Source organism: Lathyrus oleraceus, chromosome 7 (genome assembly GCF_024323335.1).
Source record: "Lathyrus oleraceus cultivar Zhongwan6 chromosome 7, CAAS_Psat_ZW6_1.0, whole genome shotgun sequence".
Lineage (NCBI taxonomy): Eukaryota > Viridiplantae > Streptophyta > Magnoliopsida > Fabales > Fabaceae > Lathyrus > Lathyrus oleraceus.
This window is the reverse complement of record NC_066585.1, coordinates 254,484,391-254,556,479: the sequence shown is the minus strand read 5'-3', so window position 1 is coordinate 254,556,479 and position 72,089 is coordinate 254,484,391.

Sequence of the window (72,089 nt, the reverse complement as noted above, 5' to 3'; positions counted from 1 at the left end):
TGATCTAGCATTTCTTATAAATCTCTCTTCACCACAGCACACCCTCGAGGGTTTCTTGAACAGATACGGCAAGAAACATGATCATGTTCATGATAACTCAGCTCGTACAAAGTTGCATGCATCTCGACCAAGGATCTTCTAATCAGATTGACATCAAAGACACAATACTTTCCAGGACACCCCTCGACCATATTCACAGTTGTACCTCCATGTTTAGGCAATAGATTGGCTTGCAGATTAGGACCCTAGTATTCAAAAGATAAAATACCACTTTGCACTAGCCTCTTTACCTCAACTTCCAAAGAAAAACAATTTTCAATATCATGATCGGGTGAACCTTGATGGAATGCACAATGATGATCAGATTTATACCACCAGGGAAGTTCCTTCGAAATAGTTGGCATAGTCGTCATCTGTACCAAATTCTTTTGTATCAAAGCAGAAAATAATTCTGCATAGGACATCAAAATTGGATCAAATTGCACTGGTCTCTGGACATAGTTCTGTTGATGGTTCTGTTAATGAGTATGTTATTGAAAACATGGTTGATAATTTGGCGCTACTTGAACAACTGGAGCAGGATTAATAACCGGGGTAGCTGACGCCACATGCTGATGACATTGATTGCTTCTCCGAGATCTCCTACGCTTCTCTTGCGAAATAGCATTATCATCATGTTCCTTCTTCTTGGATAAACCGTTCCCATACTTCTTGGAACTGTCAGATGAACCATTCTCTTTTAATCGTCCCTCACAGACACCTTTTTATAGTCTCATCCCCATGTTTACCATCTCGATAAAATCACTAGGAGCGCTTGCAACCATCCGGTCATAGTAAAACGAACACAAAGTCTTCAAAAACAGCTTTGTCATCTCTTTCTCTTCTAACAAAGGACTGACATGCGTGACAATTTTGCACCATCTTTGTGCGTACTCTTTGAAAGTTTCCTTGTCCTTTTGGGACATAACACATAGTTGATCTCGGTCCGGTGCCATGTCAACATTATACTTGTATTGACGAACAAAATCTTCACCTCGATCTTTGAAAGTTAGGATCTGGGTGCTATCAAGTCCCATGTACCACTTCAAAGCAGCACCAGTCAAACTATCTTGAAAGTAGTGAATCAACAGTTAATGGTTATCAGTCTGAGTCGACATATTGTGAGCATACATCACTAAATGACTCAAAGGACAAAAGTTACCCTTATATTTCTTGAAATCCGGAACTTTTAACTTATGATAAATCTTCACATTAGGAACCAAGCAAAGGTCATGAGCATTCTTCCCAAACAATTCCTTTCCTCTTAGAGCTTAAATCTCTTTCTGCATTTCTTGAAACTGAACTTGAAATTCATCCATCCTTTCATAGACACCAACACTTTCACTCTGATTAACATGGAACACATGTTCTTCCACATAAGGAGTAGCATTGACCAAGGGAGGTGGTACATACATAATAGGTTAAGAAAAGGGAAGTTCAACAGTTGGTTGATATCCTTCAGGCATAAAGTGAGGAGGCATACTCCAAGGAAAACCAGGAGGCATATGGTGTTGCGGAGCATTAACCGGAGTCACGGAAATGGGAATAGAAGCGAATTCAGAAATCAAAGTCCTATGAAGTGGAGTCTGAGGAGGAGGTGGAGGAGGAGGTTGATTCTGAGAAGCCGCCAGAACTTCCATCATAGCAGTTATCCTTTCCTAACTTTCTCTCAGAGTAGTCACTTCCTTGCAGAGTTCAGATTCTCTTTCTCTAAACGATTCATCTTCTTCTATTTATTAGCACGAGTGTTGTACTGGTGAGACAACTTGTCTGAATGAAGACCAAGAAAAGGAAGAAATAAGACACCCGAAGAACTCACACAAAGCAATACCAAGATGCAACATGATGCATGATATGCAAAATGCAAATGCAAAGTTTTCAAGGAACTTCAAGATATAAAGCAAATTGTAAACATCATAAAGGAAATAACACATTTTGAAATAATGAAAATCCCATTTTATTAATAATGGAAAGGATTACAATCTGAAATACAATCTCAATAATCCTAAAACATAAGCGGAACGAAATTGGGTCTATGGAATCATATCCGATGATGACCCAACTCCAAGCTGATACTTCTTGCGAGGTCTTTTGATCTTTCTTTCATATTTTCTCTTCAGGGCATCCTTCTCCATCACGAGTTGATCTATAATGCCTTTCCAAGCACCAGAAGTAGGAAGATGAGTAGATGGTAAGATGTTAGAGGAAAATAAATCCTCTTGGTTCCTTGACCTCTTTGTAGCACGTTCCTCACAAAACTCTATCAATTCGTCCTTTTCCTTCAACTTCTTCGGCAATTCTATCTTCTCGAGGTTTGAAGTGTGAAACTTGTCTTCCCAAGCATCCTTCTCTTGCTTCATCCTAGCCAAAGTTTCTTGCAACTCCTCTATGCCTTTAATATGAATAATGGGTGATTTGGCCACTACTAAAGACATAGGTCTCTCATAAGCATAAGGCATCTTGAATTCTTTTTCTCTCTTCTTCACCTAACTAGCGTAAGGCTCCAAAGCTGCACAATTCTTCAATCCAAGCTCACATTTTCCTTTCCTATGAATATTGTGCGAAGCATGCACCATCCTGACCTTCAATCCTTGAGTGTCCTTCCCTTCTTGGAAAAATAAACCTTCTAACGAAGTGTTATTAGGTTTATCCTTTATAGAGAACCCAAGTTGGCGTTTTGCCAAAGTCAGATTGTAGTTGATTCCTCCTTGTGTACCAAGAAGAGGCACATTAGAGAACTCTCCATAACTATCAATCGTATCGACGTCGTCGTAAATAGAAGAATACCAAGTGATGTCATCATTGGTGCTAGGCATCAGTCTTTGAGACCCTTAAACAATCCTTGTTTACTTTGAAGGTAGGAGACTGCGACAAGTGCAAAATAAACCACTTGTACAATAAAGGTGCACAACAAATAATAGTTCCGCTTCCTTTATAAGTCATATGATGAATGGAGAAATAGGTATCACCAAGCAAAGTTGGAACAAGATTCCCAACCAAAAAGATCCTAATAGAATTAACATCAACAACGTTGTCAATGTTGGGAAACAAGACTAAACCATAGATGAGTAAGGCAAAAATAGCTTCAAAGGCCACCATGCTATCATCATTAGCAAAAGAAGAAGCTCTCTCAATCAGAAATTTTGAAGTCAACCCTTTGATACCTCCTTCGATAGTGAGATTAACATCTATGTCAGATTTATGTAGGTGGATAGCTCCAACAATAACTTGAGACTCTAAAATCCCTTCTAAACCACTAAAAGGAAGCCTATCAGAAACTGGTATACCCAAAAGATAAACATACTTCTCCATGGTAGGCAACAACTGATAATCAGGGAAAGTGAAGCATTGGTAGACGGGATCGTAGAACTGAACCAGAGTACAAAGAAGATCATCTTCAACATCAGTAGATAGAACAGATAAAAGTCTTCCAAAACAGTCTCTGAAATCGGTAGGATCGTCCATAAAAGATGCTATATTTTTCAATTCCTTAAGATCAGGAAATATGAAACTGTATTTTCTAGTATCCTTCTTCCAATATCCATGGTTAAAATATTTGCGATGTTTGCAAAGAGAATCTCTAAGTTCCTTGAAAATTGAGAAAAATGCTCATGAATGAAATGAGTGCATGATGCAACAACCACAAACAAGATCACACAAGGCACACAAGCAAGGTCCAAAGGTTCGAAGTCACGAGCATGGAGCCAAGGGTAAGAACCAAACCACAAGTTATGTACTAAGGGTATAATCACTTGTAGAACAAGGTTCTAAAAAGTTCAGAGTCATAATTCCATATTTTGGATATTATCGGCTTAAACGACTACTCGCTAACCAATAATATTCTCAAGAGAAACTCGTTCGAGTGTAGTATCGCGTAACAACTAATTCAAGTAGACACCTGAATAGCCACCACACTACGTCCACTACGTCCTAAAGGCCAAGATGGGTTAAGGGTTCTAAACTCCTCAACTTCTCGGGCTCCCAGGTCGGAAAAAGTAATGCCAATTGAAGCTAGCGGAAGTATACCCCAACGCATCCCACGTTCGAACATATAACATAGTTACCATCAAACTTTATTTATTCCCGAAAGAAAGGGAAAACATCGATAAAACCCGGGGGAAAGAGATAACTGGGTAAGGATTTCAGTTATGCAAGGGGAAGATATTAGCACCCCAAACCTTCGTTGTACTCAATGGGAACCGTTTTGATCGTTCTTGCTCGAATGAGTGTTATATCTAAAGATTACTCGCGAAAGAATAAGGGGAAAATAATGGAATATATAGAGTGCTTAGAGAGGATTAGCGCCCTCATGCTTACGTATCCTTATAGTACAATAAGGAATTCAGAGCTCCGTAGTTCATATAACTAATGGTGGGAGATGAAAGGAAGTTGTGATAAAGGTATGGTCTGAACCAAAGGATTATATGTTTGACTCCAAAAAGGCATGAAATCTGAAGCCAAGAGTAAAACTTGCATTAAACAATATGTGGGTAGCCTGAAGCATTCTCCACTATATGGTACGACCGAAAACAAAGAGAATTAAGTGTTTGGTTTTACAGCACAAACAACTCTTGGTTCACAGGAAGACACAAGATGGAGCTCAAAGAGATAATGTATATGGCTCAAAGATAACAGTATATCACATGGAGTGAATGAAAGTAGAATTATGAATGCATCATGGAGATGAATGGTCCATGGAGAAAAGTAACGAAAGTATACGAAATAAGGTATTTGGTGAAAGTGACTGAAGAGGTATAGTTTGGAACCAAAGGTAAGGGTATATTGGAATCCATAAGAGAATGAAATTTGTACCATAGAGGGAAATAAGCATATTGGCCAAAAAAGAAGGAATAAATTGTTTGGTTTAATAGCCAAACAACTCTTGGTACAAAAGCGGGCTTCCGATTAAATTGTCTTAAAAGAGTATATATGGAATTCCAAAGAAAATTGTATTTGGTTTCAAAGAAACAGTATGTCACTAGGGTGAATGTTTTATGATCGAAGATAGATGATGAATCATGAAAGATATGCATGGTTCCCTAAGGTAGAAGGAATAATTAGGATTGTGCTCGCCAAGGATTCGCATCCTCGTGCCTATGTATTCTCATCGTGAAATGAGAAAGTCAGAGCATCATAGTTCGTGGAACTACGAAAACAAAGGATGAAAAAAAGAAGTGTTTGTCTAAGCAACAAGGACTGACAAGACAAACACAACTAACAGGGTATGACTGAAGTGATGAACATTATAACTTGTATCGAAAGACAATGGTATCATGGGAACCCATAAAGGTAAATGAACTCTGAACCAAAGAATAAACAAGAATATTGGCCAAAAAAGAAGTAATAAAAGTGTTTGGTTTAACAACCAAATAACTCTTGGTTCACAAGGCGGACTCCGATTAAATCGTCCTAAAAGGATATATATGAGGTCTACAAGAAAGTGAGATTTTATACAAGGAACAATATATCATTGTAGTGAACAAAAACTTTGAAATCAAAGAAGAATGATATATTGGATCCATGAAGGAATAATTTATGAACCAAAGAGTAAAGATGAACCAACAAGTGAGGGGTGATCAATGCATTTTGATGCACATTCTTCTATAATTGTACTTGGGCATTTATCTAGTTTATTTTTCTTATTTTACTATTTTATTATGTTTTTAGATTTAAGTTCATGTTTGCCTTTAATCTATTTTTGTTTGCTATTTTCAGTTTTAGTGGTTATTTGATACCTGTTCACTATTCGGATCATAACTTGGGCTACGAGATGCTGTTTTACGCGTTATGACATGCGTTGGAAAGCTAAGAGAAAGAGATACAACTTTTATGTTAAAGCCAAAAACTGATTCGGAGTTCAGAAGTCTCACATAATTCATTGAAGTTTCGTACTTTAGGAAATAATTTCTTTTGGGCCATTTTTTGGGCCGGATTTAGGTGTTTCGACCCAGTTTGAATTATAAGTGAAATCCTTATTTTGTTTAAAAGGAGAAGCCACAGTGCTGTATCACATTATACCTTATTCACGATAACTTTTTGCTTTGTGCAATTATGAAGAGAAACTAATCTTCTAGAGTTAATCTACTGTAATCGAATTTCCAAGGCTTTGAGGTTTTTATCCTATCAATTTAATTTCGTTCTCTTTCAATTCTATTCTATGAAAATTCATTTGTTTAATCTGTATTTTATAGAATGATTTTGATTAAATTCGTATGATTGCATTCTTAATTGTTAAACGCTGTTTTCGTCGCTTTATCGTTAAATCGCGTTTGTAAATCGTGTTTGCTTAATTCAAGATTGTATTAATCTATTTCTTTAATTCAGAATATAGGAATATAAACCTGTCATATATCTATTGCGCTTGTCAATCGAAATTGAATCGAATAGAGATCGAAGCCGCTTAGGGAATTGGTTGGTAAAAACCAGTGATTAGTCGGAAACTGAAAAATAGTAGATTGACTTATTTTTTAATCGCTTATTTTAATCACTTATTTACTTTGTTTTCTAAATCGACCACTAAAACATAAACCCCCCTAAATCAATTTCATTAGGTTAACAATAATACAAGAATCCTTGCGATACGATACTCGAGTTGTCGCTTCCGCTAAACTACAATTTTCTAATTACTCGTTTTGACCTGTGTGCGACAGCGAATCATATTGGCACCGTTGTCGGAGATTCTTGTTGTTTTTAACCGTTAGTTGAGTCATAGGTGTCTATTGTAGTATTGTGGCCCCTCCGATTTGCTTTTTTGGCCAATTCGCATCCGTTCGTCCGACTTGGTCCGAAAACCCAATTTTTTGAAAAATTGTGTCCGATTCAAATTCTGTTTTGTGTACTAGGAGCAGAAAAATTATGCAATCGTTAGTCCCGTACTCTTGGAGAGAGTTATGGGATACCACCCTCAAATTTCCAAATTCATCCTTTTTCTATTTTTTACGAATTTTTTACTGTTTTCATAGTCTCGAAAAAATTCCAAAAACATTCCAAAATTCTTATTTCGCCTAATTAGATTAAATTTTGTGTTTTTATATTTTTCTGAATTTATTTTGATCATATTTCTTCTTTCTTTTTGTTTCTGCCTAATAGGGACATTGTTGGCATTTTCGCATTTGTTGCTGCATTAGTTCTGGCTCCTAGGTCTGGTTGTTCTAATCTTTTTGATTTTGATCCTGAGATAGAGAGAGCCTTGCACGCACGCCATAGAGAAAATCAGGCTAGCACTAGTTCACCACCCGTTAGCGGTTCTGATTCTGACTATTTGTATAACTTATTTGATTCTGATTCTGAACTTGCTTTTAATAACATGGCTGAACAAAGAACACTAAGGTGACTTGCTGCTCCTGATATGAATTACAATGGTTTATATATTGAATATGATGATGTTACTATTCCTTTTAAGTTGAAATCTGGTTTAATATACTTGTTGCCAAGGTTTAATGGTCTTGCAGGTGAGGATCCGCATAAGCATCTTAAGGAATTTTAGGTTGTTTGCTCTATACCATTGAGACCTGAAGGAATCACCAAATATCACATCAAGCTGAGAGTCTTCCTGTTTTCACTACAGGGTGCTGTCGCATTACGCGAAAAACCGGCGGGAAAAAGACACAGAGCCGCCACCGTGCGTTATTTATCCCAAAGGAGGGAAAGGAAACGCTCGAAGTAAACCTGGAAAGGAAATGGTCTTTCGACCAGAGATTGATAGGATCGGGAGTCGGTTATGCGAAGGGAATGTATTAGCACCCCTACGCATCCGTCGTACTCGACGGGATCCACGCTCAAAAAGAATATAAGAAAGGTTGCTAGATAACTGCTCAAAAACTGCACAAAACTGGAGAGAAACACAGATGAAAGACGGAAGAAGGAGGACTCGGCAGGATGTCGCATCCTGGGCTTACGTTGTTTGTCAGACACAAACATCAGAGTCGACGTAGTTCGGGGGAACGTGCTCGCTAGGATGTCGCATCCTATGCATACGTATCTTCTCTAACCAGAGAAAGAATCAGAGCACTCGTAGCTCGGCTAACGCACGCCAAACAAAACATAAACAGGAAACCGAATGCCAATCGCTGGACTTACATCAGACTCCAAACAAACAGACACACACAGGAAACCGACTGCCAATCGCTGGACTTACGTCAGACTCCAAACACACAACCACACACAGGAAACCGACTGCCAATCGCTGGGCTTACGTCAGACTCCAAACACACACAAGGGGGTTGAAAAAGAAAAAGGGCGCCCGGAGAGATCTGCTCATCTCCTGCCTACGTACCTCATCTGGTATGAGGATCAGGGCGACGTAGTTCCCCTTAATAGGGAAAGAACTTCTATCCTGACCAGAGACTAGGGAGATAACAGACTACTAGGGAGACTACGACTCGAGCCTAGAAGTTGTCATGCATACGATCCCTATGTTGAGGTCTCTAATCCTAACTTAACTTGCACAGGGAGCAAGCTAGCCTAAACACCAATCAAGCAAACACAATCATAAGAGAGCAAGCACACACACTATATGCAAACAAGTGGCTCATACAAGGTTAGGCTTTAGTCAAGGGGTCAAATCAACCTCGACAAACAAGCCAACTGAAAAAGGGTGTTGTTAGCTCTTAACCCTAACATTGAGAGTTAGGGTGAAGCAAATGAAATGGGAGATGAGGGTAAGACCTCACAGCTCTTATCCCTGGCCTGGGAGAGCTTCAATCAATGAAAGTGTGGGGGTCCAGAATGAAGGCTCTCTTCTCCACATGACTGACACAACAAGATCTTGGGTTTTTATTCAAAGTGCATCAACACATGGTGTGAGCAGGATGAATGACACAACTGAATAGCAGGGGATGGACTGCACATCCCTTTTATCTGCCAATGCCTCTTCACTTAGGAGGTCTTTGAATGTACAGGGCACAAAAATAAACAACCACAAACATTGCTTCTTAAGGAGGGCTTCAGACAGGTGCCTGCCAACATAACATGACAGGTCTTCCAGACTACATGAAGAGTAGGAATTTACCTCAGTGGTATGTCAACCACAAGCAAAGCAAAGTTCAAATGAACTTAAAGCAACTTAGGTACCTGTGTAAACAACCAAACAATCAGTATAATGTTCAGACAAACAGACAATGGTTAATAATTCTCAACAGACAGACAATCCCATATGCACTATGAGTAAGCCATAAGGCAAACATTCAAGTGAACTATCATCAAAGCCTACAAAACAAACAAGTGTTAGCCAACAATAACAAATGACCAAGCTCAAATGAAGAAGCACATAAATCATGGAGATGCATACTTGAACCTGAAATTCACAACTCAAAATGTAAGTCCAAACCAGTAGGTCAAAGCCTAGGGTCAAAAGTGGAGAAAAAATTCCAAACAGGAGCTAATATTCAACACAATGCAACTTCAAACACATATTAACATGTCCTAAAAAGGACCAAAATAAAATCATCAAGCAAAGGCATTTCATGTGCAAGGGAAGTCAAAGACAATTTCAAAGCATTCAAATGGACATTGAGAATGAAAATTCCAAATCAAAACAGAAAGGATTCAAATAATTCTGGAAAAATTCATGAGCATTCAACACATCCAATATAATCATCATACAAAAAATCAGAATCAACAAAGATAATTTGATATGGAAATTAAATTACACAATTTGATCAACCAAATGTGTGACACAAATTGTCACACAGAAATGGTAAATGAGAAAAATGCCAAACCAAGCCTCAAACATCCATTAACATGTCAAGAACAATCATGAAAAATTTCATGGCATTTGGATCAATATCAAGCATTTCACAATAGAAAGAGCAAGGCAAGGTCATAAAAGCACATATGTTCAATCATCCTAGCACAATTCAAAATCCAGCCATGGTAAAATCAGGAGATCACACCAAATAAAACTAGACATCACAAGGATCATGCTACAAAAAATTCGGAATTATTTGAGTCATTTTCCAATTTGTTATGCATTTTTGAAGTTGGAAGAAAAATTGAAATCAAACATGATCATAGCATATGGAAATAAGGAGGGAAATGGTAATTGATGAAAACATTTGAAATATTAGTTGCGCCAAGGATCGAACCCGGTAGCAAATTGAAATGAAGCACGCGCCTTGCATTGAAACGATGCGTTTCATTTATGACTGGACAAGGCATGTGGCAGTCAGCGCTTAAGTGGCACGGGTCAAACAAATCTAGACCAATAGAAACGCTAGCAAGGCAAATGAATAGGACAAAAACCCTAGGTTACATCAGCAAAACCAGGCCGTGGCAAATCCGTCGCTAGTTGGACGCTAGGATGAAGATCTTCATCTTCCTCACGAAGATGAAGATGAACAGTATGAACATCATGAACAATTTTCCAGATTTTTTCCAGAATTTCACAAAAATTATATCATCATGAAGCTCTTACATCACACATTCCAAATCCATCAATATTTCAGTCTAATTCCTCCTAAATAAAGCGAATCGAATCCAAACATTTTCATACTCAAACATTCAAGTTCATGTATAACAGTCAATACTTAACCATTTTCAACGAAATTTGTACCAGAATGCTCAGGGTTAAAAGATCTACACCAATATGTACATAGATTGGCAAATAATGAAGGTCGAAATTTCACCTTCTTGAAGATCAATGTGAAGAAACAGTAGATCCAAGGCTTGGCAATGTCCAGTTCTGCTTGCTTTGAGCTCCAAAGAAGTTTGATGCAAGAAACAGCACGTGAGAAGGCTTGAAACCAGCTTTATTTGAAATTTCCATCAACATCTTCAAGCTTGTAGCATGCACGAATTTGAGCAGAAATTCACCAAAGGCACGTTCAATCTCACTCAAAACCACTCCATGTTCATGATTATGCAAGGAAATGAGGGTTTATGTGTGGAATTTTTGAAAATCAATAAAGAGAAAATTTGAGAGCAAAGATGGATTTCTAGATCTGAAACTGTGTGTTCTGAGCAATGCAGTTACAATTAACCTTTTATATGTCCTCATAATCAATATGAAATTATCACTAAACCAAGGCTAATGGAGATTAGAAAGTTTTAAGGTGTATGCACCAATTGACATTTTCACCTCATGCATGAAAAACCCACGTGAACAGTGCACAACAAAGCCCAAATTCACTCAAAATCAGCCCATGCACACATTGGAAATGGAATTATGTTCATGTAATCAACCAATTTTGATTTTAGCAATTTCTCTTCAAAAATAGCATGCATGGGCAAATGGTTGTATGAGATAATTCCAAGCCATATAATGATGCATTTGGAAACTATATTTCATGAGGAGAATAATGCAAAAAGAGGCACTCCATTTGGAGTCTTGGTTCAAAAGATATGGCCATTTGAATTTTCAAGCACACTTTGCAAAGATTTGATCATAACTCCTTAACCATTCATCATAAATTCATGATCTTGGACTTTTTGGAAATGGGCGAGAAATATCTTCAACTTTCATGTTGGACAAAAATTAATTTGAAGCTTCTTTGATGTTGGAAAGTTTAGTTGAAGTTGGTCTAAAACTTGCCATTTTTGGAAACTTTCAAATTACAGGTCATTTTCCATTTTTGGAAACTTTTGATCTGGCCTCAAAATCTTCAAGGTAGATGTTTGACATGATGAATAAACCTATTTTGGACATGAATGAAATGTCTCAAACCATTTCTCCACCTCCTAGCCCTCAGTTGACTTTCAGTTGACTTTTATGGGCCTCAAATGACTTGGACATGTACTGATGACTTTTGAGCCTCTAGCCTTTGGTCAAGTTGCTTCAAAATGATCCTTGATTCACACAAACTCTCTAGAACAAACATAGGGCCTTCATCTCATGGAAATGGCTGGTCTCTTGCACAGACGAATTCTCTTGATACCAGTCTTGACTGATGAAATGCAATGCACTATGCAGTGTTAATGTAATGTTAATGCAATGTCAATGACCTAAAAATGAAATGAATGTACAAAGGGTGCAAATTTGAGGTGCTACAGCTGCCCCTGTTCAATCAACTGGGAACCTGAACAGATGAGAGCAACGACTGTCAGACCTTCAAGGTACACAGGGATTGAATACCAAAAGAACCGTAGAAATTTGCACTCTGCGGGGGATGACTAAAACAGACAGTCGACTTGATGTACACTGACATCAAGGAAAGCGAGGCCATTTACCGATGGTGGCTTGAACAGTCGAGTTGATGTACACTGACATCAAGGAAAGCGAGGCCATTTATCGATGGCGGCTTGAATAGTCGACTTGATGTACACTGACATCAAGGAAAGCGAGGCCATTTACCGATGGCGGCTTGAACAGTCGACTTGATGTACACTGACATCAAGGAAAGCGAGGCCATTTACCGATGGCGGCTTGAACAGTCGACTTGATGTACACTGACATCAAGGAAAGCGAGGCCATTTACCGATGGCGGCTTGAACAGTCGACTTGATGTACACTGACATCAAGGAAAGCGAGGCCATTTACCGATGGCGGCTTGAACAGTCGACTTTGATATACACTGATATCAAGGAAAGCGAGGCCATTTACCGATGGTGGCTTCGACTGGGGAGGAAGAAGATGTCTACAACGGGAGCCAGACAAGACGTTTACCGACGACTCTACTGGGGGTTTTGAAAAGATACATGACCCAACATTGACCGATGACTGGGGAGACAAGATATACAACTAGACGTCAACGGACAAATGGGAAAAACTCGACGTTTATCGTCATCGAAAATGATGTTTACCGACACCAACAAAAGGACGACCAGACATTTACCGATGATTGGAAAAAGGATATTCAACCAGACGTCAACAGACGAATGGGAAAAACTCGACGTTTACCGACACCAACGTAGGGGTGACCAGACATTTACCAATGACTAGAAAAAGGATATACAACCAGACGTCAACGGACGAATAGGAAGACTCAACCAGACATCAACGGATAAATGGGAGAAAGAAACCACGACTAGACATCGAAAGATGATGAATGGGAAGAGAAAGGATGTTACAAACATCGAAAGGTGATGTCTACGGACACCGAAAACAGGAGGGATCCACCCGGGGATCAACACGACACCTACTGGTATCACAAGGATGACACCTACATACGTCAAGACAAGGCCAGACACCTACCAGGGACTACTCTGGGGAGTCAAGCTTTCCTTCCACTGACGGGTGAGGAAATAAACCTCTCTGGAGATTACCAATCCTGAATGCTGTCAGGAGCAACTGCTAGGTGTGCCATACAAATTGTTGAAAAATGATCCGCCTCCGCTGGGGATATGATCCAAACTGGTTTAACACATGTATGCATATGTTTGAGTTTTTATGGCGTAATGCTCCATATTGAACGGAAATGCTACGCAATTTGAGGATGAAAATGATGATTACTACATGCAAAAATGCAAATGGAGGAGAACTCCTGCTGGGAAAGCATACGATCGCTTTCGAGCGAACAAATCCGATTCGACCTTCCAACTCTGTGGGGACAGCATAACAATTCTGCTGCAGATACTTACTGATCTAACACTCTGGGAATGACAGAGAAACCATCTCACTTGGGGAGTCATCTGTTGGGAAAACATCACCTCTCAGACATGTTGGGGAATAACACTGCTGTTGGGGAATAGATGATCCTCACTGGGGACGACCTCTACTGAACCTGATCCGCTTGGGGATTCCGCTGGGGAAATAAACAAACAATTCCCACCTCCGCTGGGGGAAACTGCAACTCAACCTTGCTGGGGATTACAACACTTCAGACCTGGCTGCTGAGGAACAAACTACCCACAGATACCTCCGCTGGGGAAACAACAATCTTCCGGCTCGCTGGGGGACTAACAATCCTCAGACCTGCTGGGGAAAGGGCCTCTCCAACCCTGCTGGGGGATTGCAATCAACTTCAGGCCTGACTGCTGAGGAAACACTGGTTTCGAACTTGCTTGGGAGACAAGCTCTGAACTTCTCACACTACTGGACAACGCTGAAACACCTTTGAACAAACTGTGGCTTATCTGCTATAGCCAGCGATCATAGATAGCCACCTGCAAAACAGCAAGACATGCCCCAGGGGATTGTACGGACAAAATACACCCAAGTGTACTCAACATTCAAAATGATTTTCAAATGTTTTATCTTTCTGCACGTTATTGTCTAGCCTTCATGTTTTTATATGCAATGTTTATCAAAAATTCGGACGTTTTTGCAAACAAAACAGTAAAGTAAAAACAAGAGAGCAACTTGACTGAATAACGACTTTTATTGATTGAAAATGGGCCTATAAAGGCAAATACATCAGGAAGCAATTCCTAGAAAGAGGTAATTACGCCAAAACAGGAAATAAACTATCCTATTGGCAATGTGAACACGGTATCCACTATTTTCCAATTCTGTTATGACTCGTATATCTTCAATTTCCCCCCAAATTCCTTGCTTTCTGAGAAGAACGATTGGACCGGTCATATCCTTCGAGATGGTAGACGCTGAAGCGCAATCAAGTACAGATAACTCAGACTGTAGTCTTCACTTTAATCCCTCTTTTGCCTGGATCGCCCTTTCAGGTTTTCAATCCACCGGGATACCCATTTTTGCCTAAGCCGCCCTTGCGGGTTTTCGACTTACCGGGTGTACATATTCTTTTCATTCTTTATCCCTAACTTTTGCCCGAACCTTTTTTCTCTTTTTCTTGGTTCGCCGGGATGCCCTTTTTTGCCTGGACTATTTTATTCTTGTCGTCCAGCGGGTCAATTTATGCGAAGTATTTTTTGACTACATCTGAGTTCACAGGGGACGGAAAATCTTCACCGTCCATAGTTGTAAGCATCAAGGCTCCCCCAGAGAAAACCTTTTTAACAACATATGGACCTTCATAATTCGGAGTCCACTTGCCCCTGTTATCTGTACCGGGAGGAAGGATCCTCTTCAAAACCAAATCACCTGTCTGATAGCTTCGAGGACACACTTTCTGATCAAAGGCTTTCTTCATCCTTCTCTGATATAGTTGCCCATGGCACACGGCTGCTAATCGTTTCTCCTCGATAAGGCTCAACTCATTAAACCTTGTTCGAATCCTCTCAGCTTCGTCCAGCTTGACGTCCAACGGGACTCTGAGAGAAGGAATCTCCACTTCAACTGGTAGGACTGCTTGCATACCATACACGAGGGAGTAAGGGGTTGCCCCGGTCGACGTACGTACTGAGGTACGGTACCCATCCAAAGCGAAAGGCAACATCTCATGCCAATCCTTGTACGTCACGACCATCTTCTGCACAATCTTCTTAATGTTCTTGTTTGCCGCCTCTACAACACCATTCATCTTTGGTCTGTAAGGAGAAGAATTGTGGTGTTCGATCTTGAAATCTCTGCAAAGCTCTTTCATCATCTTGTTATTGAGATTCGAACCATTATCAGTGATGATTCTCTCAGGAACCCCATAACGACTGATAATCTCTTTCTTGATGAATCGGGCAACCACTTGCTTGGTAACGTTAGCATAGGAAACTGCTTCCACCCATTTGGTGAAGTAATCAATCGCAACCAGGATAAAGCGATGTCCATTAGAAGCAGTAGGTTCAATCTTCCCAATCATATCGATGCCCCACATCGCGAATGGCCAAGGCGAATTCGTGACATTCAGAGGGCTTGGTGGCACATGCACCTTATCTCCATAGATCTGACATTTATGGCATTTCCGAGCGAACTTGAAACAATCGGATTCCATAGTCATCCAGTAATAACCGGCTCTCAACAACTTCTTGGCCATTGCATGACCACCAACATGGGTACCGAAAGATCCCTCATGTACTTCCTGCATCAACATGTCTGCTTCGTGTCTATCCACGCATCTGAGCAGAACCATGTCAAAGTTCCTCTTGTACAACACATCATCTTGATTCAAATAAAAGCTTCCAGCTAGCCTTCTCAGGGTTTTCTTGTCATTCTTTGACGCTCCTTCAGGATACTCCTGACTCTTGAGGAAATTCTTAATATCAAAGTACCACGGCTTCTCATCCACAACAGACTCGGCTGCAAACACATACGCAGGCCTCTCGAGTCGATTCACAGCAACGTGTGACACATGATTCCACCAATGAACTTTGATCATAGAGGACAAAGTAGCCAAGGCGTCAGCCATCTGATTTTCATCTCGGGGGACATGATACAACTTCACTGTCTTGAAGAAAGTCAGGATCCTTCTGGTGTAATCTCGATAAGGAATCAAATGCGGCTGGTGAGTATTCCAATCTCCATTGACTTGGTTAATCACTAGAGCGGAATCTCCATAGATGTCCAGAGTTTTGATTCTTAGATTGATGGCTTCTTCAATCCCCATGATACAAGCCTCATACTCAGCCTCGTTGTTGGTTACGTCAAAAGTCAGTCTGGCAGAAAAAGGTATATGTGCACCTTTACGATTGATAAGTACCACCCCAACACCGTTGCCATTCATATTCACTGCCCCATCAAACATCAACATCCACTTGTCATCAGGATCCGGTCCTTCCTCGACAAGAGGCTCTTCACAATCTTTCATCTTTAGATACATGATGTCTTCATCAGGGAATTCAAACATCATTGGCTGATAGTCCTCAATCGGTTGCTCGGCAAGGTAGTCTGACAGAATACTACCTTTGATGGCCTTCTGCGATCTATAATGGATATCATACTCTGTTAAAATCATCTGCCAACGAGCAACACGCCCGGTGAGAGCCGGCTTCTCAAAGATGTATTTTACGGGGTCCATCTTAGAAATCAACAAGGTGGTATAGTTCAGCATATACTGTCTCAGTCGGCGAGCAGCCCATGCCAAAGCACAACAAGTTTTCTCGAGCAGTGAATATCTTATTTCATAGTCGGTAAACTTTTTGCTAAGGTAGTATATAGCATGCTCTTTTCGACCATACTCGTCATGCTGTCCCAATACACACCCCATCGAATTCTCGGTTACTGAGAGGTACATTATCAGAGGTCTCCAAGGAACTGGAGGTATAAGGATTGGAGGTTTCTGTAAATACTCTTTTATCTTATCAAAAGCTTTTTGACAGTCATCATTCCACCTGATTGCTTGATCTTTTCTTAGCAATTTGAATATCGGTTCACACGTGGCGGTTAAGTGAGATATGAACCGTGCAATGTAGTTCAGTCTCCCTAAAAACCCACGGAGCTGCTTTTCCATTTTTGGTTCAGGCATTTCTTGAATAGCTTTGACTTTCGCTGGATCAACCTCAATCCCTTTCTCACTGACAATGAAGCCTAACAGCTTCCCGGATCTCACTCCAAACGTACACTTGTTTGGATTCAACCTCAACTTGAACTTTCTCAGCCTTTCAAACAACTTCTGCAAGTTTACCAAGTGCTCCTCTTCTGTCTGAGACTTCGCAATCATATCATCCACGTACACTTTAATTTCTTTGTGCATCATGTCATGAAAGAGAGTCGTCATAGCCCTCTGATAGGTAGCACCGACATTCTTCAGCCCAAATGGCATAACCTTATAGCAGAATGTGCCCCAAGGTGTAATGAATGTCGTCTTTTCCATGTCTTTTGGCGCCATCTTGATCTGATTATAGCCAGAAAATCCATCCATGAAAGAGAAAACCGAAGATTGAGCAGTGTTATCAACCAATACATCAATGTGAGGTAATGGGAAGTCATCTTTCGGACTGGCTCTGTTTAGATCTCGGTAATCGACACACATCCTGACTTTACCATCCTTCTTCGGCACGGGAACGATGTTGGCCACCCAAGGGGGATAACTGGTAACTGCCAGAAAACCCGCATCCCACTGCTTCTGAACCTCTTCTTTGATCTTGACAGCCATATCAGGACTAGTTCTGCGAAGCTTCTGCTTTACCGAAGGACAATCTTCTCTGAGAGGTAGCCTGTCCACCACAATATTTGTATCCAACCCAGGCATATCTTGATACGACCATGCGAATATCTCCACATACTCCCTTAGCATCTCAATCAGCACTTTCTTGACAGATTCTTCTAAAGCAACCCCGATCTTGATCTCTTTCCTGGCGTCCTCAGTACCAAGGTTAACAACTTCCAACTCCTCCTGATGAGGTTGGATGACCCTCTCCTCCTGCTTCAATAATCTGACCAATTCTTTGGGGAGTTCACAGTCTTCTTCACTCTCCTCTTCAGCTTGGTAAATGGGATTATCGAAATCATACTGAGCCATAACAGAATTGTTTTTAATGGAGTTCGCGAGATCGATTTCTGTCTGAAGAGTAACTTGGACTATTTCTTCGGCTGTCCAATTATTCACCATCTCCCCTGGAGCACACGGGCGCACCCAGTTGTCTACATCATAATCACCGTCATCATCTTCACTACCAGTTGCAAAGACGTCACCATGATTCATAAACCCAACGCTGGTGAAGGAACTCGGCCCTTTCTGAACACCCTGCTCTTCCTGAAGAGGCTGATAACCAATACCGAATTTGTCTTCCTTGACGGGCAGGTCAACCATCTTGCCCCAGCCTTCCGCATTGCCCGAGTTGACAACTTCTACAGCCTGCTTGTAGGACGCAATTGAGGCACCTGACTTCTTCTGCTCAACACAAGCCACCTTCTCAATAGCAACGGTCTCAAACGCTTGGCACAGAGTTTCATGGATCTCGCCATCCACCTCCACATACAAGAATGTCCTCCTCGCCGCAAACAGTTACAACCTGACCGTTCCATACATACTTCAGCTTCTGATGGAGAGTTGATGACACTGCCCCAGCCCCATGTATCCAGGGACGCCCCAATAAACAACTATATGCTGGTTGAATATCCATCACATAGAGGATAATGTTAAATACCACTGGGCCTATCTTCACTGGTAATGTGACTTCACCAAAAACTGACCGCTTGGATCCATCAAAAGCTCGGACAATGAGATCACTCGGCGTGAGAACAACCCCTTCAATATCAATCTTGCTCAAAATCTTCTTGGGCAACACACTCAAGGAAGAGCCAGTATCCACCAACACATGTGACAATACCGCCCCCTTACACTCCATAGTGATATGCAGGGCTTTGTTATGGTTACGACCTTCAGGTGTCAGATCCAGGTCTGTGAACCCCAACCCATGTCTTGTGCTCACATTAGCAATAACACCCTCAAGTTGATTGACAAAAATTTCCTGAGGCACGTAAGCCAGATTCAACATTTTCAGCAAGGCGTTACGGTGTGCCTCAGAACACAACAACAATGAAAGGATAGAGATCTTTGGTGGAGTTTGGTTCAATTGATCCACAATCTTATAATCACTCTTCTTAATGATCTTCATGAACTCCTCCACATCTTTCTCAAATGAGCCCTCAGGCGCCTCCTTCTGTACAGGTCCTTCTTCTACCACAGCTTGTTTACCTTTTGCTTTGGCAAGAGCCTCAGCATAATTGTCCCTCAGAGCCTGTGGTGCAAACAGACGCCCACTCCTAGTGAACCCTCCAGGTCCTCCCACATTGTCCACAACAGGACCAACAGTCACTGGAGCTTTAACTGGCACACCAATTGTCACTGGAGCCTGATTCACCGGTCTGATCTGACTTTCTGACCTTCTGTTGCTACGGAAAGAGTTGTCATACCTCCACGGAACTGCCCTACTGTTCTCAACAGGTCTTCTATCAGAAGCAACTACAGTAGTAGGAGTACCAACCGTTACTGGAGCAGATATGGTCACAGGAGTCCCAACAGTTACAGGTGCATTAACAATTCTCGGAGCACGTCTAGGACCCTTAGACGGTTTGAAGTAAATGGTAACAGTTGATACCACCCCACGTTCTTTCAGAGCCCGACTAAACTGCAGGCAACCTTCATCCATCAAACCCTGGATACCTTTCCTCAACTTTTCACAACCATTCTCTGAATCATCACAGTCTGAACAACCCTCATCACAGCCCGAGAACACTCCCCCTTTCAATAGACGCTCTTTTACCACCAACAACGAGGTCTGAACATCATCAACACTGACTATCAAATCCGCAGCCTCCTGACCTTCCACATTATTCACCCTATGCCCACCATGCTGAGGCATAGGATTATTCATAACATTTGGAACAGGAGCAAAGTTGATTGTCTTGGCATCAATCAGATCCTGGACCTTATGATGAAACGCCCTACAATTCTCAATATGTTGCCCAGGTGCACCGGAATGGAAGTCACAATGGACATTGGCATCATACCCAGCAAGTATCTTCGTCAGAGGAGCCATGGTGCGAAGCTCAACAAACCCCAACCTGAGTAGTTCGGGAAGCAACTCAGCATATGTCATCGGCAATGGGTCGAAACGACGGTCTGGCATTCTCTGCCTCGGTTGAAACTGGTGTTGCTGTTGTTGTTGTTGTTGTGGTAGTGCTTTTTGTTGTTGCTGTTGTCGTGGTTAAGGTGCTGGGATGGTTACAGCGGCAACCTGACGGTACTGTCCTCTGTGTATATTTCTCGCATGATGCACAACATTAGTCTCACCCTCCCTCCTTCGGGGTGCCACAGCAAATGGCTTCTTAGAACTGGAAGATGAAGAACTAGAATCTTGAATCCTCCCTGCTTTAATGAGACTTTCAGTCCTCTCTCCGCAGATAACAACGTCAGAAAAGCTACCGAACGGGCAACTCCCCATACGGTCCATAAACACTCCTTGTAGCGTCCCGATGAACATGTTGGTTAGCTCTCTCTCCAACATAGGAGGTTGCACCCTTGCGGCTAACTCACGCCATCTCTGGGCGTACTCCTTGAAGCTTTCACCAGATTTTTGGAACAAGCTCTACAATTGGGTTCTGCTGGGGGCCATGTCCATATTATGTTTATACTGCCTCAAGAAGGCTTCACCCAAATCCCTCCAACTTCTAACAGATTCTTTCTTCAGGTCCATATACCAGTCCAAGGACGCTCCAGACAAGCTGTCCTGGAAGAAGTATATCCACATCTTCTCATCGTCTGTATAGGCGGAGATCTTTTTGAAATAAGCCTGCACATGAGTGCGAGGACAAGAAGTGCCATTATATTTGTCAAATGATGGCGCCTTGAATTTATAAGGGATCCTCAGCCCATCAACCAAACCCATATTCGTAACATCAAACCCCAAAGAGTTCTGACATTCCATAGCACGGATTTTCTCAGCTAGGGCATCAACCTTCCTATCCCTTTCGTCAGTTCTTCCCACAACTTCATCATCCTCACTGAGGAGAGTAAACATATCCTCCTGCCTATCAACCAATGGAGCAGGACTACGAAGTGAAGCACGAGTCACTCTGGCATTAGCAATCTCTGGAGCAATAGGTTGTCCATTAATTCTGATACCCCTCAACTCATCACCCACGGCATAGTTGTTGATGGGAACAGCAACGGTAATGGTGTCATTGATTGGGCCTCCCTCTGGCAAAGGATGGTTGACAGGTGGAATTGCAGCTTCCTGTCTCTGGACCAGGGCTCGAAGTTCCTCTTGCCCTTGCGCAACCCCTTGCATCATATTCATAAACTGGGCCATGTTAGCCCTCATCTCTGCCAACTCAGCTTGAACTTGATCCATGCCTCTCTGTTGATTCAACCTTGTAGAGTAGCGGTGCGGGCGACGATCAGCAATCCTGCCTGAAACAGGAACCAGAATGAGAAGTCTTCTTCGAAGATACCTGTAATGCAAGAATGATATGTGTATGATGCACATGATGCGTATGATGCATATGATATGTTTGATCACTTCTCAAGCATTCAAGAGCCTTATTCACTTTGAAAGATGGCAATCTACAACATAAACGTCAAAGAAGCAACCTACACAGGATAATGAGCAAAAGGTGAAACATCAACAATCTCATCTATAGACATGAGCAATAAAGGTCATACAAACATAGTTCAATCAAAGATTCAAATTAACAGAGTACAACAAAGAATCCCATCCAACAATCCTGGAGGTGATTCTCGAAATAAACAACAAGACAAAACTAAGAAGGTCGTCCTCCAGGAATAAGAGTCTTCAGGTACTGGCACTGATCAATCAACCGGTCACATTCTGAACAATCAGGTAAAGGGGTGAGCTTCTCCTTCAGTTGCCTTCTGAGCTCCACAACTTCTTCTCCAAGCTGGTTCTCTGATGCAAGCCTCAGGTCTACCTCCTTCTTCAACTGAATATCCTTGTCTTTAAGCTGCCTTTCCAAGTCTCGTATCTTCTTCTGGTAATTGGCTTCCGCTCTTTGCAACCTCAAACGCTCACGGTGTTCTCCATCCAACATTGCTTCTACCTCCTCATAGGACCTCTTCTTGCTTCCCAATCTACTAGCACTTTCACCCTGCACTCCTTTGAGTTTATGGGCCAAACTCAACTTATCAGCTTTGGCTTTGTAAAGCTCCATCTGGATCTCTTGTTCCTTTTATTTCAACCGACGATTCTCCATTAAGGCTTGTTTGTAAAACTCAGCAGACACGTTCTCAGAAAGGATCAAAGGCGGTTGCTCCTGCAATGGTTCCATCCTATCATAGGGTAACAACAAGGTTCCAACTCTATCCTTGACCCACTCAATGTAGGCAGGCATAGCAATGGCAAACTTCTTCCCTAAAACAGATCCATCCTTGACACCAATATTCTCCCAAGCCTTTCCCACCTGCTCCAATCTAGCTGGATCACTCCGCTTCTCAAAGTACACACTCTCAGCTACCTCGGCATCTAGCGGTCTTCCATTCATGACAAACCCCAACTGACGAAGAGAAAGAACCGAATTGTAATTGATGCAACCCTTGGTTCCTATGAGAGGAACATTACGAAACCCTCCACAACTCATAATGACATTGCGCACCTTCATCCTATAAACTTGCCACCTGATGTCATAGGATGTGAGAGACATGATCCTCTGAGTCCACTTATGAGTGTTCTGAGCATCCACAAAAGGTCCACTGGTTGGTAGAAAGGACATGAACCATTTGAGTAACAATGGGAGACAACACCTGATAGCTCCACCCTTACCATGCCTGCAGTGGATAGCATAATAAGTGCCAGCTAACAAGGTAGGAACCAGGTTTCCTCTGATGAAAATAGTGATTGCTGCAAGGTCCACAAAATTAGGCATACTCGGGAACAAGACAACTCCATAGATCATGACGGCCAACTGAGCGTTTAAAGCTTCCCAATTCCCCTTCTTCGCTTCTTCCTTAGCCATGCTCACCAAGTACTTCAAAGACAAACCCACAACCTCACCACTTGATCTCCAATTGTCACTCACCTCCTTGATACTCAAATAAAGAGCCTTAGCAACAACTCTGAAATCAACCTCCTTTGGAACATCCAGGAAGGGCACCTGGTACTTGATCGGGACATTCATCAGGATAAAATATTCTTCAAGAGTGGGCGCTAACTGATAGTCCTGGAAAGTGAAGCAACGGAGCTCTGGATCATAGAACTGTAAGAGGGTCTGCAACGGTACTGGGTCAACCACCATCTTCAACAGCAACAGAATATCCCCAAACTGATCATCAAACATCTTCTGATTACAACCGGTCACCAGATTACTCAACTCTACCAAAGATGTCAACGGCTCACGGTAGAAACTATAGGTGCAAGTCTTCCTCTTCAACTCCGGAATGGTTGCCATCTCTCACTGTGAACAGACTCCTGAATGAACCTGAGAGATGATATGCATGTACAAGTCAGTTTTTCTTTTTTATTATTTCTCTTTTTTTTATCATTTTTTTTTTGCATTTTTTTTTTGAAAATAAACATGCTATGATGCAGATGATGCAATTATGACTGGCTGGCTGTGTATCATGGAGCACAGGATCAGAACTTCGGCATCGGAACCGGAAACCACAATCCCAAGTCATCTGAAACCCAAGGTCATCTGGAACCCAAACTTCTGAACCAAGTCACCAACAGGACCAAACGGAAGTCACCAACAGGATACGGTCACCAACAGATCAAGTCACCAATGGTACCTGTAATGATTCATTCCCTCCCCACTCACGGGTGTCATCTAGGCCAGGGTAAGGTCAAGAGAAACGCAGGATAAATAACCCTTTCAAGAATATCATCATATACACACCAGATGTATGTAACGATAATACCCCATCAGAGTCTGAACTGCTCGTGATATCATGTTCCGCTAAGTGGCGCAATACCACCCGCTTCCCATGAATCACTCTATTCCTAGGTGTCCTAAAGTTCACTCATGGCCTGGGTATTGGGCCTTTTACCTCTTGTAACTCCCACCCCACAGAGAGACAGATACACAGCCAACACAATGAAAGGATGATGCGTGCAAACATAAATGCAAACATAAACAATCACAGCATGATAATAAATGCAATAAATGAAACAGTAAAAACAACCAAACCCTATTCTTAAGAGCGCTAGGATCGACTCGCTTAGGGAAGATGGACCAGCAACAGGTCAACTTCTCGGAATAGTCCCCAACAGAGTCGGCAACTGTCGCATTACACGAAAAACCGGCGGGAAAAAGACACAGAGCCGCCACAGTGCGTTATTTATCCCAAAGTAGGGAAAGGAAACGCTCGAAGTAAACCTGGAAAGGAAATGGTCTTTCGACCAGAGATTGATAGGATCGGGAGTCGGTTATGCGAAGGGAAGGTATTAACACCCCTACCCATCCGTCGTACTCGACGGGATCCACGCTAAAAAAGAATAGAAGAAAGGTTGCTAGATAACTGCTCAAAAAATGCACAAAACTGGAGAGAAACACAGATGAAAGACGGAAGAAGGCGGACTCGGCAGGATGTCGCATCCTGGGCCTACGTAGTTTGTCAGACACAAACATCAGAGTTGACGTAGTTCGGGGGGAACGTGCTCGCTAGGATGTCGCATCGTATGCATACGTATCTTCTCTAACCAGAGAAAGAATCAAAGCACTCGTAGCTCGGCTAACGCACGCCAAACAAAACACAAACAGGAAACCGAATGCCAATTGCTGGACTTACATCAGACTCCAAACAAACAGAAACACACAGGAAACCGACTGCCAATCGTTGGACTTACGTCAGACTCCAAACACACAACCACACACAGGAAACCGACTGCCAATCGTTGGGCTTACGTCAGACTCCAAACACACAAAAGGGGGTTGAAAAAGAAAAAGGGCGCCCGGAGAGATCTGCTCATCTCCTGCCTACGTACCTCATCTGGTATGAGGATCAGGGCGACGTAGTTCCCCTTAACAAGGAAAGAACTTCTATCCTGACCAGAGACTAGGGAGATAACAGACTACTAGGGAGACTACGACTCGAGCCTAGAAGTTGTCATGCATACGATCCCTATGTTGAGGTCTCTAATCCTAACTTAACTTGCACAGGGAGCAAGCTAGCCTAAACACCAATCAAGCAAACACAAGCATAAGAGAGCAAGCACACAAACTATATGCAAACAAGTGGCTCATACAAGGTTAGGCTTTAGTCAAGGGGTCAAATCAACCTCGACAAACAAGCCAACTGAAAAAGGGTGTTGTTAGCTCTTAACCCTAACATTGAGAGTTAGGGTGAAGCACATGAAATGGGAGATGAGGGTAAGACCTCACAGCTCTTATCCCTGGCCTGGGAGAGCTTCAATCAATGAAAGTGTGGGGGTCCAGAATGAAGGAACTCTTCTCCACATGACTGACACAACAAGATCTTGGGTTTTTATTCAAAGTGCATCAACACATGGTGTGAGCAGGATGAATGACACAACTGAATAGTAGGGGATGGATTGCACATCCCTTTTATCTGCCAATGCCTCTTCACTTAGGAGGTCTTTGAATGTACAGGGCACAAAAATAAACAACCACAAACATTGCCTCTTAAGGAGGGCTTCAGACAGGTGCCTGCCAACATAACATGACAGGTCTTCCAGACTACATGAAGAGTAGGAATTTACCTCAGTGGTATGTCAACCACAAGCAAAGCAAAGTTCAAATGAACTTAAAGCAACTTAGGTACCTGTGTAAACAACCAAACAATCAGTATAGTGTTCAGACAAACAGACAATGGTTAATAAATCTCAACAGATAGACAATCCCATATGCACTATGAGTAAGCCATAAGGCAAACATTCAAGTGAACTATCATCAAAGCCTACAAAACAAACAAGTGTTAGCCAACAATAACAAATGACCAAGCTCAAATGAAGAAGCACATCAATCATGGAAATGCATACTTGAACCTGAAATTCACAACTCAAAATGTAAGTCCAAACCAGTAGGTCAAAGCCTAGGGTCAAAAGTGGAGAAAAAATTCCAAACAGGAGCTAATATTCAACACAATGCAACTTCAAACATATATTAACATGTCCTAAAAAGGACCAAATTAAAATCATCAAGCAAAGGCATTTCATGTGCAAGGGAAGTCAAAGACAATTTCAAAGCATTCAAATGGACATTGAGAATGAAAATTCCAAATCAAAACAGAAAGGATTCAAATAATTCTGGAAAAATTCATGAGCATTCAACACATCCAATATAATCATCATATAAAAAATCAGAATCAACAAAGATCATTTGATATGGAAATTAAATTGCACAAGTTGATCAACCAAATGTGTGACACAAATTGTCACACCATACAAACATGTGTGTAAAACAGAAATGGTAAATGAGAAAAATACCAAACCAAGCCTCAAACATCCATTAACATGTCAAGAACAATCATGAAAAATTTCATGGCATTTGGATCAATATCAAGCATTTCACAATAGAAAGAGAAAGGCAAGATCGTAAAAGCACATATGTTCAATCATCCTAACACAATTCAAAATCCAGCCATGGTAAAAATCAGGAGATCACACCAAAAAAACTAGACATCACAAGGATCATGCTACAAAAAATTCGGAATTATTTGAGTCATTTTCCAATTTGTTATGCATTTTTGAAGTTGGAAGAAAAATTGAAATCAAACATGATCATAGCATATGGAAATAAGGAGGGAAATGGTAATTGATGAAAACATTTGAAATATTGGTTGCGCCAAGGATCGAACCCGGTAGCAAATTGAAATGAAGCGCGCGCCTTGCATTGAAACGATGCGTTTCATTTATGACTGGACAAGGCATGTGGCAGTCAGCGCTTAAGTGGCACGGGTCAAACAAATCCAGACCAATAGAAACAATAGCAAGGCAAATGAATAGGATAAAAACCCTAGGTTACATCAGCAAAACCAGGTCGTGGCAAATCCGTCGCTAGTTGGACGCTAGGATGAAGATCTTCATCTTCCTCACGAAGATGAAGATGAACAGTATGAACATCATGAATAATTTTCCAATTTTTTTCCAGAATTTCACAAAAATTATATCATCATGAAGCTCTTACATCACACATTCCAAATCCATCAATATTTCAGCCTAATTCCTCCTAAATAAAGCGAATCGAATCCAAACATTTTCATACTCAAACATTCAAGTTCATGTATAACAGTCAATACTTAACCATTTTCAACGAAATTTGTACCAGAATGCTCAGGGTTAAAAGATCTACACCAATATGTACATAGATTGGCAAATAATGAAGGTCGAAATTTCACCTTCTTGAAGATCAATGTGAAGAAACAGTAGATCCAAGGCTTGGCAATGTCCAGTTCTGCTTGCTTTGAGCTCCAAAGAAGTTTGATGCAAGAAACAGCACGTGAGAAGGCTTGAAACCAGCTTAATTTGAAATTTCCATCAACATCTTCAAGCTTGTAGCATGCACGAATTTGAGCAGAAATTCACCAAAGGCACGTTCAATCTCACTCAAAACCACTCAATGTTCATGATTATGCAAGGAAATGAGGGTTTATGTGTGGAATTTTTGAAAATCAATGAGGAGAAAATTTGAGAGCAAAGATGGATTTCTAGATCTGAAACTGTGTGTTCTGAGCAATGCAGTTACAATTAACCTTTTATATGTCCTCCTAATCAATCTAAAATTATCACTAAACCAAGGCTAATGGAGATTAGAAAGTTTTAAGGTGTATGCACCAATTGACATTTTCACCTCATGCATGAAAAACCCACGTGAACAGTGCACAACAAAGCCCAAATTCACTCAAAATCAGCCCATGCACACATTGGAAATGGAATTATGTTCATGTAATCAACCAATTTTGATTTTAGCAATTTCTCTTCAAAAATAGCATGCATGGGCAAATGGTTGTATGAGATAATTCCAAGCCATGTAATGATGCATTTGGAAACTATATTTCATGAGGAGAATAATGCAAAAAGAGGCACTCCGTTTGGAGTCTTGGTTCAAAAGATATGGCCATTTGAATTTTCAAGCACACTTTGCAAAGATTTGATCATAACTCCTTAACCATTCATCATAAATTCATGATCTTGGACTTTTTGGAAATGGGATAGAAAGATCTTCAACTTTCGTGTTGGACAAAAATTCATTTGAAGCTTCTTTAATATTGGAAAGTTGAGTTGAAGTTGGTCCAAAACTTGCCATTTTTGGAAACTTTCAAATTACAGGTCATTTTCCATTTTTGGAAACTTTTGATCTGGCCTCAAAATCTTCAAGGTAGATGTTTGACATGATGAATAAACCTCTTTTGGACATGAATGAAATGTCTCAAACCATTTCTCCACCTCCTAGCCCTCAGTTGACTTTCAGTTGACTTTTATGGGCCTCAGATGACTTGGACATGTACTGATGACTTTTGAGCCTCTAGCCTTTGGTCAAGTTGCTTCAAAATGATCCTTGATTCACACAAACTCTCTAGAACAAACATAGGGCCTTCATCTCATGGAAATGCCTGGTCTCTCGCACAGATGAATTCTCCTGATACCAGTCTTGACTGATGAAATGCAATGCACTATGTAGTGTTAATGTAATGTTAATGCAATGTCAATGACCTAAAAATGAAATGAATGTACAGAGGGTGCAAATTTGAGGTGCTACAGGTGCTGCCAAGGATTGGTTATATTATCTTGAGCCGAATTCTGTCACAACTTGGAATAATTTGAAGAAAGTCTTCTTTGAGTGGTACTTTCCTACCTCCAAGGCCGCATCAGTTCGAAAAGAAATATGTGGTATTAGACAAGGAAATGAGTCATTGGCTGAGTATTGGGAGAGATTCAAATAATTAGTATCCAACTGCCCTCAACATCAGATTACCGAACAACTGCTTATTCAGTATTTCTACAAGGGATTGTTACCAGTGGGTAGAAACATTCTTGATGCTGCTAGTGGTGGAGCACTTGTCGATAAAACTCCAGCTGCTGCCAAAGCCTTGATTGATAACATGTCACTGAACTCCCAACAATTCACAACCAGAAATAATTTTATGGTCCAAACAAAAGGTGTGAATGAGATTCAGGTTTCCTCTTCCAACAAGCCTCTAGAAACCATAATTGAAGAGCTTCCTTATTTAGTGAAACAAATGGCAGTGAGTAAACCTCAAACAACAAAGTTGTATGGTATTTGTACTTCTACTGAACATCCAAATGACACATGTCCTATTCTTCAAGATGAGTCGGTCACTGAGTTACCTCAAGCATATGCAGCTAACTTTTCTAACCAAAGCAATAATCAGAAAGGGTATAACATTCTTGACCTGTCTAGCAACAAATACCATCCCAATTGGAGGAACCATCCAAACCTTCAATATGGAAACCAAGAACCCACCCAACAACAGTTAGTCATACGCCTGCCACAACCATAAACCACTCCCCAAGTCTCCACCTCTGCACCTTTCGGACCTTCATTAGAGGAACCAACTTCCTGCCCAAACAGTTGTGAATCCAAAAGGCCCTAATGCTAATGTAGTGTAATTTCCTTGAGATCCGGGAAGGTTACAGAATCAGCCCCCCCCCCCCCCAAAAAAAAAAAATCTTGAGGTAACACCTGAACCTTCTTCCGTTGTGATAGAAATTGAACCCTCTGTTGTGGTAGAAACTGAAAAAATAAAAAGAGAAGGAGTATGTGCCACCACTTCCTTTCCCACATAGAATACTGAAAAATAAAAGGACTGATGACGGAGACAAAGAAAGAGAGATTTTAGATGTGTTCAGAAAAGTGGCGGTAAACATTCCGCTTCTTGATGTGATTAAGCAGGTTCCAAAGTATGCAAAATTTCTTTAAGACTTGTGCACAAGTAAGAGGAGGTTGAAGGGAAATGAAAGAGTAAATTTCGGATGAAACATTTCAGCCCTTATCCAGCCTAAACATTCACCTGAAAAAGCTACTATTCCAGCCCTCAATCAGGCCATACCCCAAAAGTGCAAGTATCTAGGAACTTTTAATATTCCCTATACCATTGGGGATATTAAAATTGAAAATCGCATGCTTGGTTTTGGAGCAAGTATTAATTTTATGTCTACTTCTGTTTATAATAACCTTGATCTTGGTCCTTTGCAGCATATGAGTTTAATGATTCAATTGGCGAACATAAGCAATGCTCTCCCTATTGGAGTAGTCGAAGATGTGCTTGTTCAAGTTAATGACTTGATTTTTCCTGCAGATTTTTACATTCTGGACATGTATAGAGAAACAAATTCAAGCAAATCGCCTATCATTTTAGGCAGACCGTTCATGAAAACAACGAAAACAATAATTGATGTTGATGATGGAACCATGTCCGTGGAATTTGGTGACATTGTCACAAAATTTAACATTTTCGATGCCATGAAACATCCCTTGGAGGAGCGTTCCATTTTTCATATTGAATTGATCTTTCAGTTGGCTGATGACACTTTTTCTGAATTGTTTTCACTTGATTTTCCATCTCTATCTGGGTTTGATGATGTTTATTCATGTGATGATTGTACTGACACTTACCTTTGTGTTGTATTTGCTGAGATTGATGCTTCCTTGAAGGGTAACATTTCTTCTACAGGTGAAGTTGTCGATGAAGATGTTTATACAGTTGAAGCTCTCGACATCCCGGCTGCCCCAAACACCCCATCCATTGAGCAACCACCTTCCCTAGAGCTAAAACAACCCCCTAAAAATCTGAAATATGCTTATTTAAAGAGTAATGAAAAACTTCCGGTTATAATTTTTTCTAACCTTGATTTCGATCAAGAAAATAAGCTTTTGCAGGTTTTGAGGAAGCATAAAAAGGCGATTGGATGGACATTGGCTGACATATCAGGCATTAGTCCCTCAATGTGTATGCATAGGATTTTACTTGAAGATGGTTGTAAAACAGTGAGGCAGCCCCAAAGAAGGCTTAATCCTTTGATTCTCGATGTTTTGAAGAAATAGGTAACCAAACTCTTGCAAGCAGGTATCATTTATCCTATCTCTGACAGTAAATGGGTAAGCCCGGTGCAGGTTGTACCTAAGAAATTTGGACTCACAGTGGTCAAAAATGAAAAAAATGAACTTGCTCGCACTAGAGTTCAGAATAGCTGGAGAGTTTATATTTATTACATGAGATTGAATCAGGCTACTAGAAATGATCACATCCCTTTATCGTTCATTGACCAAATGCTTCAACGACTAGCTGGTTAATCACATTATTGTTTTCTTGATGGTTTTTCAGGTTACTTTAAGATTCATATTGCACCAGAAGATCAAGAAAATACCATTTTTACGTGCCCATTCGATACATTTGCTTATAGGAGAATGCCTTTTGGTCTTTGCAATGCTCCTGGTACATTTTAGAGATGCATGATTAGCATTTTTGCTGATTTTATTGAAAATTGCATGGAAGTGTTTATGGATGATTTCATTGTTTATGGTTCTTCATTTGATGCATGTTTGAATAGTTTAAATTTGGTTTTAGAGAGATGCATCGAAACTGGCCTTGTTTTAAATTATGAAAAATTCTATTTTATGGTCGAACATGGAATTGTCTTGGGTCATATAACTTCTAAAAAAGGAATTTCAGTAGACCCTGTTAAGGTTTATGTTATTTCTACACTTCCTTACCCATCTTGCATTCGCGAGATTCATTCTTTTCTTGGTCATGTAGGTTTTTACAGGCGCTTCATAAAGGATTTCAGCAAGATCGCTCTTCTGCTGTGAAACTTGTTGAAGAATGACGTCACTTTCAACTTTGATGACAATTGCAAAAAAACATTTGACTTCTTGAAGAAAGCATTGACCTCCGCTCCCGTCATCCATCCCCCTGACTGGACCCTCCATTTCGAGATTATGTGTGATGCTTCTAACTACGTTGTTCGGGCGGTCCTTATACAAAGAGTTGACAAGGATGCCCATGTTATTTATTATGCTTATAGGACTTTAGATTTTGAACAATCTAATTACCCCACCACTAAAAAGGAACTTCTAGCTATTGTTTTTGCTCTTGATAAATTCAGATCATATTTGCTAGGTTCCAAGGTTTTTGTTTTTACTGACCATGCAACTTTAAAATACTTGTTGAAGAAGCCAGAAGCAAAACTGAGATTGATTCGGTGGATGTTGTTGCTCCAAGAGTTTAATGTGGAGATTAAAGATAAAAGTGGAGCTAAGAACTTGGTGGCTGATCATTTGAGCAGGATAAAGAGGGATGAAGATCCTTTTCCCATTCAGGATGACTTTCCTGATGAGCAACTTTTACTTTTGCATGGGGTACTCCTTGGTTTGCTGATATTGTTAATTATCTTGTTGCTGGTGTTTTTCCTACAGGTGTATCTAGGACACAAATTCACAAACTCAAGAGTGATGCCAAATATTATGTTTGGGATGATACATATCTTCAGAAGTTTGGTAATGATCAGGTAATTAGGAGATGTGTCCCTGACTATGAGATTGAATCTATTTTGCATCTTTCTCATACTTCTCAAGTAGGGGGGTACTTTGGTCCTCAAAGGACTGCAAGAAAAGTCTTAGACTCAGGTTTCTATTGGCCCACTACTTTTAAAGATGCCTATGAGACCTATTGAACTTGTAAAGAGTTCCAAATAGCAGGTACAACCATCACTCGTAAGAGTGAAATGCCTCAGCAACCTATACTTTTCTGTGAGGTATTTTATGTATGGGCAATCGACTTTATGGGTACCTTTCCTATATCATTTAGTTTTCTCTACATTTTGCTTGCTGTTGATTATGTTTCAAGGTGGGTGGAAGCTATCCCCACTAAGACTAATGATTCTAGAGTTGTTGCAGATTTTGTCAGGTCCAATATTTTTTGCAGGTTTGGAATTCCCCGAGCTATCATAAGTGACCAAGGCACTCATTTCTGTAACCGCACCATGGAAGCTTTGCTCCGGAAGTATGGGGTTGTGCACAAAGTCTCTACCACATATCACCTACAAACTAATGGGCAAGCTAAGATCTCAAACAGGGAGATCAAACAGGTTTTAGAGAAAATGGTGCAACCAAACAGGAAGGACTGGATTCTCCGTCTAGAAGACGCACTTTGGGCTCAAAGAACAACTTTTATTACACCAATAGGGATGTCTCCCTATCGACTTGTTTTTGGTAAGGCACGTCAACTTCCTGTAGAGATAGAACATCATGCTTATTGGGCGGTAAAAAGTTGTAATTTGGAGATGCAACAAGCAGATATTTAAAGAAAACTCCAATTACAAAAACTTGAAGAACTTAGGGTAGATCCTTATGAGAGCTCTATGATTTATAAAGAGAAAACTAAGCACTTCCATGATAAGATGATTTCTAGGAAGGAATCATCTGTGGACCAACATGTTTTACTGTTTAACTACCTCCTTAAGCTTATGGCTAGGAAACTTGGATCCAAGTGGATTGACCCTTTTATTGTTACTAATGTTTTCCCTCATGGTGCAGTAGAAATAAAAAGTGCAGGTACTGACAAAATCTTTAAGGTCAATGGGCAGCACCTGAAGATATTCCATGAAAGTTCGGTGCCTGAAGATGCACCCTTAGAAGAGCTTTCCTTGGAAAAGCCCACCTACTCTGCAACTTGACTAGGGATCACCTTTTCCTTTTCTCTTACTCTTATTTAATAGTTATGTCCTTTCATTGAGGATAATGCATGTTTTAAGTGTGGGGGAGGGAACCACTTATTTGTTTTGTTTTGTTGTATTTGTTCTGTTTTCAGTTTTTCTTTGTTTTTGGTTTTTAGTTGCTAAATAAAAAAATAAAAAAAATTTGCATGTGTTTTTCCTTTGGTTTTTGAGTTATAATTATGAGTAATTTTCTTAGTTCTCTTGACTAAAGTCCAGTGGTGTGATGTGAAAAATTTATTGTGCATTTTTAGTATGATAGGTAGGGCTAAACTCTAAATTGTATATCTTTAGCAGTAGATCATTAACCCTTATGAGCTTTCAGCCTTATATGGATAACATACAAAAATACATCTCTTTCTTTCTTATGTGATTCACTCATGTCTGTTAGTCTCTAGAACTTGAATTGACTCTTGTTGATGATGTTGTTTACTTGTGCACACTGATATGATAAATGCAGTTTTTTGTTCTTTTTTTAGCTAGTTAATCAAAAAGCCAACCCTGAAATAATATCATCCCTTATTTGAAACCCCCTTGAGCCTATTATCCTTTTTTTTTGTTTAAAACACATTACAAACCGAGAAGTAAAAACAATGTTATCACCCTATTCAAAGGTTTGAAATAGTCTTGTTTGTAGTTGTGCGGGGTTGAATAATTATGTTTGTAATATTTCAGAAGTTGATAGAAAAAGAAAATAGAAAAAAAATGAATGAAAAAAAAGTAGAAGGATGTATACATGTCAATACATACTCCTTATGAAAAAAATAAAAAAAATAAAAAGAGAAAGAAGAAGAAAAATATGAATGAAAACAATTACTATAGAGTTGTTGAAGTGAATGAAATATTTTGTAAATTCAACTCCCGCAGTTTCTTTCAAGTCTCTTTTGTCTCTTTGAATTTTAGCCTAGTACCCCCTTAGGATTTATCTCACCCTTACCTTGGCCACATTACAACCAAATAAAAGTCATTTTGATCTTTATGTGCATGTATTTCAATTGTGGACTGTAGAGTTTTTTCAAGCTTATGGTAGTACTAACTTTCATGTTGTGCTTTGAGTGTAAACAGTTAATCTAAATACTTGAGAGTTAAGTGAATTTTATCCTGTGAGGATCTTATTGTTGTTGATGTACTCTTTGGTCATCTGTTTTCCTATCTGCTTTTAATGTCATAAAAAGTTGCTTACTAACACCATATTTTTAAAGCTTAGACTTATAATTCTGCTTGTATCTTGTATCTTGAAAACTGTTGGAAGTGCATGCTATGTTTTCTTTCCTTTTGTTTTGAAATTGTAATTTTGCTCGAAGTGCAAAAGTTCAAGTGTGGGGGAATTTGATCAGTGCATTTAGATGCACATTCTACTATAATTGTACTTAGACATTTATCTAGTTTATTTTTCTTATTTTACTATTTTATTATGTTTTTAGATTTAAGTTCATGTTTGCCTTTAATCTATTTTCGTTTGCTATTTCCAATTTTAGCGGTTATTTGACACCTGTTCACTATTCGGATCATAACTTGAGCTACGGGATTCCTTTTTGCATGTTCTGACATGCGTTGGAAATCTAAGAGAAAGAGACACAACTTTTGTGTTGAATAAAAAAGTTGATTAGGAGTGAAGAAGTCTCACATAATTCGTTGAAGTTTCGTACCTTAGGAAATAATTTCTTTTGGGCCATTTTTTGGACCGAATTTAGGTTTTCCGACCCAATTTGAATTATAATTGCAATCCTTATTTTATTTAAAAGGAGCAGTCATGGTACTGTATCCAGGACACCTTATTCACGATAACTTTTTGCTTTGTGCAATTATGAAGAGGAACTAATCTTCTAGAGTCAATCTGCTGTAACCGAATTTCCAAGGCTTTGAGGTTTTTATCTAGAGTCAATCTATTCTATGAAAATTCATTTGCTTAATCTGTATTTTATGGAATGGTTTTGATTAAATTCGTATGATTGCATTCCTAACTGTTAAACGTCGTTTTCGTCGCTTTGTCGTTAAATCGCGTTTGTAAATTGTGTTTGCTTAATTCACGATTGTATTAATCCCTTTGTGTAATTCGGAATATAGGAATATAAATTTGTCATATACCTATTGCGCTTGTCAATCTAAATTGAATCCAATATAGATTGAAGCCGCTTAGGGAATTGATAGGTAAAAACCAATGATTAGCCGGAAACCGAAAATAGTAGATTGACTTATTTTATAATCGGTTATTTTAATGACTTATTTACTTTGTTTTCTAAATGGATCCCTAAAACATAAACCCCCTCTAAATCGATTTCATTAGGTTTACAATAATACAAAAATCCATGCGATACGATACTCGAGTTGTCGCTTCCGCTAAACTATAGTTTTCTAATTACTTGTTTTGACCCGTGTACGCCAGCGGATCATTGTCCACTAACATGTCAATGTGAGGTAGGGGAAAGTCATCCTTGGGACTCGCTCTATTCAGATCTCTATAATCTACACACATTCTTACTTTTCCATCCTTCTTGGGCACTAGCACAATGTTGGCAATCCATTGGGGATAATTGGAGACTGCTAGGAAACCGATGTTGAGCTATTTTCATACCTCCTCCTTGATTTTCATAGCCATATTGAGATGGGTCCTTGGTAGCTTTTGCTTTACTGGAAGGCATTCTTATTTAAGAGGTAGATGGTAGACCACGATGTCAGTATCGAGGTCGGGCATGTCTTGGTATGACCATGCAAATACATCCATGTACTCTTTCAAGAGCTTGATCAACTTTGTCTTCACCTTGTCTTGTAGAGCCGAGCCAACTCAGACTTCTTTTTCTTCCTTACTTGTTCCAAGGTTAACCACTTCCACTAATTCGTCATGTGGCTGGATGACATTTTCCTCTTGCTTGAGCAGTCTTGCAAATTCTTCGGGGAGCTCGGCATCTTCCGCACAATCTTCTTCGGCTTGATTAATCAGGTTATCAAAGTCATACGAGACTATAGCAGAATTGTCATCGGTGGTTCTCGAGGGTGATCTGCATGATTTAAGGTTCATGCTTTTATTAATATGACAGAAAAAAATGAATTGAAAATAATTTTTAAAGCAAAAAGAAAATTGCCATTTTGAAAAGGTGAAATAATAAATGAAAGACGAGGATCACAAAATTGACTGTGAAACGTGGATCTTTTCATTAATGATTAACAAGGAAATTCATCGAGGCCCTACAAATGGTTCCCCCATGTCTTGGGCTTTACATGGGTTCTTTTGATTAAAAGTGAAAACAAACATGGGAAATTACATTTTAATCAGGGTTACTTCAGGAACTTTCAACTTGGTCCACTTGGTGGTACCCCTTCTTCGATCTTTGAGAAGATCAATCCATTGTGTTCTTCTTCATCATCATCCAAGGTACAAACATTACCGTCAACTAGGTGATTGACACTAGAGAAGTATTCAGATATCAGGAGCACTGATCCCTTTGTAGCTATCGGTGCAGGCTTCTTCAAGTTCTGGGAGTTGTATCCCAATACGGTGAGGTTCTTGTTGGCAGGAAACTCAAGCATTCTTCCCCATCCTTAGGGGTGTACATCCTTTATGATTGTCAAGGCGTCTTTGAGAGAGGCCATCAGAAATTCAGTATTCTTGGGTTCATCTCTTATTGGGCAAACCATTTCGACATTGACAACCTCAAATGACTGAAACAGGATTTCTTTCATTTCCCCTTCTCCTTCAACATAGCAGAAAGATGCAAGATGGCTTACCACAATATCTTCTTCACCCTCTACGACTACCAGTTTGTCGTCAATCAAGAATTTCAACCTTTGGTGGAGTTTTGAAGTAACAACACCGGCTGAATGAATCCACAACCTCCCAAGTAGACAACTGTAGGCTAGGAGAATATCCATGACAAAAAAGGTGATGAAGAAGGTGTGGGGACCAATCTTTATATGAAAGTCCACTTCATCGATCCCGGTACTCATTGACCCATCAAATGCTCTCACCACAAGCTCACTTGGTTTCATAATGAGTCCTTCAATGGTCAATTTAGCAAGGGAGCTTTTAGGCATCACATTAAGGGAGCAACTAGTGTCCACCAAAACTCTCGATAGAAATGTGCCCACACATTCAATGGAGATGTGGAGAGCCTTGTTGTGATTTCTTCCCTCGATAGTGAGCTCCTCGTTATTAAATCCCAAACTCAAGTGGATGGCTATATTGTTGACTACGCCTTCAAACTGGAAGACCGAGATTTCTTGGGGTACGTGGGCAACCTTTAGCAACCTTATATGATAAATAATTTCGATGAGATCAGTACACTCCTCGTCATAACTGTTTCATTTTATTTATGTATGTTGATGCATACGAATGCATATTGATGCATATGAGAGAAGATTTATATGATAAATAATCCGGTGAGATCAAACTAATTAAAAATGACCTCAAAATGAATATGAAGTTTATGCTTTCCATATTTTATCACTCATAAAGACTAGTATCGAGTAATGTAGGTCTCACCTAACGCGAGGTGCATATTCTATATTATAAAGGTGTGATGGGGTAAATGTAATATCCAATTGCTAAAATATCCATTCAAACTTAAATAAACTAATTATAATAAGATTATATATATGTTTGGAAGCAAGAGTTATAAACAATCCATAAGATGGATTATAAGTTATTCACCCAACTAAAATATTTGAGAATTGTATTAGATACAATTGGAAGGAGTTCTGACCTAAATAACTGAGTCTTGTGTAATCATCCTAACACTGACTTAAAACAAAGTGAAATATGGATCTCGATCCACTAGAGAATCTTCCAACATGATTTTCCAAATCAAATGGTGAGGGTCATTTGGTTTGAAAAAAATAGTGTAAGTTGTAAGACCCCAATTTTGACCCTAAGATCCCTCATGCTATCTCATCATTTACATTGGCTTTGGGATCACACATTGGCATCCTCATTACCCCCTCATTCATTGGGTTTGTATTATGAGATATCACCAAGCACATTTATGATTATATCATACTTTATTTTTCTTTGTTTACTAACCAAAATACCAAAACTATGTCTATGTATATCTTTGTTGCTTACGTAGGTGTGTGTGTGTCCATATGTGCCCCACTCATCTCACAACTAGGGTTTGAGACCCTCAATGAAAGGGATAAAGTTAGAAAAGGTTCACAATGGTTCTAAGTATCATATATGGATCCCCATGTTATTTATTTGTCAATTTGAACAAGAATTCATCAAGATATTGGAGTTTGTTTGCCTTGGAAGCCCTAATTCATCTAGGTATCTTGTGTGACTTCATCAACAAGTTTCTTCATAAATTGGTCAAATATATCAAGTTATACTACATTATGCATCATATTATGCATATATGATTCTCCATGAGCCCCAAATATCAAACTAACCTCAAGTTTGCAAGTTGGTTCAAAGAACTTGACCAGAGAAAGTCAACTGGTCAAATCTAGGGTTTCCTAGACCCTATCTCCTACAATTTTTATCATAAAAAAATGATTCCAAGATAAAAGTTACTATTAATGACATTACAAACAACTTTCATGTTGACATCAAGAGCTAATATTTCTTGGAAAGTCACTTTTTATGGTGAAAGATTATAGGTCATTTTGTTTGTGCCCTAGTTAGAAGGTCAACTTCCAAGGACCATAACATGCTCAATTTTTATGATATGAATGCCATCCAAGTTTCATTATAAATTTCAATATTTCTTATAAAACTTTTATTCTTTTAGAAATGACAAATTGTACTTGCAAGGGCATATGCCAAGAGGAAACATTATAGGTCATTTTGGGTCATTACCATTGAACAAGCAATTTTCCTCAACTTCTAAAATCCATAACTCCCTCATGCAAGATCCAAATGGTGTCAAATGTTTTTACCAAATTGAAGAGTATTGAGAGAGATACAACATTCATAAAGGAACCATTTTCATTTGAAGCTCATAGCAAAAGTTATTCAAGGTGGAAAAAGTGGTCATTTGACTTTGTACTTAGAAAAGTTTCAACCATGTTTGATTTCTCCAACTTCCACCTCAAAGTTCATCATGATCCAAGTTCCAAATGAAAAAGTCTTGAACATCAAAGTTGTTCCCCTTCATGTTACCTTTCCAACGAGCCAAAGATCATATTATTTGGAAAATAATTGAGGGACTTGCGCATGGATTCACTCATGGCTTGTTTTGGAAACTTTTGAATAATTGTTACACAACTTTGCATGGCTTCGTGTCATGACATCAGTAGCATTTGTGCACGAATTTGGACTCAACGCAATCATTATTTTGGGCCCAATGCATGCCTATGCACCCATGCACATGAACTTATTATTTTTGGTTCAAATTTTGAATGGTGTAGAAATCAATTCCTTTGCCTATATAATGAAGTGCATTAGCTCATATTGAAGGAGACCCTTGCCTAAGCTCTGCTAAACAATCCCATAGCCACACTTGAGAGAATACCCTTAGGTTTTCTTAGAAATCGAGTTCTTGATTCAACTTCTGTTTGTGATGAACTCAAAGGATTCACAACCATTTTCACTTTATTCAACTCCTGCAAGCAAGAGGAAGAAGAACCAAGTGGAATTGCATCAAGAATTGCTCTCAAAGCTGCTACTCGAAGGTGAATTTTCTCAAATTTCAACTCTTCGATTCTCCCTCATTTCTCAACTATTTTGCTTGTTTATTGGTTGTCTGAAGTACTACCAATATAGGCAACAAGATTGAGTTGCTTTGAGGTCAAATCGAAGCAACTCAAATCGTATACCTCAAAATTCAAATCCTTGTATCTTTCAATATACTTGGAATTAGGAGAAATTGAGGCCATATTCGAGCTCCTGTGCATTTTTCCTTTAAAATAGTATGATCACTTTTTATTTTCATGGTGGTTGGTGGTGGACCAGTCTAGTGAGGTCCACCGGAGAAGATGACCGGAGCCCTAGCTCCGGGGGTGCGTTGGCGACCTTCCATCCTTTTGATCTTGTCCAAATGTTTTAATCTCGTCCCTTAGTTCAAATGACCGTGTTTGCAGCGCGTTTGACTTGAGTGCACTATAGACTCACACATGTGACCATCAGATATGTCACCTTAATTAATGAGGGAGATATGATGACCCTTGTTTTTTTGAATTTCTTTTGAATTTCTAATTTTATGTTTAATCCTTTTATTTTGTTTAATTCATAGAAATTTCATTTTTAATCCAAAAAATATGGGACTTTCACCAAAAATATTTAAATATTTTTCTCTTCCATATTTTGAATTAAAATCATTTTTTGGATTAATTCTGATATTTTTCATGAATTAAATGATTTTAGACTTGTTTTTAAATATTTTAAAATACTTTTGACTTTCCAAAAATTATGATTTTTTTTATCTAAGGTCCTTTGACCTAGGATAAATCCCTTGGCCATTTATTTGGTGTTTTGAAGGGATTTGAGGTTTTGTCCATTTTAAAATGTATTTTAATTCATTTTTTATTTGATTTTTAATTGAATAATTGTTAAAAAATCATGTTTAGCTATTCAATTGGTCTTGAGATGTTTGACTTTCTGTTTGGCCTTGATCATGGTTGATTTGACTTTTGTTTGACCAATACTATTGGATTTAGGGGATTGATGAAATGTACATTTCATCTCCCAAAATGAATGGATAATATTGATCAGATGAAATTCCTCCTATGATCAATTTGGTTTCTATTTCCCCTTCCCTCTTCAACTTCTTCCCTATTCTTCCCCAATCCATCATTGACCAACGAATTCTCTTCATGTATAATGCTAGTTGATTCATCAATGACTTTGTGTCAGATGAATCAACATGAGCCTGATTGAGATAGGTCCTGTAAGACCCCAATTTTGACCCTAAGATCCCTCATGGCATCATAACATTGCATTTGCATTGCCTCAAGGATCTTTAGCATCTTGGTTCCCTTTGCCTTTGGGTTGGACTCCTTGTGATTGGTTTGAGATCACCAAGCATGCTTGAATTATACATCATTGTTTCTCTTACTTTTGTTTACTAACCAAAAACACAAAAATGTGTCACTAACATCTTTTGTTTGAAGCTTGAGTATCATCCAAGACACTTTGTGGGTTCTATTTAGATGATCAGTCAACACAAGGGAATGGCTTGAGATACTTCCAAAAGGTCCAAATGGGGTCTATTCGTCAGTCAAAACGTTAATCTTGAAGGAGCAAAAGTTTGTTCATGAGCTGTCATGCTCGCTAGGCGAGCAGAATGGGTCGCTTAGCGAGTCCCAAGAAAAGCCACCAGAATCACCTACGCTCAGAGGAATTTCTTGAACTGTCATGCTCGCTAGGCGAAGCCCACGTGTTAAAATAAATAAATAAATAAATAAATAAATAAATAAATAAATAAATAAAATATAACAGAATTTTTTTGGACTTGGGCCTCTCTCATTTGAGCCCACAGGTCCACAAAAATCAGGTTATAAATTCAGAGTTTCAGTGAAACAAAAGAAAATCTATTCCTATTACCCTGGCAGGGAAAAAGATAGTGAGAGAAGAGCTAATAGAGTTCAGAGCAACCTCCAGAGACTGAAGGGAACTCATAGGCAAAGAACCAATTCCCTCTCATATAAACCCTAAGAATGCTTTGCAAACCCAACCGAGCAATTCAATTTCATTCGATCTCTTCAGTCAGGTTTGCCATATATCCATCATCTTTATGCCTTTAATTTGAATGCTCTAAATGTATGAGGTATTATGGGTGAATTTGATACCCTTTTGATGCATGTGTTTGACAAGAGGGTTAGGCCTCCTACCCTTGGTTGCTTTTTGTGAGCTTTTTGTGAATTTTAATGGCATGATTCATGTGGTTACATTTTGATTTGGGGGCAACTCCTGATTACCCTATCTTGTTTCTCTAACCTGTTTGTTGAGTTTTGTTTTGTGAGGGCTCATATGACTCTTGCAGAGATGGCTTGCCTGGTGTTCCACTTTATTTGTGGGATATCACCTGGAGGTTTATTCCGATTACCTGTACTAACTCACTTTCTTTGATGGTTCTAGCTTGAGAGATCTCTGGGTTTCTTATCTCTTTAATTGTTGTTACTTCAGATCTTTATCCGTACGGTAGATCTCTCGATCCCTTTATTTTTCCCGCATGTTACCGATTTCTTAGGTTTCGTATAGCCTCTCGTGGCATGTCATTTAAGGTAGCGCGGTTCCTTCACCTAGGACTGCCTTTTTGCATGAGCATCCCTAAACACCCCAAACTCATTGATTTTTCTTCTCCTAAGAACACGTTATCTCCTTCTACTACAGGCGGGTAAGTCTCCAAAGGTCGAGCATCCGATAGATTGCGTAGTAACGTCGTTCACCCCAAAACACAACCCTTACCCCATAGGTGGTCGAACTACGTTTTGCTCTGATTTTCATCCCAGATGAGATACGTAGGCATAAGACGCGATGTCTTAGCGAGCATACTCCTCTTTAACCCATAGGTAGCCGAGCTACGAAGACTCTGATTCTCAGATTCAGATGAGATACGTATGCAGTGGATGCGACGTCCGTGCGAGTCATTTTCTTTTGACCCTTCTTTTAGTAAGTAGTACATTAGATAAACATACACGCTTTTCTCATCCCTTCAATCATGTTTGCACAAATAAATTTTAAAAAAAAAACAACAACCTTTGCAACAAATGTGAAAAGGGCTCCCTAGGAGTACCTAGGATGCTTTGGGTGCCTAATACCTTCCCATTGCATAACCAACCCCCTTACCCAGATCTCTGACATTTTTACTAGTTTTTGATTCGATAAAACTTTTAGGTTTTTGTTCGCTTTCTAACCATTCCTTTGGATAAATAGAAGTGCGGTGGCGACTCGACTTGTATGATTTACCTTGGATTTAGTCAATATCTCTAATGGTAACGAATACCCCACTACAGAAAAATGGCGACTCTGCTGGGGATCAAAATTTGCAAATAAAACTCTAAAGTTCCTTTGAAATAAAAAACAAATCATATGCACAAGCATTGCATGCATCATATGCATAAGCAGGTTTTGTTCCCGGTCCCTTGCCCTGTGGTCTAACTCTGTGTCCTTCATTTATTTTGAAGACAAGCTGACTCACCGGTACTACACTAGAGCCAATATTTCAAGACCATGGATTCACGAGGCAGGCGCCGTGACGTCCACTCTACACCAGAAATTGAAATTCGTGAAAAACAAGAAGCTGGTGGTGGTAGGGGGAGAAAGGGCTCTCCTGGTTAGCCATTTGTCTTCCTTCTCTTATATAGATGCTGAGGTTGAAGTTGGAACTCCTTTCTAAGCTTTATCTATTGCTGAGCCTATTGAGAAGAGAACTCCTTCATTTGCTTCCTACAAAGATGCAAAGCTGGCCATTGAGCGTGGTGCACCCACTGGTTTAGGAAAAATGATTGAGTTAGAAGACAACGAGTCCCGGGCTGGCATAGGTTTTTCTTCTGGTACTTTCAACAAGCAATGGTTATTCAAGAGTGGAGGTTTCATCCACCCTTCTCCCATGCCAAAAGGAGGAGTGATAACATTGTTGGCAACATAAATTCAATGATAGTTTCATTCAATAAGTTCATGCTAAATGTTTGTTTTTCCAAATTATTTTCCCTTTTTGCTTTTTGCATGAAATTGGTGATCACATAAAACCCTAAAAAAGAATAAAATCAATCTTTTCATCTGCATAATGATTTGCCTTGTTTGAATTCTAAAGCTTTTCATATCCAAAATCATTATGCAGGTTGATTTCTAGACCCATTGAACATAATGACCCAATGCCATCTCCCAATTTTGAATTCCTTGTATTTGAGGCAGAGGAAGATGATCTTGAAGAGATTCCTGATGAGATCACCCGTCTGCTTGAGCATGAAGAGAAGACCATTCAGCCACATCTTGAGAATCTGGAAACAGTCAACTTGGGGTCTGAAGATTGTGTGCGAGAGGTAAAAATTGGGGCACTTCTGGAAGAATCTGTTAAGAAGGGGTTGATTAAGTTGCTACGAGAATATGTCGACGTCTTTGCTTGGTCGTATGAAGACATGCGAGGTATAGATACTGATATTGTGCAACATTTCCTACCTCTAAAACCTAAGTGTGTGCCTATAAAGCAGAAGCTCAGAAGAACTCATCCTGATATGGCAGTGAAGATCAAGGAAGAAGTTCAGAAGCAAATTGATGCGGGGTTTCTGGTGACATCTATATATCTTCAATGGGTGGCCAATATTGTGCCCGTGCCTAAGAAAGATGGAAAAGTCCGGATGTGTGTGGACTATAGAGACTTGAATAAAGCTAGTCCGAAAGATGATTTCCCTCTACCACATATTGATATGTTAGTAGACAATACAGCTAAATTCAATGTCTTCTCGTTTATGGACAGATTTTCCGGATATAACCAGATTAAGATGGCACCCGAGGATATGGAGAAGACAACATTCATCACACCTTGGGGAACATTCTGTTATCGAGTGATGCCCTTCGGTTTGAAGAACGCCGGAGCCACGTATCAACGAGCTATGACCACCTTGTTTCATGATATGATGCACAAGGAGATTGAGGTATATGTTGACGATATGATTGCTAAGTCAAGAACGGAAGTTGAACATGTAGAGCATTTGTTGAAGCTTTTCCAGCGTTTGAGGAAATACAAGCTTCGTCTGAATCCCAACAAGTGTACATTTGGGGTCCATTCTGGCAAGTTATTGGGCTTCATTGTTAGTGAAAGAGGAATTGAGGTTGATCCTGCAAAGGTCAAAGCAATACAAGAGATGCCTGCGCCCAAAACTGAGAACTAAGTCCGAGGTTTTCTTGGCCGCTTGAATTATATCTCCAGATTCATATCCCACATGACTGCCACATGTGCGCCTATATTCAAGCTCCTCCGGAAAGATCAGTCCCATGATTGGACCGAGGATTGTCAGAAAGCTTTCGACAGTATTAAAGAATATCTGTCTGAGCCTCCGATTCTGTCTCCGCCTGTAGAGGGAAGACCTTTGATCATGTATCTGACTGTTCTTGAAGACTCGATGGGTTGTGTCCTTGGTCATCAAGACGAATCAGGGAAGAAGGAGTATGCTATTTACTACCTGAGTAAGAAGTTCACTGATTGTGAGTCTCGATACTCAATGCTTGAAAAGACATGCTGCGCTTTGGCTTGGGTTGCTAAACGCTTACGCCAGTATATGATAAATCATACGACTTGGTTGATATCCAGAATGGATCCAATCAAGTACATCTTCGAGAAGCCTGCTTTAACAGGGAGAATTGCCCATTGGCAGATGTTGTTATCTGAGTATGATATTGAGTATCGAGTTCAGAAGGCTATTAAAGGTAGTATCTTGGCTGACCATTTGGCACATCAGCCTATTGAAGATTATCAGTCAGTTCAGTATGACTTCCCAGATGAGGAAATTCTGTATTTTAAAGTGAAAGATTGCGATGAGCCTACACTTGATGAAGGGCCAGAGCCTGGTTCCAGATGGAGTATGGTGTTTGACGGCGCTGTAAATCAGTATGGAAATGGTATTGGGGCCGTGATTATTACTCCTCAGGGCGCGCATATTCCTTTTACAGCAAGGCTAACTTTCAAATGCACGAATAATATGGCTGAGTATGAGGCCTGTATTATGGGATTGGAGGAATGTATTGATCTAAGGATCAAGCATCTTGATGTATATGGTGATTCGGCCCTCGTTCTTAATCAGATTAAGGGTGAATAGGAAACGAATCAGCCTGGCCTCATTCCATACAGAGATTATGCGAGGAGGATTTAAACGTTCTTTACTGAGGTTGACTTCCATCATATTTCTCGAGATGAGAATCGGATGGCAGATGCTCTTGCTACACTTGCTTCGATGATTGTGGTTAAATTGTGGAATGAAGTCCCCAATATCACCGTGATGCGCTTGGACAGACCAGCTCATGTATTTACAGTAGAAGAAGTAAAAGATGATAAGTCGTGGTATTATGATATCAAGTGTTTCCTTCAAAACCAGATTTACCCACCTGGGGCATCTGTGAAATATAGGAAGACTTTGAGGAGATTGTCAGGCAGATTCTACCTCAATGGCGAAGTGCTTTACAAAAGAAATTTTGACATGGTTTTGCTCAGATGCGTGGATAGACATGAAGCAGACCTGTTGATGACTAAGGTCCATGAGGGTTCATTTGGTACTCATTCCAATGGACATGCCATGGCTAGAAAGATGTTAAGAGCAAGCTACTATTGGCTGACAATGGAGTCTGACTGCTGCAAATTTGTGAAGAAATGCCACAAGTTTCAGATTTATGCTGATACGATTCATATTCCCCCGACACTTTTGCATGTGATCTCATCACCATGGCCTTTCTCCATGTGGGGAATTGACATGATTGGCATGATAGAGCCAAAAGCGTCCAATGGACACAGATTTATTCTCGTAGCAATTGATTACTTCACCAAGTGGGTTGAAGCGGCATCGTATGCAAATGTGACCAGGCAGGTGGTTGTGAAGTTTATCAAGAATCAACTCATATGCCGATATGGTGTGCCAGATAAGATCATTACTGATAATGGATCTAACTTGAATAACAAGATGATGAAAGAGTTGTGTAGTGAATTCAAGATTGCACATCATAATTCTGCTCCGTACAGACCCAAGATGAATGGGGCTGTTGAAGCTACTAACAAGAATATCAAGAAAATTATCCAGAAGATGGTTGTTACGTACAAAGATTGGCATGAGATGCTACCATTCGCTTTGCATGGCTATCGTACATCTGTCCACACTTCAACAGGGGAAACCCCTTTCTCTCTTGTTTATGGCATGGAGGTTGTACTCCCAGTAGAGGTGGAGATCCCATCAATGAGAGTCTTGATGGAGGCCAAGTTGACTGATGCTGAATGGGTTCAGAGTCGTTATGACCAGCTAAACTTGATTGAAGAGAAGAGATTGACTGCCATGTGCCATGGTCAGTTATATCAGCAGAGAATGAAGAAAGCTTTTGATAAGAAGGTCAAGCCTCGTGTGTTCCGAGAAGGTGACCTTGTGCTCAAGAAAGTCTTGTCTTTCGCGCCCGATTCTAGGGACAAGTGGACTCCAAACTATGAAGATCCATATGTTGTTAAGAGAGCCTTTTCAGGCGGTGCTTTGATACTTACAACTATGGATGGGGAGGATTTCACTCGTCCTGTGAATTCAGATGCAGTCAAGAAATACTTCGCCTAAAAGAATAAAAACTAAATAGCTCGCTAAGTTGAAAACCCGAAAGGGCGGCTTAGGCAAAAATGAGGGTCTCGGTGGATTGAAAACCCGAAAGGGCGGTCCAGGCAAAAGTTAGAGACACAAAAAATATATAATAATGATATATGTATCCCGCTAGATTGAGTACCTCATCCTGGGGAAATCTAGGCAAAAATTAGGAATTTGGCAAGTAACTGCATCCTGACAAGACTTTGTTCTACAACTGTCGTCCGTCAGAGATCCTTGCTCATTATCAGCCAAAGCTTCAAATACATCGGATTCAGAATTGGTGGAGAAATGGTCATTATGTTCAATGTAGCCCTTTTCCAATATATATCACCAATTTCAAATTTGTAAAGATCTATGGAGTCTTGCCATTCGTAGACTACCATTCTATCAAATAAATTTGAGCCTTTTATCCAATTATTGGCACTCTTATCTGTTTCTATTCAACAAATGTTTTGCATGTTTTGATTGAGAAAATATCATTGTTTTAAACAATCAAATTTTTCATAATTTGTTTTTAAACAAAGTGAATATTCACAATGACGAAAGGATACTTAGGAGATCCTCAGTGCTCTCCCAAGGGTGGTACGATCCCCAACAGGGTAAGATTTTTGTCCATATTCCTGGCATGACTGTATCTCCTCCCTCTGGAACCCCTTGTGGTTTATCCTACAAAGTGGATTGCTTGTTGAGAGTCACCTCTCTTCCCTTGAGGAGAGTAGCAATCTTTTCTTCCTCAGCAACTTGGATCTCTTTGGGCAAGAGCGGTATTTGGTGGTTGATCCCGATAAATCCTTTATCTCCTCGGATAGATTCCCCAGTAGAGTTGTTGGTGTGGTGGACCTTGTCTGTGATAACTCTCGTCCCTAGCTGGAATGATTGACGATTCATCCCCTGCAGAGATCTTTGCTTCCTGGTATCTCTGATCCCCAGCAGATTGGATACTCCCCGGTGAACTTGGCTTTCTCTCTTGAGATGTAGTACCGGGTGGTTGATTCCTGGACCTGGTTGTGTTAGATATGTCTGTCTGTCAGCATACATCATACATAAACCACGCGCATACATGCATAATTATAACATTCAGATATTCATGTTGCATTCTTTGCCATATATCGTTGTTTGCTGTCTCCTGCTATTTGGTGATATACTTCCCCAAGCAGACGTGTGTGTCTGATCTCTCCATATAGAGTCAGCTCCATAGGCAGAAACCGTCTATCCTTTCTTCCATATTCCCCACCGGGTTATATCCTCGTGGATGTTGATTTTTTGTTCCTTCCCAACACATATACTGGGATGGTTTTCCCCATTGAGTTATATCCTCACCGGGACAAGTCTTGATTTGGTGTGCCTATCTAGTTTGATCCTAGATCGGTCTCTTGAGACTCTTTTCCTGTTTCCCCGTGGTAAATGAATAATTGCTCAATAATTAGTAATCATTATCCCCGGCGGAGTCTGCGGTTCTCTACCCTCATACCGGTAGTTGTAAACCCTATTTCTTCCCTTTTTGCAGAGTAACTATTTTTGCTCATCTTTAATTGGTGACAGTTATCTTCATCCAATATTCGGTGATGATATCCCCTCATCTGCTTGGATAATTGCCCTGATTACGCAATTTATCCCCAGCGGGTCATCTCTCGTCTACCTTGTTGTTGTTGGTAACGATTGTTTCTCCCCTGAATTGGTCATCATTATATACCTAGTTTCGGTATCCCGATGCCTTTTCTTTTCGGTCAATTTATCCTTTATTAACCCAGTGACCGGTTGTGGATAATCGTCCATGCGAGTATATTATCTATGTTCTGACGGTAATAGATAGTATATCTCATGCACTCTCGGGTCTGAAGCCTTTTGTTCTTCCCCAGTTGAGTAAGATTTGTATCCCCTTTGTGGAGTCGAATATCCATCATGTAATCGAGTTTGCTTTTAGCCCTCTTTTGGATGATGAGTGTTTTGGGAATATTCCCCAATTCACGCCTTAGTTGGTCACCTATTATATGCCCAGTAACCGGTATCCCTGGTGTTCCTTCCTCTCTGCTCCCTATTATGACTTTTTGTCCCCTGTGGAGTCAGAATCCCTGAGTTGAAGTATACCTTTTAGGTTTTCCTCAGACGTTTTGATGTTTTGATATCTCTCACCCTTATACCGGTCTTGGATATTCATCTCTTCCTGAGCATGTTGTATCTCTCACCCTCATACCTGGCGTTCAGATCACATGTCTCCTTGAGCTTATTACCCAGTAACCGGTAATACCTCGTCCCGCTGCTTCCCCAGGAGTGTCCTTGTGGACATCCCCAGCGAAGTCCCTTAGTGGATTGTTTTCATCCGAATTTTATCCGAAGTATCCGTTGTGGATAGTTTTTTGCTGTATTGGCATATTCCCCAATACATGCATCTTCGAGTCAGCTCGAGTCTTTCCATTGGATCTTTTCCCTTTGGAATTCTGTTCCCCATGCTTTGAGTCGTGACCTGCTCGCGCATTTTTATCCCTTTTCTATCCCCAGGAGAATCCCCAGGGTCTTGGTCCCATGGAGTGAATTGCTCATATGGATTATCAGTGGCTTCTGATTTCTTTGCTTTTGTGGACATATATCTCCACAGAGTGCTACCATTTTTCATACCTACATTTGCATCATGAGGTCTCTTAGGGACCAAAATTCGTCTCTTTGTTGTTATTTAAGCCCATTCTACCCCGTCGAGACGAAGATTTTAACCTTCACTTCTCCGGCTAGAATGACCTTAAATAGGGGCATCTGTAAGACCTCAATTTTGACCCTAAGATCCCTCATGGCATCATAACATTGCATTTGCATTGCCTCAAGGATCTTTAGCATCTTGGTTCCCTTTGCCTTTGGGTGGGACTCCTTGTGATTGGTTTGAGATCACCAAGCATGCTTGAATTATACATCATTGTTTCTCTTACTTTTGTTTACTAACCAAAAGCACAAAAATGTGTCACTAACATCTTTTGTTTGAAGCTTGAGTATCATCCAAGACACTTTGTGGGTTCTATTTAGATGATCAGTCAACACAAGGGAATTGCTTGAGATACTTCCAACAGGTTCAAATGGGGTCTATTCGTCAGTCAAAACGTTAATCTTGAAGGAGCAAAAGTTTGTTCATGAGCTGTCATGCTCGCTAGGCGAGCAGAATGGGTCGCTTAGCGAGTCCCAAGAAAAGCCACCAGAATCACCTACGCTCAGAGGAATTTCTTGAACTGTCATGCTCGCTAGGCGAAGCCCACGTGTTAAAAAAATAAAAAATAAAATAAATAAATAAATAAATAAATAAATAAAATATAACAAAAAAATTTTGGACTTGGGCCTCTCTCATTTGAGCCCACAGGTCCACAAAAATCAGGTTATAAATTCAGAGTTTCAGTGAAACAAAAGGAATTCTATTCCTATTACCCTGGCAGGGAAAAAGATAGTGAGAGAAGAGCTAAAAAAGTTCAGAGCAACCTCCAGAGACTGAAGGGAACTCATCGGCAAAGAACCAATTCCCTCTCATATAAACCCTAAGAGTGCTTTGCAAACCCAACCGGGAAATTCAATTTCATTCAATCTCTTCAGTCAGGTTTGCCTTATTCCCCTTACTTTATGCTTTTAATTTGAATGCTCTGAATGTATGAGGTATTATGGGTGAATTTGATACCCTTTTGATGCATGTGTTTGACAAGAGGTTTAGGCCTCCTACCCTTGGTTGCTTTTTGTGAGCTTTTTGTGAATTTTAATGGCATGATTCATGTGGTTACATTTTGATTTGGGGCCAACTCCTGATTACCCTATCTTGTTTCTCTAACCTGTTTGTTGAGTTTTGTTTTGTGAGGGCTCATATGACTCTTGCAGAGATGGCTTGCTTGGTGTTCCACTTTATTTGTGGGATACCACCTGGAGGTTTATTCTGATTACCTGTACTAACTCACTTTCTTTGATGGTTCTAGCTTGAGAGATCTCTGGGTTTCTTATCTCTTTAATTGTTGTTACTTCAGATCTTTATCCGTACGGTAGATCTCTCGATCCCTTTATTTTTCCCGCATGTTACCGATTTCTTAGGTTTCGTATAGCCTCTCGTGGCATGTCATTTAAGGTAGCGCGGTTCCTTCACCTAGGACTGCCTTTTTGCATGAGCATCCCTAAACACCCCAAACTCATTGATTTTTCTTCTCCTAAGAACACGTTATCTCCTTCTACTACAGGCGAGTAAGTCTCCAAAGGTCGAGCATCCGGTAGATTGCGTAGTAACGTCGTTCACCCCAAAACACAACCCTTACCCCATAGGTGGTCGAACTACGGTTTGCTCTGATTTTCATCCCAGATGATATACGTAGGCATAAGACCCGATGTCTTAGCGAGCACACTCCTTTTTAACCCATAGGTAGCCGAGCTACGAAGACTCTGATTCTCAGATTCAGATGAGATACGTATGCAGTGGATGCGACGTCCGTGCGATTCATTTTCTTTTGACCCTTCTTTTAGTAAGTAGTACATTAGATAAACATACACATTTTTCTCATCCCTTCAATCATGTTTGCACAAATAAATTTTCAAAAAAAAAAACAACAACCTTTGCAACAAATGTGAAAAGGGCTCCCTAGGAGTACCTAGGATGCTTTGGGTGCCTAATACCTTTCCATTGCATAACCAACCCCCTTACCCAGATCTCTGACATTTTTACTAGTTTTTGATTCGATAAAACTTTTAGGTTTTTGTTCGCTTTCTAACCATTCCTTTGGATAAATAGAAGTGCGGTGGCGAATCGACTTGTATGATTTACCTTGGATTTAGTCAATATCTCTAATGGTAACGAATACCCCGCTACAGGTCCCTCCCATTTTTTTTAGTGTGTGGTATATTTTAGGAGTTTGGTTCTTTGTACCAAATCTCTAACATGCATTAACACCTATATTTTTATTTTTCGATCTCAGATAGTTGTGACTTCTACAAAAGTCCAATTACGATTGCTTAACATAGAGCTAAATTTAACCCAAAAAAAGTCATAGCATTCTTGTAAGTGAGATTGTAAGTCTCCCATTCTTCATGGCATTGTATGGAAACTTGACATTTTTTCCTTTCATGAGAGCTAGTGGTATACTTGTTGATTTATCCAAGTTGGAGCCCTTCTCATGGATGATGTCTTGGTTTAAGAATTCTTACTTGTGAATGAATGGTTGAGTGTTCTCCAAAGAATGACTTAAACAACCAAACTCTTCACTAACATTTTACTAACTCTTTATTAATTTTGATATACTTTCAAGTCATTTACTTAATGCACTTTAAATCGCAGTACCTTTATCATTCATCTGCCAATTACATTTCATGAAACTTGTTTATGCTTCATTCCTTTTCACTTTGCTCATTTGAGCCATTACTTGTGACTGTATATATATTGTTTGCTTGTTTTGTTTTTGCTTGTGGTCTTAGGACCTTAAAATACCTAATAATAATAATAATAATAAAAACCAATAAAAAACATCTTGGTGGACTGTTGGACTTGATATGAACTTCTGGACTTAGGATATGCAACTTCCTTTTGCTTTGTGGACTTGGCCAATGCCACTATCTGAGACTGAGTTATACTTGATTGTGCCTTTCATCTGATGCAAAACCTTGAGTACCCTTATTTCACCTGTTATATTGCCTCTTTCTTTAAGCTGTTATTTTGACTTTATTATTAATGTCTGATGATTGCTTCTGAGTTTACCTCAAGGGATATTTTCATTTGATACATTAGAAGACATTGAATGATGCTAGCTATTGGAGTGCTTGATTGGATATTATGGCTATCTTTATTTGATGCCTTGGTCTTCATATGGTTTGATTGGATATTGCTCATGCTTGTTGCTTGCTAAAGTCCAAAGGGAAATGGTTTTCTATATGACATTCTTGTCTGTTGGATTACATCCCATTGGTCAAATCTTTTCAACCCTTAACTTTTAATTTTTGTCTAGGATAGTTCCTTCATCTTCTCCCACTTCTTAAATTTCAAAATTTCTCCCTCTTTTCAAAAACCTTCTTTGTTTGTGTTTTTTAACTTAGACATGTTTTAATTATTAGAAACTTTGGCCTTATGCCATTGAATTTTCAAACCTTTTTCTTAAATCAAACTTGTGAATGAACTTAACCATATTGACTTAAATTTCAAAAAAACATAAAAAGAACTAACAACCCCATTCAAGTCTTTGGCCTTTTGTTCAATTTCTTTCAAAATTTTGATTAAAATCAATTCACCAACTTTTTTGAAATTTTTACCATGAACTACAAGGTTTTGATCCCTCATTTTTATGTTGGTATGTAGGCATAAGACCAAAGGTCTTGTCAAACACAACCATATAATTAATGAATTCTTTTATCATCCCCTTACTCTATATTTTATCAAATATCATTTTGGCCAAATCACTTGCACACAAAAAAGGGCTCCCTAGGAGTACCTAGGACACTTTGGATGCTAACATATTCCCTCTGTGTAACCAACCCCCTTACCTGTAATCTCTGACATTTTATTTGTTTTGATTTGAAAACTTCTTATCTTTAGGTTTTGTTCGTACTTTTGCCTTTTTCCTTTGGAAACAATAAAAGCGTAGTCACAACTCTGGTTTTATTGACGTCAAGTTTATCCATAGCTTGATGGTCCTGGATTTACCGCTATAGAAATTAAGTGGCGACTCTGTTGGGGAGTAGTCCTCAGTGGGTTTAGCCTACTTTTTTTTGTGTATATATTTTTATATTTGATGTTTGTTTGTATATATTGTTGTATGATACCCTGTCTGTTGTGCTTGGTGATCTCTGTGTGGTGAGATAAGTTCTAACCCGAACTTGAGTGCAATCTAAGATATGAGGGTGGTATAGTCATGTTGGCTTTGAATGATTAGTCCTGAAAGAGTTGACATGACATCCCCCACTCAGTGGAGACCTCTTTGAAGTTACTGATGTCACACGAGTAATTCTGGAAAGGCATTGCTTTCTCTAAATTGGGGATCCGAGAAGCTAAGGACCGTAGAACATTTAACCTAACTTGGCCTATTTAAGACGTAGTGCAGAGACTGTTCAAATGTAGACTTGATAACAGTTATTACGCGATACTACACTCAGACGAGTTTCTCTTGAGAATACTATGGGTTGATGAGTCAGTCATCCTAACCTATAGTATTTATAAGATGAGATCACGACTCTAGGAACTTTTCAGAACATGATCTACAAGTTTGTACCCTTAGTACACTTCTTTGGGATGATTCTTAACCCGAATCCATGCTCGTGACTCACAAGAAACTCTTTGATTCTTGGTTGATCCGCTCAGATAAGATAGCAATATGAAGAGCAAGGCATCAAATAAAGATGGCCACATCCAAGCAAGCAACTTGACATCTAACAATCTTCTTTGTCTCCTCATGTATCAGATGACATACTCCTTGATTAGCTCAAGATAAGGCATTAGACACAGGTTCAAAGTAACAGTTGCATCAAGACCATGTAGCAGATGAATTCATGTGGATCCCAATACTTGCATCAGATAAAAGCTCAAATCATAATAACTTGGTCTCAGAAAAGTTGGCATTGGCCAAGTCCTTTTGCATATGGAATGTTGCCTAATTCTAAGTCCAAAAACTCAGATCAAATCCAATAGTCCACACAAACATTTTTTAGGGTCTTTGTTGTTTATTAAGTATTTTAAGGTCCTAAGACCACAAACACAAACAAAATACACAAACAAAAATGTACAATCACAATATATGGCTCAAGTGAGCAGAGTGAAAATGACATGAATATAAACAAGTTAAATGATATGTAAATGACAAATGAAATGGTAAATGACTTGAATTTAAATTGCATAAAGTAAATGAATTGAAAATAAAAGCAATAATAATAAAAGTTAGTCAAATGTTAGTTGATTAGATGTTAGTGATGTTTTGCTTTTCAATTGATTAAGTCAATCTTTGGAGAACACTCAACCCTCTATTCACAAGCATGGATACTTGAACCAAGACATCTTCCAAAGGAAGGAAAAAAGGCCAAGTTTCCATACAATACCATGAAAGGGGGGAGACTTACAATCTCACTTACGAGAATGCTATGCCTTTAGGGTCAAAATTTAGCTTTATGTTAAGCAATCTCACTTATGTAGAAGTCAACCCTATATGAGGCCGGGAAATAGAAATTTTGGTGTTAATTCATGTTAGAGATATGGTATAATTAACCATACTCCTAAAACATACCACACACAAAAACAAAAAAGATCAAAGGATGGACCTATCTCATCCATACTTGTACTGGTTCATCTAACACAGAGTTATTGATGAACCAATTAGCCTTAGGACATTGAGACTTCATTGGTCAATGGAAAGGATGGGAGAGAATGGGATTGAAGATGAAGAGGGAGGGGGGATAAGAGAAACACAAATTGGTCATGGGAGGAATTTTATTAAATTAAAATCATTCATTCATTTTGGGAGATGAAATGTACATTTCATCAATCCCCTAAATCCAATGATTTTAACTCAACAAAAGTCAAATCAACCTAGACCAAGGCCCAAACACATAGTAAAACCTCACAAGTCAATAAAAATGGCTCAACATAATTTTTACATAATTAATCAAATAAAAATCAAATTAAAAATGCATTTAAATTCAATTTAGTTTGGTCAAAACCTAAAACCTCTTCAAAACACCAAATAAATTGCCAAGAGATTTATCCTAGGTCAAACAAGGTGAAAGGACCTTAGACAAAAAATTTCATAATTTTTAAAAAGTCAGAAGTATTTTTAAACAATTAAAAATATGCACAAAAACAATTAGTTCATGAAAAATATCAAAATTAATACAAAAAATAAATTTAATTTAGAAAATGAAAGAGGAAAATATTTAAAGATTTTTGGTGAAAGTCCCATATTTTTTGGATTAAAAATGAAATTAATATGAATTAATCAATATAAAAGGATTAAATAAAACATCGGAAAATAAAAAGAAAATAAAAAAAACAAGGGCCATCAGATCTCCCTCATTAATTAAGGTGGCAGATCTGATGGCCAAGCGCGCGCTCCCACCAAACACTGCAGTCAATGCGTGCACACGCATGGTAATCACTTTGGACTTGTGAGATTAGAACATGAGAACCAGATCAGATGACCTCAATTTTCTCCAATTTAAAGTATATATAAAGATACAGGGATTTGAATTTTGAGGATCATGAACTGAGTTGCTTCGATTTGACCTCAAAGCAATTCAATCTTCTTGCCTACATTGATAGGACTTCAGACAACCAAAAATCACAAAGAATGGTGAAGAATTGAGGGAGAATCGAAGAGATGAAGTTTTTGAAAATTCACCTTCAATGGAGCTTCAAACTTGCTCGATCTTGATTCCAATTGTGCCTGGCCTTGCTTCAGAAGCTTGTTGGAAGCGATTAGGATCAAGAAATGGTCTGGACTCTTGGAGTTTCAATCTCAAAACAGATGGAGATTTGAAACTCGATTTTCCAAAGAAAACCTTCAAGTTTATTCTTTAATGGAGAGGGTTTGGATTGCAGGTTCAAAGCATGGGCATGAGGTCCTTAATTCTGAGCAATGAAGGTTGTATTTATAGCCAAGGAGATTCATTTCCACACACTTCCAAAAATGGCAAAAATTGAGTGATTCTTTTGTATGCTTGCATGGGCGTATGGTAGGCCCATCAAGTGATGTATTCAGGTCCAAAAATGAGTGAGGATCATGCTGAAATCAAGTCATGTGGCCATGCAATTGTGTATGAAATGTGGAAGTGAAAATCCTACAAATGGTTCCTCACATTGCACCCATGTGAAAGTCCTTTATTCTTTGGCCAAATGAGGTGATCTTGGACTTTTTGGAAAGGTGATATCAAGGGAAACAACTTTCATGTTGGACACTTTTTCATTTGAAGCTTGGATCAGGATGAATGTTGAGGTGGAAGTTTGAGAAATCAAACATATTTGAAAATTTTCTAAGTCCCAAGTCAAATGTTTACTTCTTCCACCTTGAATAACTTTTTCTATGGACTTCAAATGAAAAGGGTTCCTTTATAAAAGTTGTAGCGCTTTCAAACCTCTTCAATTTGGTCACAAATATGACCTCATTTGGATTTGTCATGAAGGAGTTATGCATTTTAGAATTGGAGAAAATCACATGTTCAATGGTATTGGCCCAAAATGACATATAATGTTTCCTCTTGGCACATGCATTTACAAGTTGCATTTTAACTTCCTCCCAACATAAAGTTTGAAGTGGACATCTTGAATTCGATCATGGAATTTAAATGGATTTCATCTCATAAAAATTGAGCATGTTATGGTCTTGGGAATTTGACCTCCAAACTAGGGTTCAGACAAAATGACCTATAATCTTTCACCATAAAAAATGAATTTACAAGAAAAACTATCTCTTGACTTCAACATGAAAGTTGTTTTGAATGTAATTTTGAGTATCTTTTATCTTGGAATAATTTTCATATGACAAAGTGTAGTAGATAGGGTCTAGGGAACCCCAGTTTTGACCAGTTGACTTTCTTTGGTCAACCACCATGAACTAACTTGCTAGCTTGATATTCTCTTGACTTTTGGGACTCATGAAGGATCATATATGCATAAGATGATATATAGTGAAGTATCCCTTGAAATATTTGATCAATTGTTGAAGGAACTTGTTGAAGAAGTCACAGAAGAGACCCAAATGAATTAGGGTTTCCAATGCAAACAAACTCCAAACTCTTGATGATTTCTTGATCAAAATAGCATGTGAAGATCATGGGGATCCATATATGATGCTTAGAGACAATGTGAACCATTTCTTGATTTAACTCCTTGCACTTAGGGTCTCAAACCCTAAATATAAGCTTGATAGAGCATAGGTGAGCATGCACACTACCTACAAAAGCAACAAACTATACATTGACATATTTTTAGTGATTTAGTTAGTAAATAGTGAAAAACAAAGTATGATACAATCAAGATGTGCTTGGTGATCTCTCTCAATGCAAACCCAATGAAAGAGGGGTAAGGAGGATGCCAAGGTGTGATCCCAATGCCAATGAATATGATGAGATAGAATGAGGGATCTTAGGGTCAAAATTGGGGTTTTACAGCTGCCCCTATTTAAGGACATTCTAACTAAGGAGATGAAGGTTAAAACCTTCGTATCGAATCAATAGAATGGACTTAAATAACAACCTATAGAAAAAAATTTTGGTCCCTAAGAGACCTCATGATGTATATGATATAAATGTTAGAAGGAATCTTTGTGGGGAAAATATTGCCACAAAGGAAAAGAATCCGGAGAAACTGAAAGTTCGTAGGAGCATAATGCATTCCATAAGGGAAACTCATTGGGGAAACAGAGACTCTTGGGGATAAAAAGGTTATGCGTAGGCCATGCTACGACTAAAAAAAACTGCTGGGGACACAAGGGTAATTCCATGAAAATAAATCAATGGAAAGTCTCAGCCGGGAAAAAGGGAAAATCTGCAGGGGACGCGGGTAAATCAGAACAAAACTGAAATACTCCAACCAAATATGGGATTGGCGACTTTACTAAGGAAATACGCACTCAAACTCAACTGGGGGAAGAATGAACTTCAACACAGGTGTACCAGAATTATATTACCTATTACCGGTTACTGGGTAAGGAGATAACATAATTTGGCAGAGAGGCATCCGTTACCGGTTAGGGTAAACATATCAAGGACGACTTGCTGAGGGAAACATGAGATGTATTCATTATCGGTGACTGGGTAAGAATAACCTGCTGGGGAAAATCCAAATAGGATTTACAACTACCGGTTACTGGGAAGAAAATCGAAGAGAGAGGATATCTTTCACTGGTTAAAGTGAACATATCAAGGATAAACTCAAAGGAAAGAATATCCGTTATCGGTTAAGATGAAAATATCAAGGATATACTGTCAGGGAGAAAATAGGAATTATATCTATCAGTTACTGGATAGAATACCGAAAAGAGAATATCCATCACCGGTTAGGATGAACATATCAAAGATAGACTCAACAGGGGAAAACGGGATTTACAACTACCGGTTACTAGGCAGAAGACTGCAAAGAGGAGAAAACTTGTCATCGGTTAGGATGAACATATAAAGGATTAACTCTCTGATAAAGCAATAGGGATCACAACTACCTTTTTACTGGGTAGAAAACCAAAAAGGGGGGAGAATATCCGTCATCGGCTAAGATGAACATATCAAGGATAAACTCAAAGGGAAGAATATCCGTCATCGGTTAGGATGAACATATCAAGGATATACTACCTGGAAATGTAAAACGAATCCCCTGGGTAAAAATAAGAGGGAGTAGACTACTGTTACCGGGTATTAGGTAAGAGTAAGGTATTTGCAAATCGAGAAGAATATTACCAGTTACTGGGTACCAAACTTTCGAGGGACCAAAAGCATCTATCTAGGTAAGGGCTAGAAAGAAACAGTCAAACAAAAGACTCTAATCAATGAGGATATATCTCAAGGGGAATGGTTCCACCCAGATAATCAACTAGGGAGGAAACTGAAGTAATAATTATCCACGAGGAAATAACTCAGCGGGGAATGAAAAAGGTTAAATTCTTTCTGCTTAAGGGGCTGACACTCTACAACACAGACGAACCAAATTTGCGCGGGGAAAGGATATCACCATAGCAGAGGATCGAAAAAATAAGGAATCAAATGCAATAATAATGCGTAACGAAATATCTGATGTACGAATGTATATGTATATGTATATATGATTGATGATTATACTGACAAAACAATCACGAAGGATAAAAATGTCACTGATCTGAATCACCATTACAACACTTAGCTAATCTCGACAGGATGGAGGCATCAACTGGAGAAAAAGCTAGGGATGAACATAAACCATCCATCACAAACCACCCTACCCTGATTGGGGAGATAGAAAAGATTTGTTGAGGATTTGAATCATCAACTCTACGGGGAATTTTAGGTCAACACCATGCCACATGGGAGACAACCTAGTAGAGGACCAGAAATACTGCTCAAGAGTCAGTGCTGGCGGAGTTCATGAGTGAACTTTGCTGGCGACCTGAGGGGAATAAAAATCCTGTGCTGAATCATGTAAATCGTTGAGATTACGCGCCTACAGCTCAGCTGGGGAGGCGATCACAAAACTTGGCTGGAGAAACTGAATTGTCGTTGGGGGGGGGGGAGTGATCAAACTAACTTCTTGGGGAAGACCAACAATGTTTCACATTTTTAAGACTTACCTGTTCTCAGGTTGCTGTTGATGTTTCTTGAATGAAGTCGATTACTTTTTAAAAGTAATTGCTTTTTTTAAGAAAAATGATTTTGATTTTATTAATTTAAATATTTCAAAATTATCATCATAAAAATTCAATTCTATTTAGTTGAAAAATAAATAAGAGTAGAAACAATTGGATAAAAGACTCAACTTTATTTAATAGAATGGTAACCTGTAAATGACAAGACTCCATAGATCTTTACAAAAGTTGAAAAATGGAAATTTACATGGAAAAAGGGTTATATTGAATACAATGATCACTAATCCTTCTACCAACTTCAATATCCACTGTGCTCTTAGCTTTGGTTGAAAATGCTGAATCAGAACAAAATGACTTGCTCAAAACCGGTCGGGTGCAGTTACTTGCCATAATCCCTAATTTTTGCCTAGATTGCCCCAAGGTGGAGTACTCAATCTACCGAGATAAATTTTCTATTTTATGTCTCTAATTTTTGCCTAGATCGCCCTTTCGAGTTTTCAATCCACCGATATGCTCATTTTTGCCTAAGCCTCCCTTTCGGGTTTTCAACTTAGCGAGTTATTATTTTCTTTTTAGGAGAAGTATTTCTTGAATGCATCAGCGTTCACAGGACGCGTGAACTATTCACTATCCATAGTTGTAAGAATTAGTGCAACGCCTGAAAAGGCTCTCTTAACAACACATGAGCCTTCATAATTAGGAGTCCATTTTCCCCTAGCATCTTGCTTGAAGGATAAAATATTCTTGAGCACGAGGTCACCTTCTCTAAACACACGAGGCTTAACCTTCTTATCAAATGCTTTCTTCATTCTTTGTTGATATAATTGACCATGACACATGGCGGTCAACCTCTTCTCTTCAATCAAATTCAGCTGATCATATATGGTTTGACACCATTCAGCTTCAGTCAATTTGGCTTCCATCAGAGCATGCAATGATGGGATCTCAACCTCCACGGGAAGCACAACTTCCATGCCATAGACAAGTGAGAAAGGGGTTGCCCTTGTTGAAGTGAGTATGGATGTACGATACCCATGTAAAGCAAATGGGAGCATTTCATGCCAATCCTTGTATGTTTTAACCATCTTCTGAATGATCTTCTTGATGTTCTTATTCTCCACTTCAACAACCCCATTCATCTTGGGTCTGTAGGGAGAGGAATTATGATGTGAAATATTGAAGTCTTTGCAAAGAGCTTCTACCATATTATTGTTCAAGTTAGATCCATTATCAGTAATGATCTTACTTGGCACACCATAACGACATATAATCTGATTCTTGATAAACTTTATAACAACTTGCTTGGTGACATTCACATACGATGTTGCTTCAACCCACTTTGGGAAGTAGTCAATAGCCACCAGAATGAAACGATGTCCGTTCAAAGCTTTAGGCTCAATCAATGCAATCATATCAATTCCCCACATGGAGAAGGGCCATGGAGTGGAAATGACATTCAAAAATGTCGAAGGAACATGAATCTTATCGACATAAATTTGAAACTTGTGACATTTCTTCACAAACTTGCAAGAATCAGATCCCATTGTCAGCTAATAGTAACCTGCCCTCAACATCTTCTTATCCATAGCATGTCCATTGGAACGAGTACCAAAGGAACCTTCATGGACTTCAGTCATCAATAAATCTGCTTCGTGTCTATTCACGCATCTGAGAAAAACCACATCAAAGTTTCTCTTGTAAATCACATCACCATTCAGGTAGAAGTTGCTAGCTAATCTTCTCAAAGTCTTGTTATCTTTCAAAGATGCCCCAAGCGGGTAAATTTGACTTTGGAGGAAACATTTGATATAAAAATACGATGGTTTTTCATCTTTGACCTCTTCAACAGCAAACACATGAGCCTTCCTATCAAGATGAATCACAGTCAAATTAGGAACTTCATTCCAAAGTTTTACCACAATCATTGAAGCCAACGTTGCAAGAGCATCTTCCATCCGGTTTTCATCTCGAGGGATGTGATGAAACTCAACCTTTGTAAATAAAGTTGATATCCTCCTCATATAATCTCTATATGGTATCAAACCGGATTGATTCGTCTCCCATTCACCTTTGATCTAATTCACAACCAAAGCTGAATCTCCATAGACGTCAAGATATTTGATTCTGATATCAATGGCCTCTTCAAGACCCATAATACAAGCTTCATACTCAACCATGTTGTTCGTACATTTGAAAGTTAACCTAGCTGTAAACGGAAAATGAGTTCCTTGAGGAGTAATAACCACTGCCCTAATACCATTACCATATTGATTAACAGCTCCATCAAATACCATGCCCCAACGGGAACCAGGTTCTGGCCCTTCTTCAAGCAATGGTTCATCATAGTCTTTCATTTTTAGATACAAGATCTCTTCATCAGGAAAACCATACTGTACTGACTGATAATCTTCAATCAGTTGGTGAGCCAAATGGTCAGCCAAGACACTACCTTTAATTTCTTTTTGGGATCGGTATTCAATATCATACTCGGATAACAACATCTGCCAACGGACAATCCTCCCAGCTAAAGCAGGCTTCTCAAAAATGTATTTGATTGGATCCATTTTGGATATAAACCAAGTAGTATGATTCGACATATACTGACACAGACGCTTAGCAGCCCAAGCCAATGCGCAATAAGTCTTTTCAAGCTTAGAATACCGAGTCTCATAGTCGGTGAATTTCTTACTGAGGTAGTAAATAACATATTCTTTCTTTCCAGTTTCATCTTGCCGACCAAGAACACAACCCATACTTTCTTCAAGCACAGTCATATACATGATCAATGGTCTTCCTTCAACAGGCGGTGACAGAATCAAAGGCTTAAGCATATACTCTTTAATACTGTCAAAAGATTTCTGGAAATCCTCAGTCCAATCACAAGACTGATCTTTCTGAAGAAGCTTGAATATAGGCGCACATGTCGCAGTCATATGCGATATAAATCTCGAGATGCAATTCAAGCGGCCGAGAAAACCTCTGACTTGCTTCTAAGTTTTAGGCGCAGGCATTTCTTGTATTGCTTTGACCTTGGCAGGATCAACTTCAATACCCTTCTCGCTGACAACAAAGCCCAACAACTTACCAGAACAAACACCAAAAGTACATTTATTGGGATTCAAGCGGAGCTTGTACTTCCTCAAACGTTGGAATAACTTCAACAAATGCTCAACATGTTCTTCTTCATCACTTGATTTAGAAATCATATCATCAACATAAACCTCGATCTCTTTATGCATCATATCATGAAAAAGAATGGTCATAACTCTCTGGTATGTTGCACCAGCGTTCTTTAAATCGAAAGGCATCACTCTATAACAGAATGTTCCCTAGGGTGTAATGAATGTTCTCTTCTCCATATCTTTGGGTGCCATTTTGATCTGATTATATCCGGAAAATCCGTTCATAAATGAAAAGACTTTGAATTTAGTTGTATTGTCTACCAACATATCAGTGTGTGGCAGAGGGAAATCATCTTTTCGGACTAGCTTTGTTCAAATCTCTATAATCAACGCACATGTGGACTTTTCCATCCTACTTCAGAACATGCAAAATATTGGCCACCCATTACGGATATTCATCGGTAACAAGAAAACCAACATCAGTTTTTTCTGCACTTCCTCTTTGATCTTTACTGCCATATCAGGATGAGTCCTCCTCAACTTCTGCTTGACTGGCGGACATTCTGGCTTCAACGACAATCTATGCTCCACAATTTCAGAATCCAAACCAGGCATGTCTTGATAGGACCAAGGAAACACATCTGAACACTCTCGAAGAAGATCAATTAACCCCTTCTTAACCTCCGGACACAGTTGAGACCCAATCTTGACTTCCTTCACATCATCTTCAGAACCCAAGTTGACTAGCTCAATCTTTTCTTTGAACGGCTGAATGGCTTTTTCCTCATGCTCAAGTAGACGGCATAATTCATCTGATACTTCTTCAACAGTCTCTTCTTCAACCTCAAACACAGGGAAATCAAAGTTTGGAGAGGGAGTAGGATCATTGTATTCAATGGGTTTGGGAACCAACCTACATAATGATTTGATATTTTGATTTTAGAGAAGTGAATTGTGACCAAATATTATGCAGATGGACAATTATTATTTATTTATTTATTTATGTTTTTTTTTGTAATTACCATTTTCAGAAAGGCAAAAAGCAAAATAAAACATCATAGACGTGGATGAATAGAATTGCATTTTATTAATGATAATTGAGAAATGCCTAACAATGTTCACTTCACCCTTAGGCATAAGAGAAGGATTTTTTCTTAAAACAATGAAAAATAAATTACTTAGAGCGATGGACAATAGTGGGAACACCAACAGCAACCCAATTGTTGCAAGTTTTGCCATGCGTCACAAAGTTGGCGCAGTCTTCATCTTCATCACCCTTGATCACAACAGTTGAGTGTTGTTCATACCATGGATGAACCCTCCGCTACAGAAATTTGGTTGCACTTCTTCAACTCTGACATTAAACGACCCTTGCTGAAATCCCAATCCGACCCTGTTCTTGTTCTCTGCAACTTCTACCATGCGGCCCCACTGATCTGTACTTCCTGCCTCAATAGCTTTCTGAGCATCTTTGAAAGAAGAGATGGGTGCCCTAGTTTTCTTCACTTCAGCAATAGACAAGGCTTGGAATGGAGTTCCAACCTCCTCATCAGCTTCAACATACGTAAAGGATGACTGATGGCTCACCAAAAGCGCTTTCTCTCCATTGATAACGACAAGCTTGCCGTTCTTCACGAATTTCAACTTCTGGTGCAGAGTAGATGTTACAACTCTGGCCTCATGAATCCATGGCCTTCCAAACAAGCAGCTATAGGCCGAGTAGATATCCATTACTTGAAAAGTAATCTGAAAATCACTCGGACCTATCTTCACTGGAAGGTCCACTTCTCCAGTGACGGTTTTGCAAGAACCATCAAATGCTTTGACGATTACGCCATTATACCTCATCGGGGCGCCTTGATAGGATAGTCTAGATAGAGTTGATTTTGGGAGTACATTCAGAGAAGAACCAGTATCAACTAGCATATTTCACAATGCATCCTCCTAGCAATTCATTGATATATATAGTGTCAGGTTGTGATTTCTGCCTTCCTCGGGAAGTTCTTCATCACAAAAACTCAGATTGTTGCAAGAAGTAATGTTAGCCACAATGTGGTCAAACTGATCCACAATAACATTGTACTCAATGTAGGCTTTCTCCAACACTCTTTGCAATGCTTCTCTGTGCGCTTCAGAATTCATTAACAGAGACAACACAGAATTCTTCGACGGAGTTTGGAGTAACTACTCCACCATATTAAACTCACTTCTCTTGATTAACCTTAACACTTCATCATCATCATTAGTCTTCAGCCTGCTGGATTCACCAGACTGACACAGTGGAGTACTAATCGGATTCACCACATGTACATCCACCTTCTTACTGACTGCAGCCTCTTCTACATCCTTCGGAAATACTGGGCCAAATACACGACCACTACGGGTCACCTTCGTGATATCAGCTATATTCACAACAAAATTTGTCGTAGGAAACAAAACCTCTCGATCATTCTCCACCATCGTAGCATTATATTGGTAAGGAACAACTTTATCGGATGCATACGGGACGGGGCCCACTAACCGTATCACTAACGGCGATACCAATATGTTGACGTTGTTGCTGCAACTACTATCAAATTGAATGACTGCCCGCTCAGGGGTCTTAAACAATGGTACTATTACATTGACATCATCTTCTTCCCTTGACTGACAAACTTGGATAAGCCCTTCATCCATTAACCTTTGAATGTCCCGCTTGACAATGACACACCCTCGAGGGTTCACGCTACATACCACACAACCATCATGGCCATTCTCACAATCACTGACCAAATAGATATCTCTATGAATTGCGACCAAAGACTGTCTGATATGGCGAACATCATAAACCTTATACTCTCTAGAACAACCACCTACCATGTTGACATAAGAGTTACCATGGGCGGGAAACGGATTGGCTTTTACATTCGGCGCTCGGTCCTCAAAGGACACCATCCCACTCTTCACAAGTTTCTGTACCTCATACTTCAATGGGTAACAGTTCTCAATATCATGGTCGGGAGCTCCTTGATGAAAGGCACAACAGAGTTCAGGCTTATACCACCATGGAAGTGGCTCGGGAATTTGAGGTGGATATCTTGGTTGAAGTAGGTTCTTGAGAACCAAAGGTGGGTAGAGTTCAGTGTATGACATATGAATAGGGTCAAAATAAACCTTCTTCCTCTCGAAGTTTTGTTGTTGATTATTGTTGTTGTTGTTGTAGTTGGTTTTCTGTTACGGTTTTTGTTGACGTTGTTGTTGAATTGGCACTGATTGATTGTTGGAATTGTTTGAAAACACTGGAATTACTGATGAAACTTGATGTTGATATTGACATGGTTGAGGGTTTCTTCTGACATGAGGCCTCATCTGCCTCCCTAGCGACACTGCATTGCTTTCCCCTTCTTTCTTCTTCGCAAAACGACTACCATACTTCTTACTGGATGACACCTCTTCCTTAGACATACGTCCCTCACGGACTCCTGGTTCTAACCTCATACCCATATTTACCATTTCAGTAAATTCAGTGGGGAAAGTGGCAATCATGCCTTTGAAATAAAACGAACTCAGGGTCTTTAGGAAAATCTTCGTCATCTCCTTCTCTTCCAATGGAGGATTAATCTGAGCGGTAAGCTCTCCCCGCCTTTGGGCATACTCTTTGAATGTCTCTTTGTCCTTCTGAGACATAGACCTCAGCTGGTCCCTATCAAGCGCCATGTCCATATTATACTTGTACTGTTTAACAAAGGCTTCACCCAAATCGTTGAACATGCGAATACTTGCACCGTCTAGCCCCATATACCATCTCAGCGCAGCACCAGTCAAATTGTCTTGAAAGTAGTGAATCAGTAACTGATCATTATCAATTTGAGTTGACATTTTTATGGCGTACAAAACAAGGTGGCTTAACGGACAAGTGTTTCCCTTATACTTTTCAAAGTCAGGGACTTTGAACTTCATCGGGATCTTCACATTTGGTACCAAGCAGAGTTCAGCAACACTCTTACCAAACAGTTCCTTTCCTCTCACTGTTTTCAACTCCTTGCGCAGCTCAAGGAATTGATCCTTCATCTTGTCCATTTTCTCATAAACATCTGGGCCCTTAGACAGCTCAGAATGGTAGATGGTATCTTCAACACGAGGCAATGTATGAACAACTAGAGGTGGCATAGAGATGGCCGAGCTAGATATCGGCATAGAAGCAAAGGTAGGCGCAAACCCTTTAGGCATGAAATTTGGTGGCATCCCCCGCAGGAATCCAGCGGGCATAGATAAACCAGATTGAGTAGCAGCAACAGGAATGGTCGAGGTAGCAACCTCATAGATGACAGTCCTATGGGGAGGAATTATGGGAGTTGGTGAAGACTGATTTTGTGCAGCAAGAACAGACTCTGTCATGGGAGTCAGATGAGTAATCTCATCCTTAAGTTCTATGTTATCTTGTTCCAAATGCTCCATACTTCAGGATTGATTAGCACGAGTATTATATCGATGAGTCAGCTTGGCTGAAGCATAGAAGAATAACCGATAAGACATCTGGCGGAAGAAAACCTGTTATGCGAATGATGCATGAAATGCAATGTTTTTGTTTATTTAATTTCAAGGAACAAACTATTTTATTTGCAAATATATAATAACAATAATAACAATTTGATTGACCATAAAAATCTATTTTATTCATATAATTTGGAAGGATTACATTGAGTAAAATTTCAGAAACCAAAGTACAAACACAAGAGAAAAGAAAACTAATCATCCTAAGGATTCCCTAACATTGATGTCAGATGATCTGGCTGCAGGCGCGTACTTCCTTCAGACGCGTCAGATCTCGGACCAAAGGATGCCTTCATTTGAGCCTTCTCAAGGACAAGCTGATCAACAATCTTCTTCCAAGCACCGGAAGGCTGAGGCATAATAGAGGAAGATGGACCCTCTGGCTCACTCTATCTCTTTACTGCTCGGTCTTCAAGAAGTTCAATAAGCGTGTCTTTATCCTTTGACTCAAGCTGCAACTCCTCATGCTTTTGGCTCAAAGCATGTAACCACTCTTCCCACATATCTCTCTCTTACTTCATCTTGGCGAGTGCGTCTTCCAACTCCTCTATATCTTGGTTAGGGAGAGTTAATGGCTCATCCACAACCAAAGACATAGGTCTCTCACAAGCATATGACATCTTCAACTCCAAAGCTTTCTTCTTCACCCAAGTAGTGTAAGCTTCCAAAGCTACACAGTTGCACGAACCAAGCTCGGATCTTCCTTTCCTATGCATATTATGCCAAGCATGTATCATCTTCTGCTTCAAATGTTGGGGATCTTTAACCTCTTGATATAAAAGACCTTCTAACTGAGTGTTATTAGGTTTGTATCTCAAGGGGAATCCAAGTTGACGACGAGCCAAAGCAGGGTTGTAGTTGATTCCTCCTTGTGTACCAATGAGAGGCACATTAGAGATTTCACTACAAATATCTATAATATCCAAGCTACTCAATCCAGAGTCGTACCAAACAATATCATCATTAGTGAGGGGAATAAGTCTCTGAGACCACCGTAGACATTGTTTGTTCTCCACAAAAGCAGGCGTCTGATGCAATTGCGAAATAAACCACTTGTACAGAAGAGGAACACAACACAAAATAGTCCCACCACCTTTAGAATTTCTCAAATGCAAAGAAAAATACATGTCACCTAACATAGTAGGCACATGATTTCCAATCAAGAAAATTCTAATGGCATTAACATCAACAAAACCATCAATGTTAGGGAACAAAGCTAAACCATAGATGAGCAACACAAAGAGCGTCCATACTACCGGCTTGAGCAAAGACAATAGCTTTTCCAATGAGGAACTCAGAAGTCAACCCAAAAATACCTCCTTTATTTACCCAATGAGCCTCAATCTCAGACTTCTTCAGATGAAGAGCTTCAGCTATGAGATGAGATCTGGGAATCTCCTTCAATCCACTAAAAGGCACCTTGCCAGAAACAGGTAATCCCAAGAGATGGGCATACTCCTCTAATGTAGGCATAAGTTGATAATCGGGAAAAGTGAAGCAACGGTAGAGAGGATCATAAAACTGAACCAACACACTCAAAAGTCCTTCAACTACATTAGTAGATGACACAGATAGAAGCTTCCCATGACGTTGCTTGAAATCCAAGGGATCTAATACAAAGGATGACAACTTCCTTAACTCTTTCAAGTCAGAACATTTAAAACTATACTTCTTAATGTTCCTTCGTTCACAATCCATGGTCTGAAAATATTTGCAAATAAAGCCTCAATTCCTTGAAGTTATTCTTCGTGTGATGAATGTTATGATGCGCATGAATGCATGAATGCAACAATCACAAGTAAGGGATCACACACAAGGCAAACAAACAAAGGTCAAGGGATGAATCAAGTCATTATCAAGATCATCATCCATTTTGGTGGGTTATGGTTTTCACCTTATCAACACCCAAGTCCCATTGATATTGACAAGACTTGATTGGATCAACCAAGAATCAAAGGGTTTGTTGTGAGTCACGAGCATGGAGTCAGGTTAAGAACCATCCCAAAGGAATGTACTAAGGATAAAAACCTGTAGATCATGTTCTAAAAAGTTCCCAGAGTCTTAATTCCATCTATCAGATATTATAGGTTAGGATGACTAACTCATCAACCCATAATATTCTCAAGAGAAACCCGTCTGAGTGTAGTATCACGTAACAACTGTTATCAGGTTTACACCTGAATAGTCTCCGCACTACATCCTAAGTAGGTCGAGTTGGGTTAAATGTTCTACGGTCCTCAGCTTCTCGGACCCCAAATCAGAGAAAGTAATGTCTAACCATAAATAACTTGTGTAACATCAATAGCTCCAAAAGGGTCTCCATTGAGTAGATGGGTCTCAAGCCAACTTGTTAAGGACTACTCCACACAAGTCGAACATGACTATACCATCCTCCTATCTTAATTGCACTCATGTTCCGGTTAGAACTTATCTCACCACTCAGAGATCACAAGGCACAACAAGCAGATTATATCACATAAACAAATATACAAACATTAAATATACAAATATATACACACATAAAAAAGTAGGCTAAACCCACTGAGGACTACTCCCCAGCAGAGTCGCCACTTAATTTCTATAGCGGTAAATTCATGACCATTAAGCTATGGATAAACTTAACGTCAATAAAACCAGACTCGCCACCGCAATTTTATTGTTTCCAAAGGGAAAGGAAAAAGTACGAACAAAACCCAAATATAAGAAGTTTCCAAATCAAAACTAATAAAATTCCAGAGATTACAAGTAAGGGGGTTGGTTACACATGGGGAAGGTGTTAGCACCCAAGTGTCCTAGGTACTCCTAGGGAGCCATTTTTTATGCGTGTATGTGTTTTTGGTATAAAATATGTTTGCAATAAATAGAGTGTGGAGATGAGAAAAGAATTTATTAATTATATTTTTGTGTTTGACAAGACCTTCGGACTTGTGCCTACGTACCAACATAAAAATGAGGGATCAAAGCCTCGTAGTTCGTGGTATCAATTTCAAAGTGAGTGGATTGCTTTTAATAAAAAATTAAGTTTAAAAGAGGCATAAAAGAGCCTAAAAAAGGTTTGAATGAGTGTTAGTAATTTTGGTCCTTTTTTTTTGAAATTTTAGGTCAATATAGTTAAGTTCATTTACAAGTTTGATTT